The sequence below is a fragment of the Coenobita brevimanus genome, chromosome 44, assembly GCF_032717465.1.
Source record: "Coenobita brevimanus isolate Jiangsu-jjx chromosome 44, ASM3271746v2, whole genome shotgun sequence".
NCBI lineage: Eukaryota > Metazoa > Arthropoda > Malacostraca > Decapoda > Coenobitidae > Coenobita > Coenobita brevimanus.
In genome coordinates this window covers 532141-604229 of record NC_136997.1, presented here as the reverse complement: position 1 = coordinate 604229, position 72089 = coordinate 532141, and the positions used below count along the sequence as shown (strand labels likewise).

Genomic DNA, 72089 nt, shown 5'->3' with positions numbered 1-72089 from the left:
GGCTGGCCAGCCAACGTGTTCAGACGTTAGGTATCATGGCCGCTGGGCTTGAACCGTGAGCAGGAAATAGTCCATAACCCACAACGAGAGCTAAAATGTCCATCTGCCCCTGTACTGAATGGTCAAAGTTTTGCACTGGTCCGATCACTCCCAACGAACCTCCAGCACCCGAGTAATATGACTGTAACCCTCAAGTGGTGTCAAAACGTCCGTATGCATCCCCACTGAATTTCCAAAGTCGCGCAGCCACCTGGCTAAGTCTTTCCCAACTGCCACCATGTGTCAAACACAGACCACAAACCAAGAGTACATGTTTGGTGACAGCGGCTGTCCACCTCTCTAGCGAATGTCCAGAGTTGCTGGGTCACCAGGAGTTTTGTTTCTGAATGGCCACCACACATCCAACAGACCTCAAGCCTCAAGTAAATGTTCAGTAAAAGCGCCTGTCTATCTTGTGACAGAAGGGTGAAAATCATGCCCACAGCCTTGCATCTCCTCTCCCTCCGATCCCTCCTCCATACCTTCCGGCTCTCCTCACACTCCCTCAGTCCCTCCCCTCCTTCGTACTTATAGCACTGATTCATGAGTTTTTATTTTTTTTTCCTGATTTATTTAGATACTATTGGTCGTATTGAATTCCAAAGTGACCACGAGAAAGCTCATAAAATTCTGAATCTAGACATGTTCTGAACTCTTGGAAGGTGCTGGCAAAATTTTGCACTAGGATGGTGGGAAGTTGTATGAAGGTAAGTTTTACCCTTGAACACTGTTTATTATCACCGCAATGCTGTACTTTTACTCATCAGTTTTCTGTGTTTTTGTTAGCTTATAACATAAACACCAGTGAAGATGATGGTATATCATTTATGCCAGTGATTCTCAAACTGTGGGTCGCGACCCATGTTTGGGTCACGAGAGAAATTTTGATGGGTCGCAGGGACATAGAATAGGCCTGATGCTTTCAGTGTACTGTATTTTATTTACTTAACTGAAATTGAAATTATCCTTATTACACTATTAGCATATTCATAAGTACAATAGGCTATATACCGGTTACTCTCTCTCTCTCTCTCTCTCTCTCTCTATCTGTCCTGTGGGTCGCGAAGTCTTGAAATATTCTAAGTAAGATCACACAATAAAAAGTTTGAGAACCGCTGATTTATACCAATGTAACCAATTTTCAGTGGCATATATGGCTGTGGAATATTTTTGTGGCCCAGGATCAGCTATCACTGGTGTCAGATAACTGACTTTCCAACCGTCCTGAGTTTTTTTTGTGGATGTTTGTTGTTTGTGCATTGTTCCCTTGGTGTTTAGCATTAATGTGGATAATCCTATGTATGTTTTGATGTCTAAATATGGCAAATTGACTTGAAATCAGTGCCAAAATTAGGAGGCGTACTGTGCAGTACATACAGTAGTGTATAGGTTGGGTGTTTTTTAGTTTTCAACAAGTGCTCGTGGGCACTTGCTCCTGCGGAGGGCTCTCGCACTGCTATGATATACAGTAGAACCTCTCTAGTTTGGACTATACGGGGGGAAGGGTTGTCCGAATTAGCAGATTGTCCGGACCATCAGGGTAATCTCATTCATGAGTTTTCCTGCAGGAACACCAGCCTGTAGTTTATCCAGTATTTTCACTTTACCTGCAATACTAAGTGTTACATGCTTCCTTTTAACACCTTTATTCATTGCAGAAGCTACACTTGCATTAGGGGGCATGGTAAGGAGGATTAACTTTTGAAATACGGCGTAAAAATATAAATGGTCGGTGAACTAGATGATGGAATGAATGCTAGCGTGTGTTTAAACAGGCGCCCATGTTACGACCTAGCATGATCTGAGACTAAACAAGTGACGATCGCTTTCCGCACCGATACTGAGAATGACTTTAGAATTATTTTCAACATATTTTTGGAGTTTGTTATTTTTAGATTTTGTCCGAATTAACAGAAATCCGGATTAACGGGGTCCGGACCAAAGAGGTTCTACTGTATTTTAGTTATAGCTGTGGGCAAAAAATTCTCTGGAGATCCTATGCCGGGTGTCAGGGTGGCATTTTTTGTCGAAATGTGATCGCTCATTAAATATAGTAAAAGTTTTTCAGTCGTGATAGGACCAAGTTTTTTCCACATCAGCGAATTTTTTGCTATTTTTGTGCCAATTTTGATACGATTTGAATGTGTAGTTTCGGCTGCCCAAAATACACACACGCATATAGATCGCCAACAGAGACAGAGCTCTTCCTGGATCGAGCAGAAATAATTGCAAAATCAGTGGCGAAAAAGGAGACCAGCCTATTGTGATTGTGAAAATGAGTGCGTGAGTGGTGTTCCCGTCGGTCAATAGTAAAAAAAAAAAAAAAAAAAGCAATTTCGATCAGAGTTCAAGATACAGTGGAAATTGAAAGATTCTGTATGGTAGCACGTGGCGGAGGGCGACGGAGCTTTGTTTACATACGACGAAAAGGAATTCGAGGGCATCTCCAAAGACGATGTGGGAAATGCAAGTACTATGTTGAACCAAACAAGAGTAGCTGGAGTAGAGAAAACAGCGGAGAGGAATGTCCAGGAAATAAAAAGGTATGGGTAGTAATTAGAGAGTTACAGGAACGAACCCAAGAGCAGGAGAGAGAGATCATAGCTTTATGAAGTAAACTGGAAAAAGTTTGCACATGCAGTGTAGAGCAAGAAAAAGAAGTCATAGAATTGAAAGTAAGTAATGAATCAGCATCAAATGAAATAAAACAGCTCAAGAGGGAGAGTAAGAGGTTGGAAGAAGAAAGAGACAGGATGAAAAGCAAACTAGATGAGTATGAATCCAAATCTAGAAGACAAGACGAACACATTAAAGAAATCAAGGAGCAACATAAGGGGTGGAAGAAAATTCAGGAAGAGGGAAATGTAAATTTGAAAGAGATTATAGAACAACAAAGCAAGGAAAAGGTGGAGAGGGAAGTGGTTACGGTGCTGAGAAATAGAGAATCTTTAGTTAGGGATGTAGCAGATAAGAAAAAATGTGTAATAATTTCAGGAGTTAAAGAAAAACATATGACAATAAGATCAGAAAGAGCAAGAGAAGAACTGAGCAAGGTTAAAGAAATAATATCAGTAGTCATGGAGGAAAACAGCGAAGTTCAAGAAGAGATTAAAGAGATGTTTAGGTTAGGAAAGTACGAGGAAGGAGGGGCAAGGCCATTGAAGGTTAAGTTTAAGTCTCAGGCAACAGTAAATGAAATTATCAGTAGAACATGGAAATTATCAGACAAGGAAGGGTTCAAAAATGTTTAGATAAGGAGAGATGCAAATGAGGAAAAAAGAGCTAAAATAAAGGAATTAGTAAAGGAAGTAAAAGGTAAAAAACGAACAGAGAACGGAGGAAGAGAAGACAGTGTTTTATTGGAGAGTCATGGATCAGAAATTAAGGAAGTGGTACTGGCGGAGAGAAGGAGAAAAGAGGGTATAAAAAACATCAAAAATAATTGGAAGGTGGCATATACTAATGTTGATGGTTTAATATCGGCAAGGCTAGAAATCAACGATTTTTTGAGGGTACATGAACCTGATGTTATGTGCTTTGTAGAGCCCAAATTAAGAGAAGATATTGATGTTCATATGGGAGATGGTTAATACAAACTGTGGAGAAGAGACAGAAAAGAAAAAACGGGAGGAGGGGTGATGATAGCAGTGAAGAACAACATAAATGTAGATACTGTGGAAATGGGAGAAGGCAGGGCTGAAGTGATATATATGAAATTAGAAATTGGAGAGAATAGCAAGAGAGATATGGTAGTAGTGTATGTTCCCCCTAAGACAAGAGCTTGGAGTGATTGAGAAAAGTAACAATATAATTTTAATGGGTGACTTCAATTGTAAAGAGGTGAACTGGGAGGAATGGGACTCAAGAGGCAGCAAAGATTCATGGGGCACTACATTATTAAATATAACAGTGAACAATGTGATGATGCAGTGGGTCAAAGAAGAGACACGGTTCTGAGGTGAGGACACGCCAACAAGACTAGACTTACTGTTTACCAAAGAACCTGATGTAACAGAATCCTTGGAGTATCCGTATCCTACTGGAAAAAGTGATCAAGTGGTCATTCAGTTCCAGATGATAACAGGGAATGTGGAGCCAAGAGACGAGCTTTATAGGCAGGGAAGATACAACTTTGGGAAAGCAAACTTTACAGGATTGAGAAAATTTTTTGAAAATGCTGATTGGAGGAAATTCAGAGAAACAAGAGAGATACAGAGGAAGTGGGATATTTTTCTAGCCTTCTATAATTCGGGAGTGGAAAAAATTTGTGCCAAGAGTAAGGGAGAAAGTAAACAGAAAAAAAAGAGTGGTTTAATAGAAGGTGTATGATAGCAAAAAAAAGAGAGAGACACTGCATGGAACAATTGGAGAAAGAGAGGTAACAACAGAACAAAAGAAGAATATAAAAGAACTAGAAATGATTAACCCTTAAACCTCGGTCTTGTTTTGCTTTGACTTGCGGCTCCTGTGGGCATATTAGTGTTCCGACAAACTCTCTAAAAATATTTGCCAAAAATCAGTTATTAGTCCTAGAATATTAAAATCACATATACTTATGGCACATACCTTCAGCTTTCTCCTTGGGTGTTTGTTGAGCCTTCATTGAGTACCGTAGGACTTGTGGAGGCCTCTGAAGTTGGGTAACGAAGTCTCCACTTTACACTTCCCGACAACTCCTAATGTGATTACCACAACCTGATGTTATCACTAGAAACACTATTCTATGATTCTCAAATAGTTTGGAATCCATACTCCAAAAAAAAAAAAAACACTGTGAAAGCAATGAAAATTACGAGGGCGTATGACCATCCCGCTTCCAATCATTCACCGCTAGTGTTGTCTATTATTCATAAAAACACTCACAGTTTATATTTCTGTTACTATATAACACATGTATATATCTACAGTCTTTATCCATAAGTTTCCTTCAGTAATAGTAGTTTATTGTCACTGTAGGGATTCAATTTCTTTCAGTAAAATACGTAGCATTAGCTTTAGTCCTGTATACTAGCATTGAGAGTGAATGTCACATTCACCTTCACTCTCATAACTCATAGTACTCATACATGCTAGAGTGAAACTTTCACTTTCATTACTCCTAGTATATATACTCATATTCTTATAATACTACTCATTTACATTTCTATTTATGTTCTCTATTTTATTTACATTATTTACATTTGTATTTTATTTTATTTTTTTTTTTATGCAACCGACTCTGGGCAAAGGCGTTAGGACCTATATCTCGGGGGCAGTAGCCTATCCCAAGGTCCTGTAGTCCTCCTACACCTCCACATGTCACCACTTCAGCGCTAACACCCACCATCCATATTGAATACATGCTAGGGCTGTCTCATACAGTACTGGTGTACTGGTATTAACGGAGGTATTTTTACGACATGTCGGCGGGTCATCTGGTAGATCAGGAAAGTCTGCTTTTAGGAAATTCAAATCCTTAAACTGTTCCCTGCCCCAGCCAGGATTCGAACCTGGGTCCATCAGGACAGCAGGCCGCCTCTCTACCGATTCAGCCACCGCCTCCCCACAGTGTTATGCACTGTCACTTGAAGTAACTTATAAAACTATTTTCCACTGTTCACTTATATTTACATTCATTGCTTTCTTGCTGTTTACACATTATTTACAATTCCACTTGCACTGTTTTACTCAATAAAAAGATCGTAGTCACTCTCTATCAATTGTCAGCCCATTACCTCTTTTCCACACGAGGTTTAGTAGGGGTTAAAGGTCACAGGGCCCTTTGCATGGGGCTCAAAAGCGGCAGAAGTTAGCAGGAGCTAATCAGACGTACCTTCACCTTCAAAGACGACAGTGAACTGATAGTAATGGCCTCCTGCCACCTGGCTAGAGTGAGTGCAATACTACCAACTTCAGCCTTGTGAGACCTGCTAATATATAGCAATGAAATGATTGGCAGGAAACCAAGACAATACATAATAAATTAGGTAGTTCCAGGTGAATGTAAATATCACTTGGGCTTCTCCCTTCCCTCCTTATATGTATATATATTACGAAAATAGATTATACGGCATATTTCAAGGGGAAATAAACATCGAAAATTAGCGAACGAGTGCATGTGAGGTGTCAGGTGATAATTAGCCAATTCCATGTGTATGGCACTATCACTTACCTTATTTCTTTTTTGTATATATTATTTGGTATAAGAATAGGGCATAGGGCTTATTTCAATGGATGAAATCAGTGGAAAATTCCAGGGAAGATTTACCTAGCGTAGAATACAGTGTGGTGGCCTGCAATAATTAGGTAGTTCCAGGTGAATGTAAATATCACTTAGACTTCTCCCTTCCTTTCTTATGTATATTTTTATTACGAAAATAGATTATACGGCATATTTCAAGGGGAAATAAACAGTGAAAATTAGCGAACGAGTGCACGTGAGGTGTTGTCAGGTGATAATTAGCCAATTCTAGGTGTATGGCACTCTCACTTACCTTATTTCTTTTTTGTATATATTATTTGGTATAAGAATAGGGCATAGGGCTTATTTCAATGGATGAAATCAATGAAAATTCCAGGGAAGATTTACTTAGCGTAGCACGGCCGGGCAGGTGATAGGATAGGGTAATGGAGGGGAGGTAGGGAGGGGAGTCAAGAACGGGGAGAAATGGCTAAATTGTCAACAATGGATGGGAGTACAGATGAGATTAGGAGTGCTGACTAGTGTTGGACATTGGCAGTACTGATAGATGATACAAGCCACCACTTGAAAGCCCGGGCGAATTCAAAATAACACGGAATCACAAAAGTGTCGCCCCGCGGTATGATCCCTTGCTCCCAAGCGTCACGACAGTGACGCCCCGCATTTAAGGGATTAAACAAGAATACGGAGAGAGGAAGAAAGGAATTTTGAAAAAGGTATAATAGACAAATGTAGGGATGAACCCAAACTGTTTTATAGATTTGTCAATGGCAAACTGAAACAAAAAGAAGGAATCACCAAACTGAAAGTAGAAGGAGAGGTCTATAAAGATGCGGCAATGCAAGCAGAAATAATGAACAAACGTTTCCAGTCAGTTGTCACTAATGAAAGTGAGTTTGTGGAAGGGGAGGGAGTGACTAGAAATGTAGTGATAAAAGATATATAAGTGGAAGTACAGGAAGTGGTTAAATTACTGGACACTCAAGATGTGAGGAAAGCCCCAGGACCAGATGGAATATCTAACTGGGTACTGAAGGAATGCAGAAAACAACTGGCGGATAAGATTCATGGTTTAATTGTGTGTTCTCTTGAAGAGGGGAAAGTGCCTCAAGAATTGAAGAGGGCAAATGTGGTACCTATATGTAAGGGAGGAAACAGGGAAGAACCCCTGAATTATAAACCAGTGTTCCTAACCAGCATGGTCACAAAATTGTGTGAGAGAATTCTGAAAGATAGATGGATAAAATATCTGGAAGAGATGAATATTTTGACTGAAAGTCAGTTTGGATTTAGAAGTGGAAGGTGATGTGTTTCCAACTTGTTGAGTTTTTACTCGAGTGATTGACGTGCCACAGGAGAGAGATGGTTGGGTGGTTTGTGTGTATTTAGATTTGGAGCAGGCCTTCGACATGATACCTCATAAGAGACTAATGTGGAAACTAGAGCATATAGGAGGACTGAAGGGGAACCTCCTGGAATGGATGAGAGACTTTTTGAGCGACAGACAAATGAGGACAGTAATAAAGGATAGGATGTCTGGATGGAGGGAAGTAACAAGTGGAGTCCCACAGGGCTCGGTGTTGACGCCAGTAATGTTCCTGATTTATGTACCAATTGATATGGTAGATGGAGTGAACAGTTATGCAAGTCTGTTTGCTGATGATGCAAAGATCTTGAGAAAGGTAGAGGTTGAGGGGGATTATAAAATGCTGCAGGAGGATCTGGATAGGATACACGATTGGAGCCGGATGTGGGAAATGAAATTTAATGGAAAGAAATGTAAAATATTGGAAATGGGAGTAGATGGGAAGTTGTTGAATGCTGTGAAGAGTATGTATGATGGTGCTAAGGCTTCAGTGCATGTGGATGGTGAACAGAGTGAATTTTTCTCTTTGAAGGTTGGGTTGAAACAGGGATGTGCCATGTTTCCATGGTTGTTCAATCTGTACATGGATGAGGTAATAAAAGAGGTACGAGGTAGGGTATTGGATGTTGGCGTGGCCCTGATGAGAGAGGGTAGTGTTTGGAAACTCCATGTACTGTTGTTTACAGATGATACTGTGTTGTTGAGTGAAGACGAAGGGGAGCTGCAAGGCTTGGTGGATGAGTTTGGGAGAGTGTGTAAGAAATAGAAACTAAAGGTGAATGTAGGGAAAAGTAAAGTGATGGTCTTTGAGAGAGGTGACGTCAGTGAATGTACAGCGAGGTTGGATGGTGAGGAATTGGAAAATGTGAGTACGTTTAAGTACTTGGGTAGTGTGATGAGTAAGGATGGAGGTTTGGAGGGTGCAGTGCTTGAAAGGGTACAGCAGGGAAGAAAGGTTGCTGATTCCTTGAAAGCAGTGATAAGAAACAGGGAAGTGAGCATGCAAGTGAAAAAGTTAGTGCATGACAGTATTGTGATACCAACTCTAACGTACGGAAGTGAAGCTTGGACGTTGTTGGAAGGGCACAAGTCAAAAGTGAGAGCAGTGGAAATGAGTTATTTAAGAGGAGCCTGTGGAGTCACATAGAGAGACAGGCTGACGAATGAGGATATAAAGGAGCGTTGTGGTGTTGATGTGGTTGTGATAGGAAGCGTTATGAGGAACACACTGAGGTGGTTTGGCCATGTGGAGAGGATGGAGAGTGAAAGACTGACGAAGAGAGTGTATGTGAGTGGGGTGGAGGGGGGAAGAGGGAGGGGGAGACCGAGGATGAGATGGAGGGATGGGGTGGAGAGGTATATGAGAGAGGGGGGTGTGAGTTGGGAGCAGGGCAGTGAAATGGCAGGGGACAGGGCGACATGGAGGCGATTTGTTTGTGGCCACCCCGAACGGGACTGAGGCATCTGGCAATAGATAGATAGATAGAGAGTAAAAGTATGAAGAGGCCATCATTGAATTATTTCATGGGTAATGAACCAATTACAAAAGTGAGAGAAGAGAAAGATTTGGGAGTGCTGGTCCAGGACAGTTTGTCACCTGAAAAACACATTAGCAAGGCAGTTAGACCTATAAACTCCTGACTAATATAAGAGTAGCTTTTCAATATATGGATGAGGAGATGATGAAAAAATTGATAGTGGCCATGATTCCCCCCAGGTTAGAATATGCAGGAGTAGTGTGGTCCCCACACAAAAAGAAAGATATAAACAGGATTGGGTTTATTGCTCATGTAATGCCACTCAGGGATGAGTGAGGCTGGTCACTCTCATCTTAAATGTCAGGACAAACTGCCTAGCCCCGGGCTCCAACGCTCCTCATGGGGCAAAGTAGGATTGGATAATGGATGAAAATAATGAATGAAAGAATTCAAAGAACAGCAACCAAGATGGCCCCCAGTCTGGCAGATGTCGTATAGAGAGAGGTTGGAAATGCTGGATTTGCCCTCCCTAGAAGAAAGGAGAAAGAGAGGAGACATGATTGCAGTGTTCAGGACCATGATGGGAGTAGATAAAATTGACAAAGAAGATCTGTTTTTATGGGATAAGAGAGTAACAAGAGGACACAGAATGAAACTGAAGAAACCAAGCTGCTTGAAGGATATCAAAAAATATAGTCTTCCTTATAGATGTATAGACCTGTGGAATAGCCTGGACAAAGAGATCGTCCAGTCTAAAAACTTAAACAAGTTTAAAGCTAAATTTGACATATTGAGAAACAGAGACGGGACCCCATGAGCGTAGCTCATTTCCTGTATATCACACTTAGGTAAATACACACACACACACACACACACATGGCTAGTGCTATGTAGTATATTAGATGTTTTTTTTTTCTTATTGGTTTTCTTGGTGGTAAGCATTACTCTGGATATTCCTGTTTGTGTTTTGATGTCTTAATATGGCAGAGTGACTGGAAAACAGTGCCAAAATGAGGAGGGGTACTGTACATACAGTAGTGTATACTGTAGGTAGGCTGTTTTTTGGTTTTCAATGTTTTTTTTGCATGGTTTTCTTGGTGTTAAAAATTATTTTCGATATCCCTGTGTGTGTTTTGATGCCTAAATATGGCAGAATGACCAGAAAACACTGCCAATGCAAGCAGAGCTACTGTACAAGTAGGTTAGGTATAGGATGGAGGTGTCATAAAGACTTTGTAGTTAATTGTAGAGAAGTATATGTTAGACTTGTGGTCGAGCGGCTTTTATATCTTGTAGTAGTTTCCCCACCAGATGTCATGTAGTGACGGGAGAGGTAAAGAATAGTATGGGACTATCTTTATTTGTCTTGGAAATATTAAACAGGTATAATAGTATAAGTCCTGGGTAGCTACCTCCCTGTCTCGCTATCTCTCTCTCTCTCTCTCTGTTCTCAAGCTAATCTCCGTCTCGACCTCTCTATAGGGTCGCTTGTCTCCTTCTAAACTCTCTTTCCTCACATCTCGTGTAGTAGGGTGTGTGTGTCACGTATCTTCCTCGTGGCAACAGAACTTTCTCACGAGAGGACTGCTGACAGCTAACTGAATCATCTTACTGGCCGCTGTCGTCAGCTTTCCCCCGTGTAAGCGTTTAGCGCTGCTCGCTTCTCGCAAACACAACACCTTCTCATCGTTTGACTTCCTGCTTCTATCTGTCTCTCTATCTATCTATTTATCTATCTATTTATTATGTAGTCCTATATTTGCTCGGCCGCGCGAAAATGACGTACCATCGACATTTAATAGTTATAATATATTAATACATACTACATACACATTATAATGAACTTATAAGCTAATTAAGTGAAATACATAATATTGTAAAGTAACATAATTGTATGAATATTGTATACATATATTATGCATAGTAAATAGTGATTATTCAGTAATATTACATTTTAAATAAGTTGAATACATATTGGAATAAATGCATTAAAGTAAATTATTTAACTGTAATACAGTATGTACTTGGGTTATTATAGTGAATTGCATACATGCAAGAATAAAAATAGTTTAAAATTAAGAATATTGTAAGAGTTACTAATATTTCATTTAAAGATAATGGTACTGGTCTGCCATATATGGGTCATTCTTCTTTGTGTTATTATTATTATTATTATTATTTTTTTTTTTTATATATATAATTAATACTATATACAAAATATATACACTTCATTCAGGGTGGTTAACTGTGATGTTAACTCTCCCCCCACTAAACAATGACTCCAAATTAGCAATTCTTGCATGCATTCTGTGCATGGCCAACAGCAATACTGCAACAACAATGCAGATAATTATGAAGACAGAAGGTGCTTGGCTATACACATAATATGGGTTGAACATACTCAAACTCAAATCTTCCCAGGGCTTCATTGTTTCATTGATCAGTTGCATAGTTTCAAACTTAGGTGAAGTCAGCTTAATACTTGTGCTCATGTTTAAGTCCATATCAGGCAGTGGGTGGAAATGTTTGTGTGTATGGTTGAGGATGGCGTAGTGATTGATGGTGGAAAAAGTAGACATGGATGGTGTAAATACCGCACAGTAGTCTGGTGCTATGTATAATCCTGAGGCTGATGTATGAGATGGTGGTATATCTGGACAGACTATGTAAACTGATGTGTTATGAGGGAAATAAAAAAACTGCGAGTATCCAATGCGTTGATGGTGTACAAGTTTATCTGGAGCAAAAGTGAAGTTGCAATGATGATGAATATTGTTATTGCTGATGATAGCCATTTCACAAGGGACCGTATCAGTAGGCTGAAACGTGAAAATGTACGCAGGACAAAGATGAACAGCATGTAAGGATGTGCGGCACTTTCGCTCAATCGTTGACTCACTTGCGAAAGTGACAGTGTCTCGTCTCTTGGAGACCATGATGAGTTCGGCGTCTGTGTTGATGTTGATGATGACTAAAGTGTTGTTGTTTCTATAGGGGAAGGGGTGTATTTGGTATACTGTGAACAGGTCTTCCCCCGATTTGAACATAGACACAATTTTTTCTACTGTTTTGCAATCACTAGTCCAGTGCCCTTGGTATCTATGATGCCTACAGTAAGGACCAAACCCTTGTGTCTTTTGATTATCCTCTTTTGCCTTGATAAAGCATTCATACCTTGTGTGTCCTGGTTTTGCACAGTAATGACACAGAATGGACCTATCCCTTGACTGTGACCTACGAGGTGATTTCCCATAAAAAGTGTTGTTTATAGCGCGAGACCTACTCGGGCTGCGCGAAAACTTATGAAACTGCCTGTAGGAAGGCGTGTGGGAACGAGGTCTAGGCGTCTTTGCTTGTTTGGGCTGCCTCATTTCAGGTCGCGATCGATTTTGTTCTCTGTTTGGGGTCGGTGTTGATGTTTTCACAGCTGATACTGTCTCAGGTACCCTGATTCTACCAGAATGTGCATGTGTGTTGACCACACCTGCTTTACTGCACTGCATCTCTACCTCGTTCATTAAGTCTAGTAAGCACATTCCAGGGATGTACGCGATTGTTTTGGCGATCTTAAGGGTTCTATCAGGTAATTTACACAAGGCAGCTACATAACCAATGATGTCCACGACGAGGTCTGGGGACATCTTTCCATCATCTGTTATCCACTTAGAATTCTCCAGAGTAGCTAATAGGGTTCTCTTGATTGTGGAGACATCAGCAGTTATTTCACTGAGCACATGGTTTGTAGTGTGCTCCCTTACAAGATCTACAATTTTATGTAATTCTGGAATTATACCTGGCAAGAAGTTCATACCTCCAGAAAATTTCTTCAGAAATTCAGTTTTAATTTCATCATATGTCCTAGCACGATGTAGCTTATCGGAGCGCAATAAATTGCTTGCTGGACATCTTTCCTGGCTTATGCAAGATGAAAAAATAGCAATTTTCTCTTGTTCATCTAGTATGTGGCGCTTGATGAACATTTGTTCGCACTGACTGATTAATGAAATGACATCAATGCGATCCTTGTCTGTGCCAGAGAATTTTGGGGCAGTCTTATCCTCGTGATACACAAAAACGTGAGGTGTGGTTTTTAGATCAGCAGTATTTGTTTCTTGATTCATCTTTAATGATTGCCCTGTTAATTCAACTTGTACGAGTTTATCGTTATGTGAGGGAATGGTAGAATATGTATGACCGGACCGGTGAACCCTGTTAAGTATATTGGCATACGTATTTAAGGCAGCTGCGAAGTCGATACTCTCAACATCTGAAGGGGTTTCCCACTCATCATCCGAAACTCCCGTATTTGTTTCCTTATCTATAACGTGTGGTGTGGGTTGTACAATGGGTGGGCTGTCTCTTAATTGTGAGTCTGATGTTGTGGCAATTTGTGTGTCATCTGGTATTAACGTGGGTGGTTGCGAAAATATTCCTGTCATTAAGATATGATGTTATGAAATATGCCTCTTGTTTATTTATGTCCTAGCAAACTAGATGATTAAATAAGTTGAATATAGCTAATTTTAGCACTGAGAAGAAATGAGCAAGTATAATTTTACCCACTTGATACAGATCGTAGAGGTGTGTCGATACCAAAGTCGATCTCGGAAGAAAATACAGGTTTGATTGAAGATCTCTTGATAATTCTAGTGGTGTGTTGATGGACGATATTACTCAGGAAACTCCATGGCCTGGTATTTGTAGTGGTTAACGGCTGTCCCAGGCAAACCTCAACATAGAACGTCGAATTTCCAACTTAACTGTGAAAATAAGTGAATATGAGTAGGAGCTATGTGAATAATGAGTAATGAGTAGTGGGTGAGAAGTGCCTGGTGTCCGTCACACGTTGCTTGGCATGGCAGACTCGCGTTGTGATGTCATCTCAGCACATGGTGACGTCGGCTTCCCACACTGGTAGCTGTGGTGAGTGAATGAGTAGCGATGAGTAACTTGAGTGAAGACGAGTGAGTAAGATGAGTTGTAAATCGTGTCTCACTCTTCGTTTGTTTGTTCCCTTTATTCTATGTGGAAGTTTTCTCTGTCCTTTTCTCTAGTGATTTATTCGTAGAGTTGTTAATTGTAGTTGATTGTAGATGGCTGTAGTTGATTGTAGATGGCTGTAGACTTTGTAGAACTGAAGCTAACCTTGTAGTCTCGGTTGCTTTTGTAGAAATTTGCTTTTAATTCGGAGACGATGTCCGCAGATTTGCTTGTTTGTCGTTAAGCTACTTGCAAGGCGTCGAGTGATCTCTTGACCTCTGCATCAGCGTAATGATCTGGGAGACGGAGGGGGCAGGAGCTGATATTGTTGGTTGTTGTCAATCTTGATATTTTGTAGGAATTTAATGTTGATTCGTAGACGAGGTTCGTATACGTTCGCTGCTACCAAATGTCGTAAAGACTTTGTAGTTAATTGTAGAGAAGTATATGTTAGACTTGTGGTCGAGCGGCTTTTATATCTTGTAGTAGTTTCCCCACCAGATGTCATGTAGTGACGGGAGAGGTAAAGAATAGTATGGGACTATCTTTATTTGTCTTGGAAATATTAAACAGGTATAATAGTATAAGTCCTGGGTAGCTACCTCCCTGTCTCGCTATCTCTCTCTCTCTCTCTCTGTTCTCAAGCTAATCTCCGTCTCGACCTCTCTATAGGGTCGCTTGTCTCCTTCTAAACTCTCTTTCCTCACATCTCGTGTAGTAGGGTGTGTGTGTCACGTATCTTCCTCGTGGCAACAGAACTTTCTCACGAGAGGACTGCTGACAGCTAACTGAATCATCTTACTGGCCGCTGTCGTCAGCTTTCCCCCGTGTAAGCGTTTAGCGCTGCTCGCTTCTCGCAAACACAACACCTTCTCATCGTTTGACTTCCTGCTTCTATCTGTCTCTCTATCTATCTATTTATCTATCTATTTATTATGTAGTCCTATAGAGGTTGGGTATAGGTAAGGTGTGGGTATAGTTTTTTTTTTTTTTTATGTGTATCCGACTCTGGGCATAGGCTTCACAGCCTGCTTCCAAGGCCCAACAGTCCTCCTACATCTCATACAATTATACATGTCACCACTTCGACACTAACACCCACCATCCATATTGAATACGTGCAAGGAGTGTCTCATACAGGACTGGTATATTGGTATTAGTGGGCTTATATTTACGACATGTTGGTGGGTCTTCTGGTAGATCAGTAAAGTCTGATTTTAATAAATTCAAATCCTTAAACTGCTCCCTGCCCCAGCGAGGATTTGAATCTGGGTCCATTAGGACTGCAGGCCACCTCTCTACTGACTGAGCCACCACCACCCCCATTGTTCATTATCTTGATATTGCCACTACCCAGACATGCCTTTGGCTCTGTTGTGTCAGATAATTGAGGGATGAAGGTACAGTACCCTTGCGTCCAACACGGTAATATTGTCATGCATGGGTCCCGTGTTGGACCAAAAACGTGTTGGACAAACAACAGAGCTTATGGGGAAAAATGAATTATGTCAGCAACCCTAGCAAAAGACCCTAAATACCGACCATATACCTATACATATATTGGTACTACTGTAATTATAATAAATGGTACTGTACTATGAATGACAACTAACCATTTAGGATAGTGTTGGTGGGCTTGCTGGGAATGGAAGGTGATATCCAAGACTGTAGGTAGTCCTACTGGGTCCCTGGAGGATGGCTGCTGGCGTCACTAGCGGGTAATGGCTGCAGCTCCTCCTCAACCTCCCTCATAAATCCTTCAAACTTCCTCTCCCCTTTCTTCTGCCTTTCAATGAATTCTAGCTTGATGGCCTGAGGGAGGTGCTGCCACTTCTTGGGGTTCTCAGAAGGCTTCCTAGGCATCGTGAGCAGGGTAAAATGCAGTAGCAAGGGCAGAAAATGCAGCGAGCAAAAAGAACCGTCCAATGCGAATTATGTGACTAAGTGGCGCTGTGGCGGGAGAAATTTAAACAAAACATCACTTGAGAGCAGAAACGTTTTTCATTGGGCGACATCATGATCACATCACAATAGCGGGCGGGGGAGGCTACTTGATCGGAAGTTTTGATTGGCTGTCAGCATTACAGGAAAGTCCAGTATGACCGTGTTGGACCGGGGGTAATCATGCTAGAGGCGAACTCAGCGGATTTCACCCACTTCTCTGAGCTCTGTCCGTGTTATGCTGATGCACCCTTTTTACAATACAGTACTTAAATCGTATTAATTTTTTACTCTCTGTGCTTAACGCGAATCGTGCTGGACAAGCACTTGTTGGACGTGAAGGTACTGTATTTATATACAGGTAACTCGCACGGAACACGAGGGTTTCGTTCCTACCATGCCGTGTTAGGTGCGAAATCGCGTATATTTAAACTACTCCGTATTTTGCTCCCTAGACCCCCCAAATGTGTTGTTTTGCCGTTATCTGTCACTAGAAAGCACTTTAAGTGGTTAGAAGGTTTATTTAATGTTATAACTCACAAATACAGTACTCCTGAGCAAAACTTCAACACACAAATACTGTACGTAAACACAAGGAAACATTCCGACGCCGATCATAGGTAATAAATTAGGTTAACTGGTACCAGTGCTTTAACTTACAAGTACATACCAGAACAGTACATATTTAACTTAGAAATGCAGTACTGTGATATCGAATGATTTCAGTACATAATGTTAGGAATGGCTGGAAAAAAAAAAATGTTATGAATACATTTTCACCTTTTTGATATATGTTTATGGTAGTTTCGAGTTATTTTTTACGTTATCGTTGTGCCCATGCTTGGAAAAGGGAGCGAAAGAGTTGAATTTTCAGTCCTAAATGAGAAAACTGCACGTCCTCCAAGGCTAGACTCTGCCACGGGAGAATAAAGTGGAGGGTCAGTCTGATTAGCAATAAGGAAGTTGTGTCACAACTTCCAGCTCCCACACCACGAGAATGGCTAAAAATAGAATCGTAATGCAGTTTCAGAACTAACAATAAGCTAATTATTACGAATACAGATACAAAGCAGAAATAAATACGTTTACAGACAGGGAAAACGTATTTCTTCCGTCATAACATGTTCATCTTTCTCAATCATTTTACGTTCATCTTTATCATTTTACCTTGTTATTTTCGCAATATATATTGCTGTCTCGTAAACAGGGTGGTTGTTTGTGTTTTGCAAGGGAGGAAAAAGGTTGTATTTTCTGTCTGGGTCGAGATAATGGGTGTAACTATGTGTGGTTAGGCATGGCCACGAGCGAAAAAATCGTACATCCACTCGTCACGATAGCCGGTGGTGAACTGACAGATAATACATGAGACGGTGAAGTCAAGGTCATGTCCCAGATTTTCGTTCATTTCCAGAAAGTTTTCACAGTTTTCTACAAGTTGCAAACCATTACAGCAAACCTGAGCAAATAGGTAAAGATACCAAGACAAAAATGTATTTTTCTCTTATTATAAGTCTTTAACGAACAAAAAAAAAAAAAAAAGGCAATATTCCGACGCCGATCATGGGTAATCATATAAATCAGGTTAACTGGTTACAAGGCTTTATTTAATGCTTTAATTGCTTACAAGTACATACCAGAACAGTAAATATTTAACTTACAAATACAGTACTGTAGAAAAGCAGTACAGTAAGAGTTTAACGAACAAAAAAGGCAGTATTCCGACGCCGATCATGGGTAATCATATAATTCGGGTTATCTGGTTACAAGGCTCTATTTAATGATTTAACTTTATTTAAGTGCTTACAAGTACAGTACATACGAGAACAGTAAATATTTAACTTACAAATACTGAACAGCACTGTGGAAAAAACGAACAAATAAAAAAGGCAATATTCTGACGCCTATCAGGTAAACTGGTTATAAGACTTTATTTCTTGCTTTAACGTTATTTAATAGTACTTTAAGTTGCACATAAACTTACCAGAACAGTACAGTACTGTAAATATTTAACTTACAAATACTGTGCTACTGTACTCGGGAATGTCTCACTCACTGAATAATTTCCCGCATAGATCGTCACGTAATCAAAACAAACCGCGCGCTGCGGTGATGTTCGAGGATTTGATCTTTCAAAGGCCTCTCCTGCGTTAATTTGTAGTTTTCATAATGGTTTTTTAATCTTACGTTGTCTTATATGTATCCCAGCCCTTACCGTGTATAATTGCGAGCGCGTTCCGTGAGATCGTGTTCCGTGCGAGTTACCTGTATATATATATATATATATATATATATATATATATATATATAGTATAATATATATATATATACAGATATATATATATTTATATATATATAAATATATATATACTAATAATAATAATATTAATAACCTGGCCTTTTGTTTCTCAAAAGCGCCAGTTCTTCCTTTTGGGAATTCACTAGCGCTCAACACACATACATTTTTTTACATTTACAAGAATTGTGACATTTCTTGTATATAATACAAGCTACATCATATATACATGAAAGTGGCAATAATTAAACCCTGTAATCATCCGTCATAGTACCTCTCTCCAGGTCATAGCATTTTGAAAAAAGAAAGGCTTTCAGCTGTCTCTTAAAGGATTCAGCAGTAGAGAGTTGTCTTATGGACAATGGCAATCTGTTATATAATCTGGGGGCTCTATATGCAAAAGAACGATCAGAGAAAGATGACCGGTGAATGGCTCCTGGCTCATCAAGACGCAAGGAATCATCTTCAATGCGTAACATCACACCCAGGCGTGCCAACGGGAGTTTTAACAATTCAGCAAGATACTTCGGTTCACCAAACTTAAGAACCTTGAATGTAATAAGACACAGTTTAAATTCAATTCTAGCCTTTACTGGTAACCAATGCAACTCAATCATAAACGGGGTAGTTGAAGTTCTCGGGGGGAGACCAAAGATAAGCCGTGCCGCCCTGTTCAACACACTGAACTTTTGTTAGTATATTATTTGGAAGACCAACCCACAGTGAATTACAATAATCAACACGAGACAAGACCACTGCATGGACCAATGTTAAGAGGCACCGTCTATTCAGGAATTTTCTCACAGAGTTCAGATTTCTGATATGCAAGTTACACCCTCTTACAACCTGATTAATATGTTCTTTGTAATTTAACGTAGAATTAAAATAAACACCCAGATTTCAAACAGAACTGACTGGATGCAGCTGTGACATGCCAATGTTCAAAGCCAGGGCATTGTCAGAGTCATCACCCATTCTGTTTCCTCTGATGATGATGATCTCAGTTTTACCATCATTCAACTTAAGTTTCCTCTTAGCCATCCAAATCTTAATATCAGACATTAGAGATTCAAACTTTGTCTTAGTATCGTTGATATCTGACATCTTAACGTAGAGCTGGGTGTCATCAGCATAAAAATGATAGGACACATCATGAGCATCAAGTAGAGATGATAAACTACTTGTGTAGATAGTGAACAGAATTGGACCCAAAACTGATCCTTGAGGGACTCCAAATAGAAGAGGAGCAGAATCAGAGCTAGCGTAATCAACAACCACTCTCTGAGATCTGTCCGACAGATACGACTTAAGGAGCAAAAGGGCACTATCACAAACGCCATAAAAATACAGATCATCCATCCATAGTTTATGATCTACTGTATCAAAAGCTGCAGACAGATCCAACAGAACTAGGAGAGAGGACATCCCACTACAAGTGTTTGCCACCAAGTCACTCTGAATCCTTGTTAGTGCAGTTTCAGTTGAATGGTATTTTCTGTATGCTGATTGAACAACAGGAACAACTCTGTTGTGTTCCAGTAGTGGTAAGAGTTGGTCAAGTATGGCCCGCTCAATAATCTTGGATAAAAAAGACAGGTTAGAGACGGGACGATAATTTGTCATGCTCTCGACATCAAGGCCATGTTTCTTAATTAGGGGCCTAAGCAAAGCACGTTTCTCAGACTGCACAAAATTACTTTCTAAGAAGCATCTATTTATTATGTTGCAGATAAAGTCTGCAGCATGCTCATACACATCAGGCAGTTGTGACATGTTACACGGATCAAGTGAGCAAAATGTTTTATTAAGTTCTCTGATGTAACATTCGACTTTGTTTACATCCAGCGGATGAAATGTTGAAAGCAAACGATCCCCGGTGCACCGTGGCTGGAAGTCAACTGAGTACGCTTCACTAGGAGAACTGCTGTCTAAATCACTTCTTATGCGAGATATCTTACTTGTAAAAAATGAAGCAAAATCAGAAGCCAATTGGGCATCAGATACAGAAGTTGGTTTAACAATTATGTTCCTCCGACCTACCAAATTGTTCACAACTGCAGACAGTTTTTTTTTTATCACCACCACATGAATCAACTTTATTTTGATAATACCTAGCCTTTTGGGCTTTTACAGTGTGAACGACTGCTCTTCTCGCAAAAACATAATGCAAACGAGTTACTTCGGTCCGCTGCAAGCGCCACTCACATTCTGCCCTTCTACGTTGTCTACGCAAAGAATTAATGGATGGACCATATCACGGAGAATTATCGCATACAGTGATTGTTTTTACTACCTCAGGACAATAATGGCCAAAAATTGACCTGAGCTTGTTGTAAATATCAACCAATTCACCAGAAGAAAGACTTGAAGAATCAATGGAGTTTAAACGTTGATCAATTTCAAAACACATCAGCTGGCGATCAACATTGTTGTAATTTCTGAACCTGATGACCTTTTTATATGAAGGGGATTTCGGGACATCAAAACTAAGAGTGATCAGAGCATGATCAGAGATGAGGGGGTCAAATGAGTCAACCTCCACATCTGATACGCGCCTGCAACCAACAGGGGACAAGATCAAGTCAAGGACATGTCCTGAGACATGAGTTGGATTACTCACCTGATTGAAAAAATTGTTCTGGGTGATCAACTCAAGGAATTCTGAAGAAAATGGTTTTGACTCTGGACTGTCAACCCAATAATTGAAATCACCACAAACAAGAAGTCCTCCAGGTTTAAGAGAAAACCCTTCAAGAAACTGCCCAAACTCCTCCATAAAACCTCGATCTCTGCCCGGATGACCTGGTCGATAGACAATTGCAATTCTAATGGTATTCTGATGGAAATTTATTAATACTTCCGTAAATTCAAATGATGATGGGGTCAGTCAATGAGAGAAACATTTGCAAGTGCTGCCGAGTAGATGAGTGCTACGCCTCCTCCTGGATAGTCAGCAGCAGGCCTGGGAATACTAATAATAGAATGTGTCTTAGGCAAAGCGTTATGAATAATATCGATTTCAGACTCATACAACCAGGTTTCAGTCAAGCACAATATGTCAAGCTCGTGCTGATTTAGGGTTTCATTAATATAGTCTATCTTATTACAGATGGAACGAATATTTAAAAGACCCATCCTTAACTGGTTCAAGAGGGACGTAGTCAGTTTTTTGAATGGTCAAAATTGGTGTTTTCAATCAATCTATTCCTATGAGAAATCATAATTGGACATTCTCTACTTGATGCAAAATGGGCAGTCACCTGTGACTTTGAATTAGCACCTTGATGTCTTAAAGAGGAGCTGTTGATGCATTTGGGAGAATTTCTGTTACTACAGTCATTAGATTTATGGGCTCCAGCACAAAAGACGCATTTAGGTTCATCACTTTTCCTAGAACATCTCTCAAATGTATGACCAAAGCCTTGACAGTGATGACACTGTGTAACCCAGAATCTATCGAAAGCGCGGCATCTTGTAAGATCCACATAGATGTAATTGCCCTGTTCTACAATGGAGGATCTCACTTCTGGCGACATCTTCAAGACAGCAGTTTTGGTGTCATTCCTTGTCCTTGTGAAGAGAAGGTTGAGGGTACAACCTCGATCAATGAGCATCTTGATTTTATTGTTTTTTCTCAGAATATTTCGGATGATGTCAGAGTCATCCAAGGAAGAGGAAAGGCCTGTCACGGTCATTTTAGGCAACATTTTCTTTGGCTCTGATATGCAAAAAGTGCCCTCAGAGCCAAAATATATATATATATACACAGTAAAACCTTGATTTAACGGCATTCATTATAACGGAAGCCCCAGTATAACGGCACAAATCATCCAAAGAATATGCAAAAAAAAAAAAAAATAAAAAAAATACCCCCAAATGGGTAAAAATTAGAAAGAAATTCAAATGTGGCGGGCGCCGCGTGCATCTTGATCGTCAGTTTGCAGTTTCCCACCAACTGGGTATGTTTATGCTCACCCAGTCTTCCTCCCACCTAGCTGGACCCCAAAATGAAAAAATTAGCATGTAAGGTTAGATTTAAGAACTAGTAGTATAGACTTCATAACTTAGTGAACTTATTTATGTAGTGCCATCTATTCTACTCCAACCTGCCAACTAATTTACCTGGATTACTGTACAGTAGAGTCGCGATTTAAGACCAAATGAAACAATGATCTTACAATAACACGAGCATTTAATTTCTCCCATAATTATATAATAGCACAGTAATACCACTCAATTGCACGAGAGAAACTGTGGGAAATTGGTGTTTTGGTACCGTACTGAATTTCCAGATACAACTCGTGTATTATGCTTTTGTTGGTCACTGATTGGCTTCCTCGACCCGACCCAACCTACATGACCCCCATACCATAAGCCACAGCCCACTGCCTACCTCAGTTTTGTGTGAACGGTCGCTGTGATGAGTTTATTTGCTTATTTCCTTCCTCCTCATTTCCTCTTAGAACTGAGTACGTGGTTCCAAACTAACTTTAGTTATGCCTAAGCATCCTGAAAGTGCTATGAACTCAAGAAGAGCATTTATTCTAAATGAAAATGTAAAATTGTTGGACAAAGTGGCGTGTAGCACTGCAGCTTAAATGCAAATGATCAGACAGATAATATGAGTCGGGATGTTTACAATGTGGATAGTTTTCTTTGTTGGAGAAAATTGTTAATGATCTATCTATCTATCTATAGCCCGACGCCCTAATCCCGCAAAGGGTGGCCGCAGACAAAACACCTCCAAGTCGGTCTGTCACCCACCATTTGACTACCCTCCCCCATCTCACCCCCCCTCCGTCATATACCTCTCAACTCCATCTCTCCACCTCATCCTCGGTCTACCCCTCCCTCTCCCCCCCCTCCACCTCACCTACATACACCCTCTTAGTCAGTCTTTCATTCTCCATTCTCTCCACATGTCCAAACCACCTCAGTGTATTTCTCCTAAGCTTCTCAACCACATCCACATCCACCCCACAACGTTCCTTCACTTCTTCATTCGTCAACCTGTCCCTCCATGTCACTCCACATGCTCCTCTCAGGTAACTCATATCCACTGCTCTCACTCTTGACATGTTCCCCTCTTGCAAGGTCCACGCCTCGCTTCCATACGTCAGGGTAGGGATCACAATACTATCATGCAGTGACTTCTTAACTTCCATACTCATCTTCCTATTTCTCATCACTGCTTTCAGTGAACCAACAACTTTCCTTCCCTGCTGTACCCTTTCACGCACTTCATCCCCCAAAGTTCCATCCTTACTCATCACACTACCCAGGTACTTGAATGCACTAACATTCTCCATATCCTCACCATCCAACCTCACTCTACATTCTGTGACTTCATTCCTCTCAATCACCATAACTTTACTTTGTTAGGACTCCATATTATAATTACAAATCATAATAGATAAATAGATAGATAGATAGACAGCTCCATGTGAGCCTGGGAAAGGAAAATGATCTTGCAAGTTAACTGAGGAAATGTTGACGACAGATGAGGAAGTAGCAATGTCATGAGTACTGAAATAAGTCTAGATTACTTGTATGAATTACCTACTTATCTAGACAGTCTTGCGAAGTCTATGCGAACTCTGAACTTCATGATAGGAAATTATGTTTCACAAGCACATAACACAAAGGAAGTGAATGAAATGGTAAAGTTAGCGAAATGGAAACTAGAACAGGCAAAGTCAACTATGCTCATCATGATCCAAGATCTCCCATCTTATGGAACGAAGGTACTGAGCGACAGGAACAACATCACACGTACTTGCCAAAAGCACGGTTTGTTCGACCTGGGTGGCGCAGTTCTTGGGAACATCTTTGGATTGGCTACAGAAGATGACCTTAAAGAAATAAACAACAAATTTAATAAACTAGCTCAGGTACTAACATACTAAGATAAATATATCACAGGACAGAACTCAGCAATGAAGACAATTGTGAAAAATCTGAAAAAGGCAGGAAACATAGCTCTCGAGAGTGTAGATAAAATAAATGAAATGGAAGGAAACATTACACTCTTCCAACACTTCTCCATCATCACAGAACATATTGACACGATTCTACTACAATTAGACAACACTAGAGATCGTTTCAGGGCACTTATGCAAGGAATTTCGAATGCTGGTGATGGCAAGATCACAATTGACTTAGTCCCAGTTCATGAGCTACGTCAGATAATTAGTCAAGGCATACATAAACATAAATTGAAGCCGTTGTTCCGCAGTAGGGAATTCATGCAGTATTATCCATATTTAGAAGCAACACTAACACCAACGTCAGTAGTAGTTCATGTACCATTCATAACTGAAGAACTGTTCACAGTATACCAAATACATCCCTTCCCCTATAAAAATAACAACACTTTGGTCATCATCAACATCAACACAGACACGGAACTCATCATGGTCTCCAAGAGACGGGACACTGTCACTTTCGCAAGTGAATCAACGATTGAACGAAAGTGCCGCACATCCTTACATGCTGTTCATCTTTGTCCTGCGTACATTTTCACGTTTCAGCCTACTGATACAGTCCCTTGTGAAATGGCTATCATCAGAAATGACAATATTCATAATCATTGCAACTTCACTTTTGCTCCAGATAAACTTGTACACTATCAACGCAACGGACACTCAGTTTTTTTTATTTCACTCATAACACATCAGTTTACGTAGTCTGTCCAGATATACCACCATCTCATACATCAGCATCAGGATTATACATAGCACCAGACTACTGTGCGGTATTTACACCAGCCATGTCTACTTTATCCACCATCAGTCACTATGCCATTCTCAATCATACACACAAACATTTCCACCCACTGCCTGATATGGACTTAAACATGAGCACAAGTATTAAGTTGACTTCACCTAAGTTTGAAACTATGCAGCTGATCAATGAAACAATGAAGCCCTGGGAAGATTTGAGTTTGAGTATGTTCAACCCATATTATGTGTATAGCCCAGCACCTACTGTCTTTATAATCTTCTGCATTGTATTTGCAGTAGTGCTGTTCACAATGCACAGAATGCATGCAAGCATTGCTAATTTGGAGGCAGTATTTAGTGGGGGGAGAGTCAACATCCAAGTTAACCCCCCTGAATGAAGTGTACATATTTTGTAATTATGATATGGAGTCCTAACAACTTTCGTTTACATTAACTTTCAGCTTCCTCCTCCTACACACTGTCCCAAATTCATTCACCAAACCTTGCAACTCCCATTCATCTTCACTCAACAATACTGTATCATCAGCAAACAGCAACACCGGAATTTTCCAAATCTCACCCTCATTCATTAGAGCCACCCCCACATCCACTCCCCTGCCTTGCACCTCCTTTACAACCCCATCCATGTATATATTAAACAGCCATGGAGACATCACACAACCCTGTTTCAGTCCCACATTGAGATCAAAGAACTCACTCAGCTCACCATCCACTCGCACCGTAGCCCTAGCTCCTTCGTACATACTCTTCACAGCACTCAGCAATTTCCCCTCCACTCCATATATTCTTAATACCTTCCACATACCTTGCCTGTCTATTCTGTCATAAGCTTTCTCCAAGTCCATGAAGGCAGCATACACTTTCTTTCCCTCTCTAGATACTTCTCCATTAAACATCTTAGAACAAATATCTGATCTACACACCGTTTTCCCCTCTTAAATCCCCCTTGTTCTTCTCCAACTAGCTCCTCTGTCATATGCCTAACCCTGTCAGTGAGTATTCTACCATATATTTTACCAGTTACACTAAGAAGGCAAATACCCCTATGGTTACCACATACTTTTCTCTCCCTTTTTCATTTGTATAAAGGAACAATTATACCTGATTTCCAGTCCTCTGGAACCCTTCCCTCTTCCCAAGCCAATCCACACAACTTCCATATCCACTCCACAACAATCTCACCCCCATACCTCATCATTTCACCACACACTCCATCAATTCCTGGGGCCTTTCCCAACATGATCTTCATAGCTTCCACTATTTCTGCCCTACTGATCTCTTCCTCCCTCCACTCATCTCTTCTCCCAGCCATTCCCTAACCACCTGTACTCGCACTGCTCTCGCTTTCTACATTCAACAAATCCTCAAAGTGCTCCTTCCATTTCCTCAATTTCTCTCTCTTCTGTTAATGATGGAGCAGTAAAATTCATTTATTCGCCTTTAGTGCAACGAGTGTGAAAAAAAAGAAGAAAAAAAGGCTTTGTGCTTGATCTTTTTGTTATAAACTGATGATCTTTGGTCAAGTAAATTCGAATCTTACGATACGTGAAGACACTACGTGTTGACATAAACAGTTAGGCAAGATAATTATGTGAGTTCAGTTCTTGTGAATTATACTGTCATACAAATTATACTGTTTGGCTGACTTGTTTATTTTTCACGATTTCTGCATTCGTGTGTATCTGAGAAGTGAGATACACAATAACTCCATGCTGATGACTTCTTTATAGTCATTTTTTTTTCCTTTATTGTTGATGGCTAACGGCTTTCAAAAAGTTTCACACTGCATTTTTTTTTTATTAGTACCGAAAGTGATTCGTTACGAAATATGCGTGATGCTGGCCAACCATTATTCACGTGTTGTTTAGGTCAAGTTTATGCTTGATTTCTAATGAGGACTTTCAAGAGGCTTAGTGGCAATCCTTGGTGATTAAAATTTTTATGAGGAGTATTAGGGGCCAAAACTAATCGGTCAGGTTAGGTTAGAATGCAGTAGTCATGCATTGATGTGTCCAGTCGGTGAGGTCGTATGTAAACACACTGTCTTCAGTGTCTTAACCCACGCCATCCCGGCGATGTGAATTAACGTCCGCACATGATGCGCACTCATGTCCCAGCGACGTGAATTAACGCGGCAACATTGCAAGTTGCATAATTTTCACATTTTTCAAAAATCGCGCCTGATTTCTGTTTCGCCCGCCTACGCAAGCCTCACTTACTCCCCGCCAGGCGGATAATCCCCTAGACCCAGATTAACCTCACCAGACCCCTTGATCCTCCACTTACCTCTCAGCAGTCACCCAGGTCAGATATTGTGCGTCATGGGCTGTCAGAGGAGGCGATACAAGTCGCCCTGGATACCTTTACAGGGGATAGTGATTCCCCAATGGACGATGACACCCTCGATGTCGATTATGTGCAGCCTGAGGAGGTAACCAGCAGCAGTGATGAGGAAGTCCCTTCCCCAAGGAAAGTCAAATATATTACATATAGGAGGGCAGGGGACGGCCAGCCTGCACCACGTGCTGCATCTAGGCAGCAACACCTACCATCAGATGAGGACGAGGACGAGGAAGCAGTACATGGTGGCGTATTTTCCTGGCTGGGGAAGGAAAAGATATCGCCACGTGGGACTGGGACAGACGGCACATCGCGACTGTTCCACAGGTATGTTCCTTTTATGTGTTCTGTGGCAGGAAGTAGTGGTGTGGGGATGGTTAGGGCAGTAGAAAGTGAAAGTGTTGGGGTGGGAGAGCTCAGACAGATTCGTGAAAGCGAGAGTGGTGTGGGGGAGGCAACACGTCCACGTGGTGTTCATGTTAGGCGTAGTGTGAGTTAGCAGAAGGTGAAAGCACTTGTCTAACATGTAAATGGGTAATATGTTATATTGGAAGTATTATAAAAGGTGAATAATTAGATTTTGAGTTGAAAAAATAATGACGGTACCTGAAGTCACGTTGTAGCGCTATTGCTATGCTCATTCTTTTCGTAAAGCATGTACATCTATAAAAGCAATTGTATAGTTACTGTAAAGTTAGTATGTAAGTTGAAAAATAGTCTAAGTTGAAAGTCATACGACATACATTCAGTAAGTAAATAAGCGCTAGGAAGAATTCTGTTCACGGTGTAAGATGAGTGGAAAATTCCCCAGTGGCTCCTAATTTAGCCACCAATTATGGGATAAGCTGTCTCCCAGTGTACCACCATCCCACCTCACTCTCTCTCTCTCTCTCTCTCTCTCTCTCTCTCTCTCTCTCTCTCTCTCTCTATAACATGTAGAGGGGTAATATGTTATATTGGAAGTATTATAAAAGGTGAATAATTAGATTTCGAGTGACCTGAACTCACGTGGTTACGCTATTGCTATGCTCATTCTTTTCGTAAAGCATGTACATCTATATAAGCAATTGTATAGTTACTGTAAAGTTGGTATGTAAGTTGAAAAATAGTCTAAGTTGAAAGTCACAGAACATAGTCAGTAGGTAAATAAGCGCTAGGAAGAATTTTGTTCACGGTGTAAGAGGAGTGGGAGATTCCCCAAGGGCTCTAAATTTAGCCACCAATTATGGGATAAGCTGTCTCCCACTGTACCACCATGCCACCTCACTCTCTCTCTCTCTCTCTCTCTCTCTCTCTCTCTCTCTATTAGGATAAGGCTTACTGTAAATCGTGTACTACTGTGAAAGCAAATGTCTGACATGGAAAAGGCCAGAATGTAATGTGAGAAGTACTGTAAAGGGGGAGAAAATAAATTCAGAGGTGAAAAAATAATGACATGATTTACCTACGTAAATTAGCGCTACTTCTGTGCTAATTCTTTTCATAAAGCATGTATTTCTGTAAAAGCAATTGTCTAACATGTAAATGGGTAATATGTTATGTTATAAGTAATCAAAAAGGTGAAAAAATAGAATCTGAGTTGAAAAAAGCATGAAAGACCAAATTGTCTATCTATCTATCTATTGCCAGACGCCTCAATCCCGTTTGGGGTGGCCACAAACAAATCGCCTCCAAGTCGCCCTGTCCCCCGCCATTTCACTGCCCTGCTCCCAACTCACCCCCCTCTCTCATATACCTCTCCACCCCATCCCTCCATCTCATCCTCAGCCTCCCCCTCCCTCTTCCCCCCTCCACCTCACTCACATACACTCTCTTCGTCAGTCTTTCACCCTCCATCCTCTCCACATGGCCAAACCACCTCAGTGTGTTCCTCATAACGCTTCCTATCACATCCACATCCACACCACAACGCTCCTTTATATCTTCATTCGTCAGCCTGTCTCTCCACGTGACTCCACAGGCTCCTCTTAAATAACTCAGTTCCACTGCTCTCACTCTTGACTTGTGTCCTTCCAACAGTGTCCAAGCTTCACTTCCGTACGTTAGAGTTGGTATCACAATACTGTCATGTAGAAACTTTTTCACTTCCATGCTCACTTCCCTGTTTCTTATCACTGCCTTCAAAGAACCAGCAACCTTTCTTCCCTGCTGTACCCTTTCAAGCACTTCACCCTCCAAACCTCCATCCTTACTCATCACACTACCCAAGTACTTAAACCTACTCACATTTTCCAATTCCTCACCATCCAACCTCGCTGTACATACTAACTTCACCTCTCTCAAAGACCATCACTTTACTCTTCCCTACATTCACCTTTAGATTCCGTTTCTTACACACTCTCTCAAACTCATCCACCAAGCCTTGCAGCTCCCCTTTGTCTTCACTCGACAACACGGTATCATCTGCAAACAACAGTACAGGGAGTTTCCAAACACTATCCTCTCTCACCAGGGCCACTCCAACATCCACTACCCTACCTTGTACCTCTTTTATTACCTCATCCATGTACAGATTGAACAGCCATGGAGACATGACACATCCCTGTTTCAAACCAACTTTCAAAGAGAAAAATTCACTTAGTTCACCATCCACACGCACTGCAGCCTTCGCACCATCGTACATACTTTTCACAGCATTCAGCAACTTCCCATCTACTCCATATATTCTTAGCACTTTCCACAATCCTTGTCTATCCACCCTGTCACTTGGTAAATAAGCGCTATTCTTATGCTAATTCTTTTCGTACAGCAAGTACATCTATAAAACTAATTGTATAACATGTAAGTGGGTTATATATTATAAGTAATCTAAAAGGTGAAAAAATAGAATCTGAGTTGAAAAAACATGACTTAAAATGATCTCACTTGGTAAATAAGCGCTACTTTTATGCTAATTCTTGTCATAATGCCTCAAAATATGTACAAACAATTATGTAAAGTTGAAAAAGGTATGATGTAATTGTGGAAGTAATATGGAACATGAAAAAATACAATAGCTGATGAAATAACGATATTTGCTACCATCGGTGACATAATCGACCGATTTCGCTAGCGTCGCACAATGGAACATAGTGTACCTTATTTCTCATTTTTTTCTGTATAAAACCCAATATACTTGTGGTATACATATTTCCAACATATGAATACATGATAATAAACATATACTGCATCAGTTCAGAGTACCTGTGCCACCATAGAAAACGTATGGCGAAAAGACTACTCATAGAGCATGGCAGTACCTGTCAAACTTACGTGCTCCAGGTAAGCCATTTCTGGACCCAAGGGACACCTTTCTTTGTGATTTTCCTTAGTTTCTGACCAAAAGCGAATGTTTGAGCAAAAAAAAAAAAATGGTCCAAAAAAGCCGGGACTGGGGCGGACCAAAGCTCAGAAAACGTCGGGATTGGGCGGGTTAAGGCAGACTTATTTCTAATAATCTATCTTTAAATATATTTTTAACGAAAAATATGAGGCTTCTAGAACCAAACCCCCTATTTTACATGTAAATACAGTATATGTCACGTTTTAGCATGAAATCAATTTTGCACGAGGTTCTGCATAACCTATCTTGTGTTGTATGAAGGCTCAACTGTACTGTACTGTACTTACCTGGATTACTGTACAGAACTTTACTACAGCACCACACCTACCTGCTTTCTTTTATACTAAATATAAATTTTTTTTTTATTGATTTTGTATGTCTGCACATGTTTATATGCTTAAAAATGTGTTAAAATGTGTTAGCGTGAGTTCTGGGGATACCGATAGGTGTAAGCCCCAATCTAACGGAATTTCGTTTTTTTTGGCATGCTCAGGACCCCCTAGGGTGCCGTTAAATTGAGGTTTTACTGTATATACAGTTGAGTAGGTAGTGGGGACGATCATCCACTCACTTGATGTAATGCTGCCTACTTCCTCCTTCACCTTTATCATTCTCTCTCTGTGTCTGTCCTCCTGTCTTCCTATTTCTCCCGTCTTTCCTGTCACTTTTTATTACTCTTCATTCCTTTTCAGGTCACTTTCAATTGAGTGATAAGCCTAATGATATCCTGTGAGCCAGGAACCATTTACAACGCCGACTGGTAACCGTACAACCAGCCCAAACGTGAGCCCTACGTGTGAACAAGTGGGATGGTGGAGGGTTAGTGCCCCTCCCTGTGAAGCAACTAACTCGAGACAAATGGCCACTCCTTACCCGATTATGGCATCTGGCTATAGTAGATAGATGGACAGATAGATAGATAGACAGATATATTATATATATATTACACAGTACAATCATTATTTAAGACAAAACGAAACAACACTGTTACAATAACACGGGCATATAATTTCTTCCATAATTACTTAATAGCACGGTCATACCACTCAATTGCATGAGAGAAACTGAGGGAAATGGGTGTGTTTAGGTTTTGGATTTCCAGATACAACTTGTGTGTTATGCTTTTGTAGGTCACTGCTTGGCTTCCTTGACCCGAGCCGACCCACATGACCCATGTCCCATACCACCTCCCACTGCCTGCCTCGATGTTGTGTAGACGGTCGCTGTGATGAGAAGTTTATTTGCTTATTTTGTTGCTCCTTATTTCCTCACAGAACTCTGAGCATGTGCTTGCAAAGTAACTTTAGTTATGCCTAAACACCCTGAAAGTGCTATAAACACAAGAAAAGCATTTATTCTAAATGAAAATGTAAAATTGTTGGACGAAGTGCTGTGTGGTGTGGGAGGTTAAATGCAAACGATCAGACAAATATGAGTCGGGTGTGTTTACAATGTGGATAGGTGTCTTTGTTGGAAGAAAATGTTAATGATGAAGGAGCAGTAAAATTCATGTTTTCACCTTTAGTGCAACAAGTGTGGGGAAAAAAAGCTGTTTGCGTGATGTTTGTTATGAACTGACAGTCTTTGGTAGAGAAAATTCGGATCTTACAATCTGTAAAGACACTACATATTGATATACAGTGGATTCTCGAATTTCGATGGGCATGGATGTCTAAAAATCACTGTGAAATTCAAATCATCAAAATTTAAACTGAACTTCTTATGGGAAAAATTAGTTTGGGTCCAGGGCCTCCGAATCTAACTACGTAAAATCATGATTTTTTGCCCACACCCTTTGTAGACTTTATGAACTATAATTGTGGTTAAGTAACTGTAGTTCTGCATTGTATTGCCATACTATCAGCAAGTGTATACTTGGTGTATTTCTGCCCTTTCCTGTATTGCCATTTCTCCTTTGGCTGCAAAGATTTAGAGGTGCCAGGCTGCTCTTGTCCATTACCACTGCTACCCGAAGAACTGCTCTTGCATGGCATCTTGAAACAGGTAAGTTGCGATGAAAATACAAAGAAAATACATACAACTAAATTACAGTGAAATGCATGTCCACACATGGAAGGTACAGGCTGAAAGTGCGGCACTTGGCTGAAGAGGGCTGGCTGCTGGCGAGACAGTCGCAAGATGGCAGCCAACAACAAAACATCACCTTGCATATAGCTTGTTGTTGGAGGTGCCTACTCCCATCCAGGAGCTCTTGTCCCTAAACAACATGACTTTTTTTTTTTTTTTCTCAGTCTCTATTATTCATTTCTGTGTTGCTCCTTATGTTCATAATTACTGTACAGTACTTCTCTTCGTTTCAGTATTCTGCCTACTGTGTTTGCTACCACCTGTAATTCATTTTGTTTGAGTATTTCTATTATTGATTCTTTTCCTTTAATTTCTCTTGTTATATCTTCAAGTTATTAAAGTATTGTTTAATTAATAATACTGTAAGTATATTTATAGAATGACAGGGAATAGTCCAGGGTGCAAATTGTCCTGACGAGAAATCGTCCATGTTTGATGGGGAATTATCTGACGGCGAATTGACTTGGCGGTGAATTGTCTTGCAACCTTTTCATCTTGTGCTCCACATATGAATAAATGATGTTGATTTTCATTCTCTTCTTGACACATGTCACATACGACATTAGGTTAGGCTCATACTTTTTCTTATAATTTTCCTTCACTTCTAGCATTTTGGTTCACATCAAAAATATTATCTTTGCTTGTTTTGGTTGGAGTCTGGCCCTGAGAGCATCGAAATACGTGACTTTGCATGGAAAAAGTAAGGTAGGCAGACCACTCCAAAATGTATCAAAATTTGATTCATCGAATTCTAAACTGTCGAAATTTGAGAATCCACTGTACATAGTTAGGTAAGATAATTATGTGAGTTCAGTTCTCATGAATTATACTGTCATACAAATTGTACTGCTTGGCTGACTTGCTTATTATTCACAATTACTGCATTCATGTGTATCTGAGAAGTGAGAAATGTGCAGTCACTCCATGCTGACGACTTCTTTATAGCATTTTTTTTCCTTTATTGTTGATGACCAATGGCTTTCAAAAATTTTCCCACTGCATTGTTTTTTTTTTTTTTTTTTTTTTTTTTTTTTTTTTTGTAAGGGCGCCAAAAGTGTGATTCCTGGCGAAATATGCGTGATGCTGGGCAGCCATTATTCATGTGTTGTTTAGGTCAAAAGTTTTTTGCTTAATTGGTAATGAGGACATTCAAGAGGCTTAGTGACAATCCTTGGTGATTAAATTTTTATGGGGAGTATTAGGGGTCAAAACTGAAAGGTTAGGTTAGAATGTATTATGCACTTATGTGTCCATTTGGTGAGATCATATCTAAACACACTGTCTTGGATGTCATAAGGCAGACATATTTGTAATAATCTATCAATAATATATTTTTAACGAAAAATATTAGGCTCCCAGAACCTAACCCCTTGTTTTACATGTAAATATATGTCACGTTTTTGTGTGAATTTGATTTTGCACGAGGTTCTGCATAACCTGTCTTGTGTTGTATGATGACTCTGCTTTACATATATATGGAAGGATGGAAGTTTAAAAGGTGAAGTGCTTGAAAGGGTACAACAAGGAAGAAAGGTTGCTGGTTCTTTGAAAGCAGTGATAAGAAACAGGGAAGTGAGCATGGAAGTGAAGAAGTTACTGCATGACAGTATTGCAATACCAACTCTAACATATGGAAGTGAAGCTTGGACCGTGTTGGAGGGACACAGGTCAAAGAGTGAGAGCAACGGAAATGAGTTATTTGAGAGGAGCATGTGGAGTCATATGGAGAAATGGACTGACAAATGAGGAAGTGAAGGAGGATTGTGGTGTGGGTGTGGATGTGATAGGAAGCATTAGGAGAAAGACATTGAGGTGGTTTGGCCATGTGGAGAGGATAGAGAGCAAGAGACTGTTGAGGAGAGTGTATGTGAGTGAGGTGGAGGGGGGGGTGAGGCCAAGGATGAGATGGAGGAATGGAGTGGAGAGGCATATGAGAGAAAGGGTGTGAGCTTGGAGCAAGGCAGTGAAATGGCGGGGGACAGGATAATGTGGAGGCGATTTGTTTGTGGCCACCCCATATGGGATTAAGGTGTCTGGCAATAGATAGATATATAGATAGATTTTATATAGAAAGATTATATATACTATGTATGCATGTAAATATATATATGAATGTATATATACACCTGCAGGGGATACTGAAATATGACTTCAAAATTTTTCAGGCAGTGGAAAGAATGCTGGGCTACGTGTGTCAAGTCAGAAGGGACCTACCCTGAGGGGGATTAGTGTTCTAGCTCAACAGGTTAGATATTTATTTTTTTAGAGCCTCAGGCCGCATACTTTCTGAACAGACCTTGTACAGCTGGGCAAGTAGAAAGTGCGAAAAAAAATATGGGTGTATGTGGCGACATCTGTCGGTTCCCTGTAGTAAGCCCATGTATCTTTATGAATGAAACATCCTGCCTAGAGCCTGTCAGGTGGTGAAGCAGATATTCTCATCATATTATACATAAATGATGGTTAATAACTAATGAGTGGCAGGATAGAATTTATAGAGAATATTACAGTATTTAATGAACAAACATGGAGTATAATAGTGTAATGGGTGTTAGCAGTCTGTAAAATGAACTGGTAACACAGTACAGTAGAGCGGCATGTCAGCTGGTAGTTTCGTTTATTTGTGATCTTTGAAGCTGCTGACTAATAATGTTGACCTCTAACGAAGAGAACCGGCAATGTGTTCTTTAACGAATCTAATATTGATAGTATTTTTCATCAGTTTCTGGGGTTAATACGCTCCATGGCACATGATGTCTGTTAAAATGCTAGGCAGTAAATTAATACTAAATTTATTCTTTCCATATTACCTTTTATATTTCTTCTCAGGGAATGTGAAGGTGGATGGAATAGTTGGTGAGTGGGGTGTGCCTGCTGAGATAGATGAGAATGGCAGTGCATTAGTGGACATTTGTGCTGGGAGGGGGTTGGTGATAGCCAATACCCTCTTCAGGCACAAAATGATGAGAAGGGTGGATGGTGGACTGAATGAAAGGAAGGCAATGATTGATTATGTGTGTGAGGATGAAAGGATGTGAAGATGTGTAATGGATGCAAAAGCTTATAGAGGTTGGGGGAGTGGATTGACCAGTGCTTGGTGGTGGCCAGAATCAAGATCCATGTAAGATGGAAAAATAAAAGAAGGGAAGGATGGGAGGAAGGAGTAGTTGCAAGGAGAGTGGAAAGGTTACAAGAGGATGAGAAAAAGGCAGAATATAAGAGAGAAGTGGAGGAACGATTAGGTAAATATGAATTGGAGCAGATGGGGGATGTGGAAGGTGTGTGCAAGATATTCACAAAAGAAATATGTGCAGCATGTGATGTGGTGTGTGGGGCGAAGAGAAGACGGAAGGGGATAAGGAACAACGTGGTGAAATAAAGAGGTAAGACAGGCTGTGGCACAATAGAAGAAAGCATACAATGAATGGATGAGAAATAGGGGCGTGGAAGAAGTTGAGAGGCGGAAGAGAGAGTTATATGTAGAAAGGAAGAGAGGTGAAAAGATTAGTAAGAGACAGTAAGAAGAGAGTGGATGAGGAATTTGGAAGGAATTTGATTGTAAAGTGGAGGGACTGTAAGAAAATGTTCTGGAAAGAGGTGAAGAGAGTAAGACAGGGTGGAAGTGAAGTTAGTAGGGGAGTGAAAGATAAAAATGGTAGATTACTAGTGGAGAAGGGAGAAAAAGTGAGCAGATAGAGAGAACACTTTAAGGAATTGTTGAACATAGAGAATGGAAGTAATGCGGGTATAAGTGGCTGGGGAATGGCTGGGAGAAGGAGGGAGGTGAGAAGACAGGAAGAAATCTGTAGGATAGTAGTTGTGAAAGCAATGAAGATAGTCAAATTGGGGAAAGCCCCAGGAATTGATGGAGTGTGTGGTGAAATGCTGAAGCATGGGGGAGAGATAGTAATAGAATGGATGTGGAAGATGTGCTGATTGGCCTGGGAGGAAGGTGAGTCCCAGAGGATTGGAAGTCAGATATAATTATTTCCTTGTACAAAGGGAAAGGGGAAAAACAATTGTGTTGGTTATAATAGGGGCATTTGTCTTCTTAGTATAATAGGAAAAGTGTATGGTAGGATACTTATTCATAGAGTTAGGGAAATAACAGAGGAATTTCTTGGAGAAGAACAGGGAGGTTTTAGGAAAAGAAGAGGTTGTGTAGATAAGATATTCATTCTTAGATCTTTAGTGGAAAAGTTTCTAGAGAAGGGAAAGAAGTTGTATGCGGCTTTCATGGATTTGGAGAAAGCATATGACAAGGTGGATAGACAAGGATTATGGAAGCATTAAGTATATATGGAGTAGATGGGAAGTTGTTGAATGCTGTGAAGAGTATGTATGATGGTGTTAAGGTTGCAGTGCGTGTGGATGGTGAACTGAGTGAATATTTCTCTTTGAAGGTTGGGTTGAAACAGGGATGTGTCATGTCTCCATGGTTGTTCAATCTGTACATGGATGGGGTAATAAAAGAGGTACAAGGTAGGGCAGTGGATGTTGGATTGGCCCTGGTGAGAGAGAGTAGTGTTTAGAAACTCCCTGTACTGTTGTTTACGGATGATTCTGTGTTGTTAAGTGAAGACGAAAGGGAGCTGCAAGGTTTGGTGGATGAGTTTGGGAGAGTGTGTAAGAAACGGAATCTAAAGGTGAATGTAGGGAAGAGTATAGTGATGGTCTTTGAGAGAGGTGAAGTCAGTGAATGTACAGCGAGGTTGGATGGTGAGGAATTGGAAAATGTGAGTACGTTTAAGTACTTGGGTAGTGTGATGAGTAAGGATGGAAGTTTGGAGGGTGAAGTGCTTGAAAGGGTACAGCAAGGAAGAAAGGTTGTTGGTTCCTTGAAAGCAGTGATAAGGAACAGGGAAGTGAGCATGAAAGTGAAAAAGTTACTACATGACAGTATTGTGATACCAACTGGAACGTATGGAAGTGAAGCTTGGACGTTGTTGGAAGGGCACAAGTCAAGAGTGAGAGCAGTGGAAATGAGTTAGTTAAGAGGAGCCTGTGGAGTCACATGGAGAGACAGGCTGACAAATGAGGATGTGAGGGAGCGTTATGGTGTGGATGTGGATGTGATAGGAAGCGTTAGAAGGAACACACTGAGGTGGTTTGGCCATGTGGAGAGGATGGAGAGAGAGGCTGACGAGGAGAGTGTATGTGAGTGAGGTGGAGGGGGGGGAGAGGGAGGGGGAGGCTGAGGATGAGAGGGAGGGATGGAGTGGAGAGATTTATAAGAGAGGGGGGTGTTAGTTGGGAGCAGGGCAGTGAAATGGCGGGGGACAGGGCTACGTGGAGGCTATTTGTTTGTGGCCACCTCTTACGGGATTACGGCGTCTGGCAATAGATAGATAGATAGATTTCTTCTCAGTATATCGAATAGGAAAACAAGACTGTGGTAGGCCAGAAAGACCCTGTAGCACAAGGGAGAAGGAGATAGAGAGGGGAGACAGCAAGCATGTGGAAAAAACAGGGAAAGGAGGGACAGCTGAAGAGGTAAAATCGATTGACTCTAGACCGAAGGGGTACCAAAACCCTTTAACTATCGCCTACGTTTCTGTGTTGCTCCTTATGTTCATAATTACTGTACAGTACTTCTCTTCGTTTCAGTATTCTGCCTACTGTGTTTGCTACCACCTGTAATTCATTTTGTTTGAGTATTTCTATTATTGATTCTTTTCCTTTAATTTCTCTTGTTATATCTTCAAGTTATTAAAGTATTGTTTAATTAATAATACTGTAAGTATATTTATAGAATGACAGGGAATAGTCCAGGGTGCAAATTGTCCTGACGAGAAATCGTCCATGTTTGATGGGGAATTATCTGACGGCGAATTGACTTGGCGGTGAATTGTCTTGGAACCTTTTCATCTTGTGCTCCACATATGAATAAATGATGTTGATTTTCATTCTCTTCTTGACACATGTCACATACGACATTAGGTTAGGCTCATACTTTTTCTTATAATTTTCCTTCACTTCTAGCATTTTGGTTCACATCAAAAATATTATCTTTGCTTGTTTTGGTTGGAGTCTGGCCCTGAGAGCATCGAAATACGTGACTTTGCATGGAAAAAGTAAGGTAGGCAGACCACTCCAAAATGTATCAAAATTTGATTCATCGAATTCTAAACTGTCGAAATTTGAGAATCCACTGTACATAGTTAGGTAAGATAATTATGTGAGTTCAGTTCTCATGAATTATACTGTCATACAAATTGTACTGCTTGGCTGACTTGCTTATTATTCACAATTACTGCATTCATGTGTATCTGAGAAGTGAGAAATGTGCAGTCACTCCATGCTGACGACTTCTTTATAGCATTTTTTTTCCTTTATTGTTGATGACCAATGGCTTTCAAAAATTTTCCCACTGCATTGGTTTTTTTTTTTTTTTTTTTTTTTTGTAAGGGCGCCAAAAGTGTGATTCCTGGCGAAATATGCGTGATGCTGGGCAGCCATTATTCATGTGTTGTTTAGGTCAAAAGTTTTTTGCTTAATTGGTAATGAGGACATTCAAGAGGCTTAGTGACAATCCTTGGTGATTAAATTTTTATGGGGAGTATTAGGGGTCAAAACTGAACGGTTAGGTTAGAATGTATTATGCACTGATGTGTCCATTTGGTGAGATCATATCTAAACACACTGTCTTGGATGTCATAAGACAGACATATTTGTAATAATCTATCAATAATATATTTTTAACGAAAAATATTAGGCTCCCAGAACCTAACCCCTTGTTTTACATGTAAATATATGTCACGTTTTTGTGTGAATTTGATTTTGCACGAGGTTCTGCATAACCTGTCTTGTGTTGTATGATGACTCTGCTTTACATATATATGGAAGGATGGAAGTTTAAAAGGTGAAGTGCTTGAAAGGGTACAACAAGGAAGAAAGGTTGCTGGTTCTTTGAAAGCAGTGATAAGAAACAGGGAAGTGAGCATGGAAGTGAAGAAGTTACTGCATGACAGTATTGCAATACCAACTCTAACATATGGAAGTGAAGCTTGGACCGTGTTGGAGGGACACAGGTCAAAGAGTGAGAGCAACGGAAATGAGTTATTTGAGAGGAGCATGTGGAGTCATATGGAGAAATGGACTGACAAATGAGGAAGTGAAGGAGGATTGTGGTGTGGGTGTGGATGTGATAGGAAGCATTAGGAGAAAGACATTGAGGTGGTTTGGCCATGTGGAGAGGATAGAGAGCAAGAGACTGTTGAGGAGAGTGTATGTGAGTGAGGTGGAGGGGGGGGTGAGGCCAAGGATGAGATGGAGGAATGGAGTGGAGAGGCATATGAGAGAAAGGGTGTGAGCTTGGAGCAAGGCAGTGAAATGGCGGGGGACAGGATAATGTGGAGGCGATTTGTTTGTGGCCACCCCATATGGGATTAAGGTGTCTGGCAATAGATAGATATATAGATAGATTTTATATAGAAAGATTATATATACTATGTATGCATGTAAATATATATATGAATGTATATATACACCTGCAGGGGATACTGAAATATGACTTCAAAATTTTTCAGGCAGTGGAAAGAATGCTGGGCTACGTGTGTCAAGTCAGAAGGGACCTACCCTGAGGGGGATTAGTGTTCTAGCTCAACAGGTTAGATATTTATTTTTTTAGAGCCTCAGGCCGCATACTTTCTGAACAGACCTTGTACAGCTGGGCAAGTAGAAAGTGCGAAAAAAAATATGGGTGTATGTGGCGACATCTGTCGGTTCCCTGTAGTAAGCCCATGTATCTTTATGAATGAAACATCCTGCCTAGAGCCTGTCAGGTGGTGAAGCAGATATTCTCATCATATTATACGTAAATGATGGTTAATAACTAATGAGTGGCAGGATAGAATTTATAGAGAATACTACAGTATTTAATGAACATACTTGGAGTATAATAGAGTAATGGGTGTTAGCAGTCTGTAAAATGTAACTGGTAACATAGTACAGTAGAGCGGCATGTCAGCTGGTAGTTTCATTTATTCGTGATCTTTGAAGCTGCTGAAACAAAGCCTAATAAAGCAGACTAATAATGTTGACCTCTAACGAAGAGAACAGGCAATGTGTTCTTTAACGAATCTAATATTGATATTATATTTCATCAGTTTCTGGGGTTAATACACTCCATGGCACATGATGTCTGTTAAAATGCGTAGGCAGTAAATTTATACTAAATTTATTCTTTCCATATTACCTTTTATATTTCTTCTCAGGGAATGTGAAGGTGGATGGAATAGTTGGTGAGTGGGGTGTGCCTGCTGAGATAGATGAAAATGGCAGTGCATTAGCGGACATTTGTGTTGGGAGGGGGTTGGTGATAGCCAATACCCTCTTCAGGCACAAAATGATGAGAAGGGTGGATGGTGGACTGAATGAAAGGAAGGTAATGATTGATTATGTGTGTGAGGATGAAAGGATGTGAAGATGTGTAATGGATGCAAAAGCTTATAGAGGTTGGGGGAGTGGATTGACCAGTGCTTGGTGGTGGCCAGAATCAAGATCCATGTAAGATGGAAAAATAAAAGAAGGGAAGGATGGGAGGAAGGAGTAGTTGCAAGGAGAGTGGAAAGGTTACAAGAGGATGAGAAAAAGGCAGAATATAAGAGAGAAGTGGAGGAACGATTGGGTAAATATGAATTGGAGCGGATGGGTGATGTGGAAGGTGTGTGCAAGATATTCACAGAAGAAATATGTGCAGCATGTGATGTGGTGTGTGGGGCGAAGAGAAGACGGAAGGGGATGCAAGGAACAACATGGTGAAATAAAGAGGTAAGACAGGCTGTGGCACAATAGAAGAAAGCATACAATGAATGGATGAGAAATAGGGGCGTGGAAGAAGTTGAGAGGCGGAAGAGAGAGTTATATGTAGAAAGGAAGAGAGGTGAAAAGATTAGTAAGAGACAGTAAGAAGAGAGTGGATGAGGAATTTGGAAGGAATTTGAGTGTAAAGTGGAGGGACTGTAAGAAAATGTTCTGGAAAGAGGTGAAGAGAGTAAGACAGGGTGGAAGTGAAGTTAGTAGGGGAGTGAAAGATAAAAATGGTAGATTACTAGTGGAGAAGGGAGAAAAAGTGAGCAGATAGAGAGAACACTTTAAGGAATTGTTGAACATAGAGAATGGAAGTAATGCGGGTATAAGTGGCTGGGGAATGGCTGGGAGAAGGAGGGAGGTGAGAAGACAGGAAGAAATCTGTAGGATAGTAATTGTGAAAGCAATGAAGATAGTCAAATTGGGGAAAGCCCCAGGAATTGATGGAGTGTGTGGTGAAATGCTGAAGCATGGGGGAGAGATAGTAATAGAATGGATGTGGAAGATGTGCTGATTGGCCTGGGAGGAAGATGAGTCCCAGAGGATTGGAAGTCAGATATAATTATTTCCTTGTACAAAGGGAAAGGGGAAAAACAATTGTGTTGGTTATAATAGGGGCATTTGTCTTCTTAGTATAATAGGAAAAGTGTATGGTAGGATACTAATTCATAGAGTTAGGGAAATAACAGAGGAATTTCTTGGAGAAGAACAGGGAGGTTTTAGGAAAAGAAGAGGTTGTGTAGATAAGATATTCATTCTTAGATCTTTAGTGGAAAAGTTTCTAGAGAAGGGAAAGAAGTTGTGTGCGGCTTTCATGGATTTGGAGAAAGCATATGACAAGGTGGATAGACAAGGATTATGGAAGCATTAAGTATATATGGAGTAGATGGGAAGTTGTTGAATGCTGTGAAGAGTATGTATGATGGTGTTAAGGTTGCAGTGCGTGTGGATGGTGAACTGAGTGAATATTTCTCTTTGAAGGTTGGGTTGAAACAGGGATGTGTCATGTCTCCATGGTTGTTCAATCTGTACATGGATGGGGTAATAAAAGAGGTACAAGGTAGGGCAGTGGATGTTGGATTGGCCCTGGTGAGAGAGGATAGTGTTTAGAAACTCCCTGTACTGTTGTTTACGGATGATTCTGTGTTGTTAAGTGAAGACGAAAGGGAGCTGCAAGGTTTGGTGGATGAGTTTGGGAGAGTGTGTAAGAAACGGAATCTAAAGGTGAATGTAGGGAAGAGTATAGTGATGGTCTTTGAGAGAGGTGAAGTCAGTGACTGTACAATGAGGTTGCATGGTGAGGAATTGGAAAATGTGAGTACGTTTAAGTACTTGGGTAGTGTGATGAGTAAGGATGGAAGTTTGGAGGGTGAAGTGCTTGAAAGGGTACAGCAAGGAAGAAAGGTTGTTGGTTCCTTGAAAGCAGTGATAAGGAACAGGGAAGTGAGCATGAAAGTGAAAAAGTTACTACATGACAGTATTGTGATACCAACTGGAACGTATGGAAGTGAAGCTTGGACGTTGTTGGAAGGGCACAAGTCAAGAGTGAGAGCAGTGGAAATGAGTTAGTTAAGAGGAGCCTGTGGAGTCACATGGAGAGACAGGCTGACAAATGAGGATGTGAGGGAGCGTTATGGTGTGGATGTGGATGTGATAGGAAGCGTTAGAAGGAACACACTGAGGTGGTTTGGCCATGTGGAGAGGATGGAGAGAGAGGCTGACGAGGAGAGTGTATGTGAGTGAGGTGGAGGGGGGGGAGAGGGAGGGGGAGGCTGAGGATGAGAGGGAGGGATGGAGTGGAGAGATTTATAAGAGAGGGGGGTGTTAGTTGGGAGCAGGGCAGTGAAATGGCGGGGGACAGGGCTACGTGGAGGCTATTTGTTTGTGGCCACCTCTTACGGGATTACGGCGTCTGGCAATAGATAGATAGATAGATTTCTTCTCAGTATATCGAATAGGAAAACAAGACTGTGGTAGGCCAGAAAGACCCTGTAGTACAAGGGAGAAGGAGATAGAGAGGGGAGACAGCAAGCATGTGGAAAAAACAGGGAAAGGAGGGACAGCTGAAGAGGTAAAATCGATTGACTCTAGACCGAAGGGGTACCAAAACCCTTTAACTATCGCCCACGTTTCTGACGGCAATATCCCCCTACGACTATAAATGCACTGCATTGGAAATGCAAAAATATAGTCAGATAATCAGTAACATTCATATATTATGAGATGATTGCCTTAAAATTCTTCCAGCTTAGTGGTAGGTGGTGGCGACCATCATCCACTCACTTTTTGTAGTGCTGCCTACTTCTTCCTTAGCCTTTATCATTCTTTTTCTGTGCCTGCCCTCCTTTCTTCCTATTTCTTCCATCTTTCCTGTCACTTCTTATTTTCTTTACAGGTGGCTTTACATTGAGTGATAATCTAAATGGTTTCCTGTAAGCCAAGAAACCATTTACAACGCTGGGTGGTTACCATATAACCAAACCATACGTGCTCCCTACGTGTCAACAAGTGGGTTGGTGGAGGGTTAGTGCCCCTCCCCATAAAAGAAATAACTCAAAGTCAAATGGCCACCCCTTATGGGATCATGGCATCTGGCAATAGATAGATAGATAGATAGCTCCACTTAATTACTTTCACATCCATGAGGTGCAAGCAACATCGTTTTGTAACATCAAACAGGGACTAGGTGACCAAATATCCAGTTGTAAGTTGCAACACCAAACCAATACTGATCCCTCCTCTGCAGTGTTTGGAGGAGAGGATAGGAAAGAGACAGTGAAATGAAGTGGTTACCAAATGGGTAACTAGCGTCAATTAACACTGGCAGCCATCGGGTTGTTTCCTCATTTGAAAATGTAATTATTTTACTTGATGCTAGTCATTCCCCGAATTGAGGTTGTTAGGTCCCGGCCACACTATAGGGCAGTGACTGGCGGACAGTGCTCTCATCAGGCACAGTTTGTCGAGCATGATTGTGATGTTGTCCACACTGCTGAGTAGGCTAGCAGGTCAAGCAGTAAAGTCAGCCAGTTATCAGTAGGTGGTCGGCAGCGCTTGAGTGTGATATCACCATGCGCAACACAGTTGAATAGAAAAAGCCATAGCTATGTATGGCATGTTAATTGTTGCATTTGTAAAATATTAAATAAAAGAGAGCGTGCAAAAAAAGTTCTGATTTAAGAGCCAACTTTTTGAAGATGGCAGGGTCGTCGACCCATGCTCGGCGCCAGACCACCGGGAAGTTTCTGGTGATTTTGCTCAGCTAAGGTCACCGGCAGTTTGCTGGTTTGCCTGTCAAAGCTGCCATAAAGTTGTCAATGACAGGCTTATCACTCGTGCCCACTGGGCACTGCCCGATAGTGTGGACGGGACTTTAAGATCATATGTTTGCTTTTATTTGTTGCATAGTTTACCTGTGTATCACTTACAGGCATTCACTATCGATTGCCAGGATGTTTACCATGTGCGATGTAGCTGTGAGATGAGCACAGCGCTGATTCCAATACATCTCTCACAACTGTTTTACCTCCTTTTATCTTTGCAAAGAAAATTCATCACAATCATTCAATAGGACATTTTTCAATGTGCTGAAAATGAATACAGGGATGGCATGATAATCAGTTTTGAGGGTTTGTTTTAGGCTAACATATTTGCCACTGTTGATAATTTTTCAACTCATTTCTCATCATTGGTAGGTACAGTACAAAATCAAAATAATTTACAGTAAGTTCATTTCCTCTGACAAAATATTCATTTCTCATATTATAAAGTAATGTTCTCAAAAATAACATGTGTGATCTATATACAACAAACAGTTAAATAACACTCCTGTTTTATTTAGCTCTTCAACTGTCCCTCCTTTCCTTCTCTTTCCCTCATGCTTGCCCTCCCCCCTCTCTATGTCCTTCTCCCTTGTGCTACAAGGTCTTTGTGGTCTAGCGCAGTCTTCTTTTTCCTATTTCAGTACATTATATATCAGACATCATGTGTCATAGAGTGTAATATCCCTAGAATCTGATGAAATATAATATCAGTATTAGATTCATTAAAGAAGGCATTTCCTGTTCTCTTCGTTAGAGGTCAACATTATTAGTTTGATTCAATAGGCTTCGTTTCAGCAGCTTCAAAGATCATGAATAAAGGAAATTACCAGCTGACGTGCTACTCTTCTGTACTATGTTGCCAGTTACGTTTTACAGATTGCTAACGCTCCACGTTCGTTCATTAAATATTGTAGCATTCTCTATAAATTATATCCTGCCACTTATTAACCTTCATTTACTTATAATATGATGAGAATATTTGTTTCACCAGCACTCAAAAGTTTAGCCAATCACGTTCCACCTGACACAGACTCTAGGCTGTGAGTGTTTCATTCATAAAGATATGTGGGCTGCCAGATGTCGCCATATACCCCAATATTTTTTTTTGCACTTTCTACTTGCCCAACTGTACTGTATAACCAACCAACCTGTTCCCTACCTGTCAACAGGTGGGTTAGCGGAGGGTTAGTGCCCCTCCCCGTAAAACCACCAACCCAAAGACAAATGGCCACCCCTTATGGGATTATGGCATCTGGCTATAGACAGGTAGATAGATGCACTCGTATTATTGTTACTTACCTAACTTTGCACCATCCCTTAACTACCCGGAAGTCATCACTACCATCTAGCATGGTTTGACCATCCTCATTTCTGAATTACGTACCATGCCTTATGCTTCTGCTGCCACTTACTCTCCACCATCCCAGTCTCACGTTCGCACTCATTTAACACTTTGGCATGCTGATGACAATATTCTCGTCATCCAAAAAACCCCCGTAGGCCCACCAATGATGATATTCTCTTCATTGAAGTAAAATATTCGCCAAACATCCATTTATTGTTCAGCTTTCATGGGATATGGTTTAAAATGAGCACCAATGTCTTTCCATTTTCTCTGTGAGTCATGTGACTGTCACAGGCTGCCATGCAGCCACCCACACCAAAGAAAACGTCAGTAACTTCCCATCGCTGTTTGTGGTCAGACCCTGCTTACCGCTGCGTCTGTTTATGTGCAGTTTTCCATGGATTTTTCATCATTTTTTGTGTCTTACTGCCTTTTATTCCCTGTAAATCTTATCCATGATGGATAGTCTCAAAAGAAAGGGCTAATCCATCTTGAAAAGGGAGAAAGAAATGCATATAAAGGAGAAGGTTTTGAGTATGCCGTAAGTATGAAGGAGTGAAACTCACTATCTATCTATCTATAGCCCGATGCCTTAATCCTGCAATGGGTGGCCGCAGACAAAATGCCTCCAAGTCGCTCTGTCACCCACCATTTGACTACACTCCCCCCAACTCATCCCCCCCCCCCTCCCTCATATACCTCTCAACTCCATCCCTCCACCTCATCCTCGGTCTACCCCTCCCTTTCCCTCCCTCCACCTCACCTACATACACCATCTTAGTCAGTCTTTCACTCTCCATTCTCTCCACATGTCCAAACCACCTCAGTGTATATCTCATAATCTTCTCAACCACATCCACATCCACCCCACATCGTTCCTTCACTTCTTCATTCGTCAACCTGTCCCTCCATGTCACTCCACATGCTCCTTTCAAGTAGCTCATTTCCACTGCTCTCACTCTTGACTTGTTCCCCTCTTGCAAGGTCCATGCCTTTCTTCCATATGTCAGGGTAGGGATCACAATACTATCATGCAGTGACTTCTTAACTTCCATACTCACCTCCCTATTTCTCATCACTGCTTTCAGTGAACCAACAACCTTCCTTCCCTGCTGTACCCTTTCACGCACTTCATCCCCTAAAGTTCCATCCTTACTCATCACACTACCGAAGTTCTTGAATGCACTCACATTCTCCATATCCTCACCATCCAACCTCACTGTACACTCTGTGACTTCATTCCTCTCAAACACCATAACCTTACTTTTGTTTACATTAACTTTCAGCTTCCTCCTCCTACACACTGTCCCACATTCATTCACCAAACCTTGCAACTCCCATTCATCTTCACTGAACAATACTGTATCATCACCAAACAGCAGCACTGGAATTTTCCAAATCTCACCCTCATTCATTAGAGCCACCCCCACATCCACTGCCCTACCTTGCATCTCCTTTACAACCCCATCCATGTATATATTAAACAGCCATGGAGACATCACACAACCCTGTTTCAGTCCCACATTGAGATCAAAGAACTCACTCAGCTCACCATCCACTCGCACCGTAGCTCTAGCTTCCTCGTACATACTCTTCACAGCACTCAACAATTTCCCCTCCACTCCATATATTCTTAATACCTTCCACATACCTTGCCTGTCTATTCTGTCATAAGCTTTCTCCAAGTCCATGAAGGCAGCATACACTTTCTTTCCCTTCTTTAGATACTTCTCCACTAAACATCTTAGAACAAATATCTGATCTACACACCATTTTCCCCTCTTAAATCCCCCTTGTTCTTCTCCAACTAGCTCCTCTCTCATATGCCTAACCCTGTCAATGAGTATTCTACCATATATTTTACCAGTCACACTAAGAAGGCAAATACCCCTATGGTTACCACATACTTCTCTCTCCCCTTTTCCTTAGTATAAAGGAACAATTATACCTGATTTCCAGTCCTCTGGAACCCTTCCTTCTTCCCAAGCCAATCTACACAACTTCCATATCCACTCCACAACAATCTCACCCCCATACCAAAGCATTTCACCAAACACTCCATCAATTCCTGGGGCCTTTCCCAACTTAATCTTCTTCATCGCATCCACTACTTCCGCCTTACTGATCTCTTCCTCCCACCTCTCATCTCTTCTTCTCCCAGTCATTCCCCAACCACTCATACTCGCACTGCTTTCATTCTCTACATTCAACAAATCCTCAAAGTGCTCCTTCCATCTCCTCAATTTCTCTCTCTTCTCCACCAACAATCTATTATTACTATCTTTCACTCCCCTACTATTTCCCCTTTCACACTGCCTTACTCTCTTTACCTCCTTCCAAAACAATTTCTTACTCTCCCTCCATTTCACACTCAGATTCCTCCCAAACTCTTCTTCCACTTTCTTCTTACTCTCCTTCACCAGTCTCTTAACCTCCCTTCTCCTGCTCACATATACCTCTCTCTTCTCTCTCTCATCTTCTCCCCTTCCTCTACTCGCTAACCATTCACTATATGCCTTCTTCTTTTGTTCCACAGCTCGTTTCACCTCATCATTCCACCATGCTGTCCCTTGCACACCCTTGCATCTCCTCCTCACTCCACAAACCGCCTCACACGCTGCGCCTGTCTCTTCCGTGAATATCATACATACGTCTTCCACCCCTTCCATCTGCTCTAGCTCATACCTTCCCAATCTTTCTTCCACTGTGCTCTTATACTCTGTCTTTTCTCACTATCTTGCAATTTCTCCACTCTTCTCACAGGAGATGTTTCCTCCTGTCTTCCCCTTTGTCTCCTCAACCATTTTCTTTGCAGCTTTACCTTGGCCATCACTAAGTGATGGTCCGAGGCTCCATTCCCCCACCCTCTCCACACTCTTGCATCCAACACTTGTCTTCTCATTCGCTCATCCACACACATGTAGTCTATCATTGCCTTTCGTTCAACAAGTTCACCATCCATCCTTCTCATTACTCTCCATGTATACCGGTGGATCATCTTATGACGAAAGTAGGTGTTGGCTATTGCCAACCTCTTACAAGCACAGATGTCCACCAAAGCACTACCCTCCCCTCCACCTCACACCAACAAAGTTTGGGGCTGTAGTGGAGGAGTCTTCAGAAAGTGATTTCGAAGATCTTGACAGTACAGAAAGTGACAGTGATGTTGCTGATGAACTGGTAGAGAGTGATACAGTAAGTGAAACAAGTGGTGTTGGCGGTGGTGGTGGTGTCAAGCGGGAGGCTAGTGGCGAGTTTGAGGCTAGTGGTGAACGTGAGACTGGTGATGTGAGAGAGCGGTGTTGAGGGCAGTAGTTATGGCTGGTCACCAGCACCTGATGCTGACCCAAGTGGTCCCTCAACTTCCAGCCAGGCTCATGCTAGTGCCCCACATGCCTGTTTCCAGCATGCCGGAGCTCCTAGTACCATTCGAGCAGATGATTCAGCCTGGTCAACAGATAACACTGCATTGTTTGTAGAGAATTTTACTGGGACACCAGGCTTGACTGTCCTAGCACCAGCCAATGCTGTTGGATTTATTCAGCTATTCATTATGAGAGATTTGCTGAAATAGTTGGTAAATGAAACTAACCTGTATTCAGCACAATCTTGCACGATGCTTCCAGCTCAAGGAAGATTGAGTGGGATGAAGTGTGTGTGAAAGGGATGGCAGACTTATTGGGTATAAATATGTTGATGGGAGTTGTGAAAGCCCCGAAGATGACAATGTATGCTTGCTGTCACTGCGTGCATGACTTCAAAGCTATATGCTGTAATTGCTAAGTATTTTCACATGTATAACAATAGAGCAGTTACTGAAGACACTACTGACACTCATAAAAATTGGAACAGTACCGGAATACCTGACCAACAAAGTCAAGACCTTCTTTATTCCCAAGATGCACCTGTCTCTAGATGAAGGCACAGTGGCATGGAGGAGCCATTTAGCTTTGAAGGTTTATTATCCAAATAAGCCTGAGAAATATGGAGTAAAGTTGTACATGCTGGCTGAGTCAAAGATGGGTTATGTCTTTGATTTTGATATGTATGCAGGGATTGGGAAAGCAACAATTGAAACAGTAATGGGTGTGATTGCACCATTGAGTAATAAAAGTTATTATTTATATATAGATAACTACTACAACTCAGTGGAACTTAGTCAGCAGCTCCAAGAACAAGGTGTGTACACCTGTGGTACTCTCAGATGGCAGCATGGTGCACCCAAAGATCTTCTAGAAGCAAAGAAGAACTTGCCAGCTGATACCACCATATTCCAATGGAAGAGCAATGTTTTCATAATCTGTGGAAAGACAAGCGAGTTGTTTCAGTAATAACAGCTTGTCATAATGCTGATACGCAAGAACTGCAAAGAAGATGGAGAGTAAGGAACAGAGATGGAACAGCTTCACTGCAATGGGTCACTGTGAAAAAACCCATAGCAATCTGTGAGTACAATGATCCTATGAAAGGAGTTGGTCACTTTTGCCAAATGGTGAAATATTATCACTTCTCATGGAAATGCCAAAAGTGGACAAAGAAAATCACATTCTACTTTTTGCAAATGGCTATCCATACTTCTTATGTTCTGTATTAGTACTTTTCAACTGATGCAAAGAAACAGACATTCCTTGAGTTCCACGGACCCCTCATTGATTCATTGATGGACTTTGAGTACACAGATTGGCCTGGCAGAAATGAAGTGATCCCACATGCTGTTGACACAAGTGAGCATGACAGCAGCACTAGTGGTGAAGTTGCAGCATCACCAGGGTCAGCACCTGGTCCATCAGGTGTGAGGCTGTCACTCTCTCATTTGCACCATGAGCTGAAGATTTATCATCTGACTCAGAAGAGGAGGTTGAGACAACACCTACTGGTCCTCCTGGGAAAAGAGCATGTATTGTTGATAAACCAGAATGTCTAAACAAGAATTTAAACCATACCCTACTTAGCATGAAGGAATATCTAAGGTTCCGTGTCTGCTACAAGTCAGGGAAAAGGAAAGACACCAGGTTTAAGTGCAGGTTGTGTGATGTGGCTTTGTGCGCTGCACTTTGCCACAGCTTGTACCACTGCAAGAAGAAATACTGGATGGTGAAGCACTAATGCTTCCCCACCATCCCCTCCACCTGCCATCTGCTGAGCATCTCCAGGAAATGTATTTTACTTAAGCTTTTTTTTTTTTCTTTTCTTTTTTTTTCTTTTTTTTAATGGTAGGAAGAAGGAACCAAAGGCCACAAGCCCACAAACTGCTCCTTCCAAGAAAAAGAAATACAAGAGAGAGCCAAATTCAAGATCCGATCATTTCAAGATGCCTGGGCACACTGCGTGTGAAAGACTGGAGATCATAGCTAGCAGGAAATATAGACAGAGGGAGACAGTTGCTGAGTTGACCTGTTGCATAAATGAAGGACTGGGAGTAACAGTTAACTCTTGCATTAGAGAGTTGGACAGAAAAGGGATGAGAGTTTGCTGCTAAACGGGTGTTACATACCCGTTGTAGAGGTGGAGGGATGCAAGCAGACAGTTCAGAGGAGCAGTGACCATTGAAGTAGCAATAGAAAAGAGATAAAGATGCAACAGTGCAGCGGGTGGAGGGGTTATACTGATGCTCAGCTTGTGGTCTACAAACATCATTGGTGGGTAAGTATAAATATAATTATTGTATATAGATTGTTTTTATTATGGGTGCATATACAGTTTCGTGTACACCAGGAAACCATTTACTATGCTGGGTGGTAACCATGTAACCAAATTTTGGTGCCTGGTGGTTTAGTGGGTAGTTATGGTGCTCCAGTCAGATTGAGCTGGTGAAGGTTTATATCCAAGGGGTGGTTGAGGTTTATTGCTTACGTTGTGCCAGTCAGGGATGAGTGAGGCTGGTCACTCTCATCTTAAATGTCAGGACCAACTTGCCTAGCCCTGGGCTCTTACTCTCCTCATGGGCAACATAGGATTGGATGATGAATGAATGAATGAATATACAGTATATTTATCTTTTTGGTGTATGTACTGTACTGTGTTAGTAACAGTGATGTTCATATTCCGACATTCTTGGATGCACATAATACTGTCGAAAAAAACTCATATGAGCAGTTAGAGACTAAAATGGATGAAGTAGCACATAAAATATCGTCAGAAGTAAAATAATGTACGAGTTGACAGTGAGATGATGGAGTGCGTCTGGCACACTTTTTTTTTTTAGGTATTAGTAATAGTGATGTTATTTGATAATTATTTTATACATATATTATTGTAGAACAAACATATGTGTACAGGTGAAGAGTAGAATGAATAAAATTACAAAAAATAATGTCAAAAATAAAGAATATAAACATTTATGTTACCTGCCTATGTTTTTGTAGGTGTCATTGTATTTTCTCTTATAGTATTGGTCATGCTTATATTCTCTCTAACCTTATATGCATATATCATTATAGAAAAATCTATTGCAAACAATTTAAGACCAAATTGAATAATATAGACTGAAAAATAAGGTCAGAAAAAAGAAAAGACTATAAACCTGGGCACATAGTAGTAGTAGTAGTAATAGTTCCCTAGGCAGTCTGGCCAAATAGCCCCGAGTCCCTTAGAAAGGCCATGGCCGAGACCAGGCTTTCCCACAGAGCTCTCAAAGAGTGTATGTTGTGTTGTTGGCTTAGGTGATTGTGTGCAATGCAGTCTTCCATAATGTGCTTAATAGTTTGGGGTGCTGTGTTGCATCCTGGACAGGCATCAGCGACCGAGTCATCCAGCCTCATCTGGTAGCTTAAGAGGGCTGGATGGTGCCCACATCTCAGCCTGGCCAGGTGGACCCTGTCCTCACAATCGAGATAGGATTCAGAAGGGTGGACGTCAGGAGGCCGTGCATGCAACTGTGTGTTGTCTTTAAGTGACTGAATGGAGCGGCGAGTGATCTGAGTGTGGTTATGCTTCTGGAAGCTGGTCTGAGGTGGGCGAGGGGGGGAATGATGACAGTATTTGAGTATGGTATCATGTGCTGGGTGTTGTTTTGATGTCCCTTGGAGTGGGTGGATATGCTGCCATGTAATATAGTGGATGTTGTGGGTTTGTGGAGACTGCAGCAAGAAACTGGGTGCCTCTCATGTCTAGGTGATCCTTGACTTTGAGGACTTTGGTTTCTTAATGTAGGAGGTCTGTGGGTGTAGTAGCTGTGCACCCTGTGATTATTTTAGGGCCTTGTTCTGTATGGTCTGTAGAGTGTTGTAGTGTGTTTTGGTGAGGTTAGGAGCCCAGGCAGGGCTTGCATAATTCATCACTAAACTTATGTATTGTTTGTATACTGTGGTGATGGTTTCTTTGTTGTGTCTGAATGTTGTATGGGCAAGTGACCTCAAGGCATTGAGTCTTGGTGTTATTTTATTTTTAATGTTTGTGATGTGTTGTTTAAATGACATTGATGTATTGCATGTTACACCAAGGATTTTGTGTGTGTGTGTGTGTGTGTGTGTGTGTGTGTGTGTGTGTGTGTGTGTGTGTGTGTGTGTGGTAGGGGGGTGTTGTTTATGGTGGGATGTGCCTCTGTTCTGCTGTCCAGTTTGTGAGAAGGGTCACTGTAGATTTAGCTGGGGCTATTTTGAGCCTGTTTGTGATGGACCAATCGTGTTGTGTGTTGAGGTAAGGTTGGAGGATGTGTGCAGCTGTGTTTGTGTTTTAGTGCATACATGTAAGTGTTATATCATCTGCATAAGAAGCTATGTGTATCTGTGGTGTGTGGGGTGTGGGTATGTCATGCATGTATTTACCTATTTGTATTTACCTGTTTGTAGTATACAGGAATTGAGCAATGCTCGTGTTGTCCTGTCTCCATATCCACATTTATCTAGTCTACCTTTACACACGTGAATGTTTTTCTCGTGCACCACCTCTTTGTCTAAGTCGTTCCAAATATTTAAGTATTTACCTAATATACCTAATTGTGATATACACGGAATGTACTATGCTTGTGGGTTTCCGTCGCAGTTTCTCAATAAGTCAAATTTAGCTTTAAACTCGTTTAAGTTTTTAGACTGGACGATCTCTTTGTCCAGGTTATTCCATAAGTCTATACTTCTGTAAGGAAAGCTATATTTCTTGATATCCTTCAAGCAGCTTGACTTTTTCAATTTCATTCCGTGTCCTCTTGTTGCTCTCTTATCCCATACAAACAGATCTTCTTTGTCAATTTTATCTACTCCCACCATGGTCCTGAACACTGCAATCATGTCTCCCCTCTTTCTCCTTTCCTCTAAGGAAGGCAAATCCAGTTTTTCCAGCCTCTCTCTGTATGACAGGTCTGTCAGACTGGGGACCATCTTGATTGCTGTTCTTTGTATTCTCTCAATCTTGTTTATATCTTTCTTTTTGTGTGGGGACCACACTACCGCTGCATATTCTAACCTGGGGCGGATCATGGCCACTATCAGGTTTTTCATCATCTCCTCATCCATATAATGAAATGCTACTCTTATGTTAGTCAAGAGTTTATAAGTCTCTCTAACTATCTTGTTAATGTGCTTTTCTGGTGACAGACTATCTTGGACCAGCACTCCCAAATCTTTCTCTTCTCTCCCTTTTGTGATTAATTCATTACCCAACAAATAATTCAGTGATGGCCTCCTGGTACTTTTACCCATTTCCAATATTTTACATTTCTTTACATTAAATTTCATTTCCCACGTCCGGCTCCAATTGTGTATCCTATCCAAATCCTCCTGCAGTATTTTACAATCCTCCTCAACCTCTACCTTCCTCAAGATCTTTACATCATCAGCAGACAGACTTGCTTAACTGTTCACTCCATCTACCATATCATTTACGTAAATCAGGAACATTACTGGCTCCAACACCGAGCCTTGAGGGACTCCACTTGTTACTTCCCTCCATCCAGACATCCTATCCTTTATTACTGTCCTCATTTGTCTGTCTCTCAAAAAGTCTCTCATCCATTCCAGAAGTTTCCCCTTTAGTCCTCCTATATATTCTAGTTTCCACATTAGTCTCTTATGAGGTACCTTGTCAAAGGCCTTCTCTAAGTCTAAGTACACACAATCCACCCAACCATCTCTCTCCTGTACCACATCAATCGCTCTTGAGTAAAAGCTCAACAAGTTAGAAACACATGACCTTCCACTTCTGAATCCAAACTGACATTCAGCCAAAATATTCATCTCTTCCAGATATTTTATCCATCTGTCTTTCAGGATTCTCTCACACAATTTTGCGACCATGCTGGTTAGAGACACTGGTCTATAATTCAGGGGTTCTTCCCTGTTTCCTCCCTTGTAAATTGGTACCACATTTGCCCTCTTCCATTCTTGTGGCACTTTCCCCTCTTCCAGTGAGCATGCGATTAAACTGTGAATTTTATCCGCCAGTTGTTCTCTGCATTCCTTCAGTACCCAATTAGAAATTCCATCAGGGCCTGGGGCTTTCGTTACATCTTGAGTTTCCAGTCATTTATACACTTCCTGTACCTCCACTTTTATATCTTTCATCACCGGAACATTATTAATCACTCCCTCCCCTTCCACAAGCTCCTTTTCTTTAGTGAAAACTGACTGGAAACATCTGTTCATTATTTCTGCTTGCATTGCCGCATCCTTAAAGACCTCTCCTTCTACTTTCAGTTTGGTGATTCCTTCCTTTTGTTTTAGTTTGCCATTAACAAATCTATAAAACAGTTTGGGTTCATCCTTGCATTTGTCTATTATACCTTTTTCAAAATTCCTTTCTTCTTCTCTACGTATTCTTGTGTATTCATTTCTTGTTCTTTTATATTCTTCCTTTGTTCTGTTGTTACCTCTCTTTCTCCAGTTGTTCCACGCTTTATCTCTCTTTTTTTGCTATCATACACCTTCTGTTAAACCACTCCTTTTTCCTGTTTTCTTTCCCTCTTACTCTTGGTACAAATTTTTCCACTCCCAAATTATAGAGGTCTAGAAAGATATCCCACTTCCTGTGTATCTCTCTTGTTTCTCTGAATTTTCTCCAATCCACATTTTCAAAAAAGTTTCTCAATCCTGTAAAATTTGCTTTCCCAAAGTTGTATCTTCCCTGTCTATAAAGCTCGTCTCTTGGCTCGACGTTCCCTATTAACATCTGGAACTCAATGACCACATGATCACTTTTTCCTAAAGGACAGAGATATTTCAATGATTCTTTTACATCAGGTTCTTTGGTGAACAGTAAATCTAACCTTGCTGGTGTGTCCTCACCTCGAAACCTTGTCTCTTCTTTGACCCATTGAGTGTAGGGGACAAAACAGAGCCTTGGGGGATGCTGTTTGTGAAGTTTCTGATGTTAGAAGACTGACTGGCAAATGTTACATGTGCACATCTTCCTGCTAGGTAGTTTGACAGCCATCTTTTTGTGTTATTGTGCATGTTTTTGTTGAGTATTTTGCTTATGAGGTTGTGGCGGAGGATGGCATCAGAAGCATTGCTGATGTCTAGTGTGATTAGGAGTGTTCTGTGTGGTGGCCTACTGAATTCATGCCATCAAAAACTCTCTGTGTAAGGTTTGTAAGAAGGGTGTTTGTGGAGTGTAGTGGCCTAAAGCCATGTTGTGATTGGGCTAGGGGAATGTGAGGTGTGACTAGTTGTAGTACCAGTCATTCAATGACTTTAGAGGGGGTGCAGAGGAGTGTGATGGGGCAGTGTAAGGAGGGTAACGTGGGGTCTTTGTTGGGTTTAGGGATAGTGATGATAATGCCATGCTTCCAGATGTTGGGTATTATGTCGTGTGAGCAGCTGTAGTTTGGTATGTTGATGAGTGCTTGTATGCTGTGTGGCCCAAGGTGTTTAAGGTGAATGTTGCTTATGTTGTCTGGTCCACAGGCAGATGAGTGCTTAAGGTTGTTAATGATGTGCTTCATCTGGTTGTTAAGTGAAAGGTGTGTAGTCTAGGTCTGTGGGCAACTGTCTCTTACGTCGGATGATACGTTGGTCTTCGGGATGGAGGTTTAGATGGCTGACTTGTGAAAAGTGATTGATGAGAGTGTTTGCTTGTTTGTTTGAGGGTATGGTGTCTGTTGTTGTGATGGCAGCGTGTGATTGTGTGGTGTTGCTGTTGGAAAGTGTAATGCTGTTTAGTGTTTTGTATAGTTTGCTGATGTTTGTTTTGTGGTCATGTGTTTGGAGGTAATTTTTCTAGTTTAGTGTTTGCTGTTCTGATATTGTTTATTTGAGTGTTGAGTTCTTGTATATGTTGTATGGTGTCTTGTGTATGGGGTGTTGGGGAGTGTCGCAGTGTGTCCCGTTGTCTGATGAGGCCATGAATTTCTGGTGTGAAGTTGGTGTTGTGTGTCTTTTTGTTGCCTCTAGGGCTGTGTCTCTTGTCTGCATTTTGTATAATTGTATTGAAAGTGTGCACAGCGGTGTTGATGTTTGTGATGGGTGTACTGTTTAGTGTTTCGAAATGTTGTTCTGTTTCAGTTACAAAGGCCTCCCAGTTGGCTGTCTTGTAATTAGTGTATGTGTGTTTGTGGCCAGCTGGGGTGATTCTGGTTTTGGTAGTGATGATGATTGGGAGGTGATCAGAACCTAGGGTTTTGACCACTCCCCAGGATGTAGTGGGGACGAGGTTTGGGGAGCAGAAGCTGATGTCTGGGGATGATGGGAGGAAGAGGGTTTGGTGTGGGATATGGGTATGTTGGTCTAGATTGTTCAGTATGAAAAGAGTATCCGTCAGGGGTTATAGTACCAGCCCTGTGTTTGTGTCAGGGTTGTTGACATGCCAGGCCGACGACTTGGCGTTGAAATCACCACCCAGCATGATGTTGGGTATGTTAATGATATGGTGTATCTGTGGAGAGTAATTGTGTGGTACTGTGGGGGATGATTGGGGGGGAATGTATGTGTTAACGATTGTTATGTGTGATTTGTTACCAGTGCGTATTTTAATTGATTGTATTTCTGTCTTTGAGAGAGGTGAAGTTAGTGAATGTACAGCGAGGTTGGATGGTGAGGAATTGGAAAATGTGAGTACGTTTAAGTACTTGGGTAGTGTGATGAGCAAGGATGGAGGTTTGGAGGGTGAAGTGCTTGAAAGGGTACAGCAGGGAAGAATGGTTGCTGGTTCTTTGAAAGCAGTGATAAGAAACAGGGAAGTGAGCATGGATGTGAAAAAGTTACTACATGACAGTATTGTGATACCAACTCTAACGTACGGAAGTGAAGCTTGGACATTGTTGGAAGGACACAAGTCAAGAGTGAGAGCAGTGGAAATGAGTTATTTAAGAGGAGCCTGTGGAGTCATGTGGAGAGACAGGCTGATGAATGAGGATATAAAGGAGCATTGTGGTGTGGATGTGGATGTGATAGGAAGCGTAATGAGGAACACACTGAGGTGGTTTGGCCATGTGGAGAGGATGGAGGGTGAAAGACTGACGAAGAGAGTGTATGTGAGTGAGGTGGAGGGGGAGGCCGAGGATGAGATGGAGGGATGGGGTGGAGAGGTATATGAGAGAGGGGGGTGTGAGTTGGGAGAAGGGCAGTGAAATGGCGGGGGACAGGGCGACTTGGAGGCGATTTGTTTGTGGCCACTCCAAACGGGATTGAGGCGTCTGACAATAGATAGATAGATAGTATTTCTGTTGTGGTGTCATGTGGGGGGAGAAGTGACTTTGTGTGTGCACTGGTATCTGCAAAGTTGATGGATTTGTGTACCAGGGTGATGAGTCCACCGCCACCGCCGTCAGACCGGTCTTGTCGAATGGTGGTGAAGTTATGGAATGTTGGTGTTTTCTGTGCTCTGTGTAGTTTTGTTTCTTGTAAGATGGCAATGTGTATGTTCTGTTATTTGATGAATCGTGTGAGTTCGTTTTTTGGTGTTTATGCCATTATGTTTAACTGAAGGATGTTTATGTTTTATGTGTGATGTGTGTTGGCAGCTGCAGCATGGTTAGGAGGTGGTGTGGGTGGAGGGGAAGGGGTAGGAGGAGGTTGTGATGGAGGTAAGGGTTGAGGTGGATTAGGATGGGTTGGAGTGGGAGGAGTTGGGGGACTGGATGGTGTGGGAAGGATCAGTGGGTTTGGCTGTGGAGGTGTGAAGGAAGTAGGAGTAGGATCGGTGGGTTTGGCTGTGGAGGTGTGAAGGAAGTAGGAGTAGGATCGGTGGGTTTGGCTGTGGAGGTGTGAAGGAAGTAGGAGTAGGATCGGTGGGTTTGGCTGTGGAGGTGTGAAGGAAGTAGGAGTAGGATTGGTGGGGGGGTTAGTGGGTGGGGGGAAGGAGCATAATGAGCAGGTCCAGGTGTTTGTGTAATGTTTTCTGAATGCAAGTGTTGTACAGGTGTAATGGGTCCACCTCTTGCAGGAATTGCACTGAACTGAACCCTTTGTCTGTTGGCTCGACGTGATAGGTTATGAGCATGTTGGACATATGTATTTGTTGGTGGGTCCTGGATTGCTCTTTATGTTCCCGGCTAGAAGAAGTCGTCGAGAAATGACTGCCGGGGAGTCATTTCTCGGTGTAGAAAAAACAGTGTTGTTGTGTGTGTTGTGTTGGGAGATGTGGTACTTGCCGGGCGACCGAAGCCATACCCAGGTACTTGGGCCCCGTGAGTGGCCGGGGGGGTTTGCAGTGGTTTGGCCCCTATGCTATCCTCCTCTTTTGTTCGACAGCCTTTGGGAGGTAGACCCACGACGAAGACGCCACCGCTCCAGGTCCTGTGCGAGTAGCTATGCATGGCCTAGCAATGTCCAGCCAATTCTGGGATGGTGTGGGCTTAGCGCACCAGGCAGGCCAAAGTGTTAACCAGTCATTTACATTAATGTCCTCAATGTTTTTTCAAATTTCAATACTAAGCCTTTTTGCCAAAATGCAAATTTATTTTCTTTAAAGACAAGATACATGCAGAATGAGGGTTCATTGGGCAGTGTTTTCAGATTCATGGAGATTCTTGTCTAATGGCTGCTCTTGTTTCAGGCCCACAGCTGAAATCAGATCAGTGAAGCCAACACAAGCAATGTTGTCATCAGGGAGCTGCCTGACTAATACATGGTAAAGTGTTGACATATGTAGGCACATCTTGTGTTGTCTTAGTACAATACATCCAATATGAGGTATATACCTCTTCCAAATATATGTGGCGTATACTGTCTGTTCATAATGTAATTGATTGTAAGAAGTATGAATCATTTGATGAGTGGTAGTAGTTGATCCAGGATCAGTTAGCTGTTGTGATATCCTTTGCATTTACTGCTGTACAACTGCTGCATAGGCACTGGATAAGAACTGTTAAATTAAGGAACCCAGTTGTAATTTAGACTGCATTAACATTTTAAAACTCAGCAGTACGCTGTTTATTTAAAAATATGGTTACATAGTATTTGCAAGTGCTGAAGCAGTTATTGTTCAGTAATAATGACCGCTGTTTCAGCAATATTGTTCATTGTAGAGTAGTTTATGGCAGGAGTAGTTTGGAGGAGTCTTATGATAGAATGATAAAGGAAGAACCTGGTGTAAAGATAGGTGTGAGGTGGATGATATAATAATGGAGGTGGTAAAGGAAGAACCAGACGTAATGTTAAAGTATGAGGTGGGTGACAGAATAATGGAGGTGGTAATGGAAGAACCAGATGTAAAGTTAGAGTATGAGGTGGGTGACAAAATAATGGAGGTGGTAAAGGAAGAACCAGACTTAAAGTATGAGGTGGGTGACAAAATAACAGAGGTGGTAAAGGAAGAACCAGATTCAAATTTAGAGTACGATGTTTGTAACAAAATAACGGAGGTGGTAAAGGAAGAACTAGATGGACAGTCAGAGTGTGAGGTGGGTGACAAAATATTGGAGGTGGTAAAGGAAGAACTAGATGTACAGTCAGAGTGTGAGGTGGGTGACAAAGTGTTCCTCAGTGACAATGAGACTATCCTGGACAAAGGGTCCTCAGGTGAAGTTAAGCAGTTCAGATGTGTAGAGTGTGGTAAAACATTTTCTTGTAAGAAAAGTCTTATCCGACATGGAGTTGTTCATTCAGGAGTGAAGGAGTTCGAGTGTGATGAATGTGGTAAACTGTTTACACAGAAGAGTGGTCTAACCAGACACCTAGTGAATCATTCAGGAGTGAAGAATTTCAAGTGTGATGAATGTGGTAAATTATTTGCACAGAAGGGTAGTCTTGCCAGACACCTATTGAATCATTCAGGAGTGAAGAACTTCAAGTGTTATGAATGTGGTAAATTATTTGCACTGAAAGATGGTCTCATGCATCACCTATTAATTCATTCAGGAGTGAAGAATTTCAAGTGTGATGAATGTGGTAAAGTATTTGCACAGAAACGTGGTCTCAATCAACACCTGTTAACTCATTCAGGAGTGAAGAATTTCAAGTGTGATGAATGTGGAAAACTATTTGCACAGAAGGATGTTCTTACTCAACACCTATTAACTCATTCAGGAGTGAAGAATTTCAAGTGTGATGAATGTGGTAAACAATTTGCACAGAAAAATGGTCTCACTAGACACCTACTGAATCATTTAGGAGTGAAGAATTTTGAGTGTGATGAATGTGGCAAACGATTTGCACAGAAAGGTGATCTCACGAGACACTTGTTAATTCATTCAGGAGTGAAAAATTTTAAGTGTGATACTTGTGGTAAGCAGTTTGGTCGGAAAGGTAATCTCACTAAACACCTATTAAATCATTGTGGAGAGAAGAGTTACTAGTGTGCTGAATGTGGTTAACGGTTGACTCAGTTGATGTCATCCAAAACTTTTTAATTCATTAATGACTGAAGAAATTCAGGTGTGATGAATGAGGTAAACGGTCCTCTCCTGTATCAGTTCAGGGGTAAAACAGATTGAAATGTGATGGCTAGAAAACTGTTTAGAAAAAGCTCTTATTCATTTGTCACCTGACAATTCATTCAGGGGTGAAAACAAGAAGTTATCATGAATGTGGCAAAGCGTGTTGAAGAAGTCAGACTTTAACCCGTGGACTGTGACATATCCCATGTGGGAGTGCCTCGTAAAGCTACAACATACCTCTTATGAGCGAGATTTTCAACATTGCACCACAAAGGTTCTAGAAGGATCAGCGTGACACAAAGTTAGGGGATATTAGGGTAACTGGTAACTCTCATTCTCAACCCCTGTCTTGAGCCCAGTTGCTAAGTTGCACCAACAACAGTGACCCAGAAGTACAGTACGCATTGTAATACATTATCACCACAGGAAAGGCAGTCTTGGGTCAGAACTGTTTAGAAGAACGTAAAATCAAATGTAAGGTCAGTAGGAAGTAATGGAACAGAAGTATGGTGGTAATTATTGGGGCGTAAGAGTAGCGCCCCAAGCTCGTATTGCAGCATGTGGAGCGAGCTGGCAACCCACTTGGCAAGCAGGGAGACTGGCAAAAGCTTGTATACAGCCTGTCTTGTCTGCCTCAATATGCATTCTTTCTCTCTCTCTCTCTCTCTCAGTGCATAGTTTTCATGTTCCTGCCAGAAATGCAATTTCTGACACTTATTATTTCTCAAAAACTACACCATCCATCCATTAGTCCGTGGGACAAATCAAGAATTATGCACCTTTGTTGCACCCCCTTCTGAACTTTGGTTTGGTGGTTCCTGGGTGTTCCCAGGTCATATAAGATCACATTTTTACTTGTTGTCATTGGCACAACCCGGCAGGTTTTTGGCAACAGCTTCATCTAACCGAGGAGTCATCCAAAAAGTCATATTTATGCGTACATGTGAGGGAAGGTAGAAATGGGGCATTTCCTGGTTTCAGGAGGGACCATATACACAAACAGCCAAAATAACGTATCTCACTATATATTACAACTGATAAATATTTAAATTCTGCCACATTGTGGGGCAGAAAAGTACTTTTGTGACAAACTTTTGCCCATTTTTGCCCTATTTTGGGACTGAAAGTGTATAACAGTATTAGTTTCATGAAATCTTTGAGTGATATTTCCCACTTTTCTGGACAGTCATGTTAATTTGGTATTATTCAGCTCTTTCTCTGAGAAAAAGATACCTCTGCCCTTAGCTAAATTGGTACTGTGACTGATTCCTTACTGCAGGTGCAACAGATACAGTTTGGCTATCTGAGTGTGTGATATTGTGCTCTAATCTTTTGACTATGTTGATGCAGTCAGTATCATTCCAGGTTGTGTGTTCAGCAGCAGTGTGAGCAGCCTTACTAGTAAGTTATGCTAGTGATTTATCCATGTACATGTACAGGGTATAAGTCCAGCATAGTTAAGTACAGTATAGATAAGTAAATTTATGCCTAGTTACTGTTCTTTACTTCAGATGAGATTAACTACATTGCCGTGGTGTGTTCAATGCGCTATATCAGTTAAGATTTGGACTCCCCCCATCTCAGCAGTTAAGGTTATACCTCATCATGATGTAAACAACAGAATAAATGCAATACATGTCATAATGATAACCTTGTGTCAGTTGTATACATGCAGGTTGATTGAGTCCTGCTGATCATGGCCGAGACTGTGGGTGCACTTGATGCCACTGCCCAGAAACTTCCAGGGCTAGACCCAGACTGGAACCAATGTTTGTGTCATGTGACTTCTCCCTCAGGTAGCCTAACTCCATTCACAGAACAGAGTTGGGAAAAGCTTCGCCAAGACAATGTATACGACCAACTCAAGGGACACTGGGATTGAGGGTCCAGCTGGTGGATATCATTGTCCCTGTTACCAGACTTACACAAACAAGACTCTGATCAACAGACTGAAAGCAAAAGTGTGAACATGCAGGACTTTGTGATACAATGCCAGCTGCAAGCACAGACGCGGAACCGAGAACAACACGTTCATCAACACCTGCCAGATGGCCAGATACATGCATCTTCTGCCAAAAGATACAGTGACGAACTGGAGAGATACATGAAAACTTGACACAGTGTTTGACCACTGTGGCAAGTGAGAAAATCTTTGAAGCTGCAAAGAAGAAATATGATCGTCCTGTTCTTCTTCAAATTAGAGGAAAAGACATGATTGCCGATGAGATGAAGTATCATAAATCATGCTACAGAGAATATACCCATGATGTCAAGACTACCCAAGAGGACAACAAGAAAAGACGTGATGGCTATGAATCAGCCTTCACAGAGTTACTTGCTGTTGTCCGTAAGAAAATCATTGATGGGCGTGATCTCCTCACGATGACAGACTTTCGGGACATGTACATTGATATGCTGGCAGAGGTTGGCGTAGATGCATCAAATTACCACACTGAGAAGCTCAAAAGCAAACTTCAGAAGCACTTTGGTGACACACTTTCATTCTGGCAGCCACAGGCGAGAGCCAAGACTGAGATAGTCTTCTCAAAGATGATATCCACTGGTGAGGCAGTAGGAGCTGTTGTTGCTGCTTCTGCTGCAGCAGATTACCCCACACCACCAGCAGTAGAAGAAAGTGATCATAGCAAGGCACAACAATTCTTCAGATGTGCGCAGATCATTCGAGCAGAGCTCCTGGCAGTCAGCAACACAATGACATGACCACCAACACCTGATGATCTGGCAAAGAACATTTACATCCCTGATCTAGTATACAACCTTTTGGCTTGGGTACTGTGTGGAGATTCTGGTGAGGAGGCTGTTTCCGGCCAAAGGCTAATCCTGTTAGACACCGACAACAGGCATGTCATGTCAAGTGCCCAAGATCTGCTGCACTGTGTTTCGGGTGGCAGAGTGAAGACCCCAAAGCACGTATTATTACCACTGACGGTCAGATACCTGACAAGAAGTTCCCAGCTGGTAGAAATACTAAACTGCTTTGGTCACTCACTGTCAAACAGCCTCGTTCAGGAGGTGGCGACTGCAATGGCAGAGAGACACATCAGGCTACTTGAAGATGGAGCCATATACACTCCTCCCAACATCCATCCCATTGTTCCTGCTGTCATGTGCTGAGACAACAACGACATCAATGAGGAGACTTTAAGTGGCCATGGCACTACTCCTTCAGTTATGGCATTATCATCCAGAGAGCTGTTCAGCCACCTGCTGCTCCTGCTGCATCATTGCCACTAATCCAGCAAGCTAGAGCAGGTGGAAGAAAGCAATAGAGGTCCTTCATTCCTCACCCCAGCAAGATACTGCAGTACAATGCAGGAAAGCAATGCAGTCCTGGCAATATGGCCATCATGGATCAGCAGCTGAGATATCCAGAGTTTCCAGACTGCATGGATGAAGCTAGGCAGAAGGACACTGCCTGGCGTGTGCTTTTGACACTGGCATGCTGAAGATGATGCGCTTGACCCCACAGGTCCCCAGATGGTCCCTGTCTGGTCAGGGTTTAATGCAGCTGTGACTAGCGCCATCCCACTTCCCAGTGTTGTTGGCTGTTGCCCAGTGATAGAAGTGTCACCCACAGAAGTCTCAACAGTCTACATCCTCCTGAAGAGATCCGTCCAGATGGGCACAAAGCCGGGTTTGGAAGAGATCATCATCGTCATGGACCTGGCAGTGTATGCTAAAGCTCAAGAGATCATCTGAAAGCAACCAGATGAATTCCCAAACGTTGTCCTGAGAATGGGGGCATTCCACACAGCCATGACCTTCAGAGCCATCCTTGGTAAGAGGCTTGGTGATGCTAGTTTGTCTGACCTCCTCATCGAAGTGGTCATTGTTGCAGCTGGGTCAATCTCAGGGGTCCTAGATGGTCACCATTACAATCGAGCTATGCGGGCACACAAGATCGTGATGGAGGCAGTGGAATGGCTCTGACTGAAATCCTTCCAAGAATGGATGCAAGAAAATGACAGGGATGAATACCAAGCTGCCACAGACATGATGGACAAAGTGTGCACTGATCCCTGTGCAGAGACATTCACTGCCATGCTGACATCCCCTGAGTGCAGTCGACTACTGGAACTCTATGGTGAGTTTTGTCAAACCAACTGAACAAAGCTGGCTGCCTTCTGGGATTCTTACATAGACCTGGTCTGCCTGTTGCTTAGATTCACATGAGCAACATGAGTGGGGATCTGGAGTCTGCACCTCTGGTCCATCTGTGAGATGCTGCCATGGGTCCTTGCATGGGGATCTGGAATCTGCACCTCTGGTCCATCTGTGAGATGCTGCCATGGGTCCTTGCATACAACAGGACTAACCATTCCTGGTATTTGTCAGTCTACTGATGCGAGATGCTGATGCTATTACAGATTCATCCCTACGCCAATTCCTTGCTGGATGATGGGCAGTTTGCAGTGCAGCGCAGTCCCCATGGTGCATTTGCTCAAGTACCCATAGACCAGACCATTGAACAGACGATGAAGAGAGATTCAAAGATGAAGGGAAGCATTATTGGCATCAGCCTCAACCAGGGTGCAGTTCAGTGCTGGATCTTGAGTGCTCATGACAGAGCAACAACCTTGCAGACCTGTAGGGAAATGGCAGATCTGTACATTGTTCACAGCAAGCACCACAAGGACACCAGTGTGCCATGCATGAAGAAGGATGAAGATGATGTGCTCAGAGTCATGGACACCATTGGGAGCTGGATAAACCCATTCAACTCAAGGGATATGACTGAACCACTCGTAAACATTTCATCTGCAGTGAAGGCAACTGATACCATTACTGTTGACTTACTCACTGCAGAACAGAAGGGCAGTGATGCTTTCATTACATTTGTGGAAAAGAGACTGCAAACAAGTGATGTTGACTTCTTTGCTCCACTGCCAAAGTCCAGCCTGCAGACATTTCAACAACTGGTCAAGTCCAAGAGAACCAAGTCAGCTGCAACTGACATCGTCATCAAGGCTGTTTGCCAGGATGGTTATCATAGCTCAGCATCGGCAAATGGACATGCAAGAGGTCTTGAAGTATCCACTAGGACCTTTGGCATGGTCTATCACCACTCCAGATTGTGCTTGTGCAAAAACTGCAAATGCCACACTGCTTCATATCCTGGAAGAGAAGGCTGAACCTGTTAATGTTGTGCCAGCATCAGCAGTATGGATCTTTGATGGAATGGCCATGCTGCAATCTCTGAAATCTGTTCCCTGGACATTCAGTGAGCTTGCCAGCTATGTTTTCCAGATGAAATTGACATCAGCTCAGAGTAGGACAAGGACTGATCTTGTAATGGATCAGTATTCAGATGTTTCCATCAAGAATCCAGAGAGAACAAAGCATGGTGCAGGAGGCACCATTCACATCAAGAAGCAAGATCCAAGATGACAAGCAAAAGTGCCCCACCCAGTGGAACAAGTTCCTGAATGATGGCAGCAACAAGACAAACCTGGCAACCTTCCTTGTGCAAGAGTGGCAGCAGCAGCACTACCTCAAACAGTTTGCAGGCTTTGGTGCACTGTATGTCACCCATGGTTCAGAATTCCTCAAATTGTCTTCAGGAGTGAATGGCATTGACTGCACCAGGGTGGATGAACTGTGTACAGCAAAAGAGGAAGCTGACATCCACATCCTGCTCCATGCTAGTCATCGATGAATGCATCGTCATCAAGTCCCTGCTACAGATATTGTTGTTCTTGCCTGTACAGTCGGCCACAGTGCTGGCTGTTACAGTCAGCATTACAAACTCCAGTTCTCTGATATTCTCGAACCTGGTTTTTCGAATTATGGCCTCGAAGCGTCTCAGTCGTGAGAAAGTGAGACGGTGTAGGGGAAGGAAGGGAGAGAGAGGTAAGGGGGGAGGAGAGGGGGGACAGAAACAGTAGAGGGTAAAATAGCATACAGTGAACCAATGTAAGATATAGCTTTTATATATAAGGTGTGAAGTGCAATTAACGTAATTAGTGACAATGAGATATTACAGTACATGACATTCAAATTAACCAGTGTTTTGTAAAATTCCCTGTAACAGACGTAATAATAGTGATAAACAAAGAAATGTTTCTGAGAGAACATTTACTCTACAAAGGTTTCTTAACATTGCCACAAATGTTTGTCCGTAATAAAACCAAAATTTATGGTAACAGACGCACATAACAACATTCTGTTCTTTTCCTCTGTCCCATGATTGCATGAAATTTTTACAGCCTGGTTAAGGTGGCCAGTGTAATAACTTTAATGTTAGCAATGGAGGTGATGAGTGAAATGGGATGACAGTTCTCGTTCACTGTTTGCCAGCATGGCTCAGGCAATATATAAATCTCAGTCAAAGTTGTTTATACTATAACATCAATAAATCAAGTATAATCGAGCAATTAATCCATACCCCTAATCGCTCTGCAACACAAGTTACTTTAAAGTATTGTTTGAACACCATTTGATCGTAGCTTGAGGGAGTTCACCTCTCCCTGGTCATCTGGTAACAAGGTGAAAACGATCATTTTTATACTTAATAAAAGCCATTACCAACAACTGCTGTGTCCAAAAACGCTATGAAAGGCAGTATGAGTATGATGCAACTTTAACATCTAACCTAGAGTGTATAATACTAACTGTTATAACCGATATTTACGTATTAAGTGGCACGATAAACACGTTTCGTATTGAACAAATTGGCAACTCTGAACTGTCATCTTATCATGAGATATGTTATCGTTTTCACACTGATAAACATACCCACTCTTAATTTTATGAATGACTGTTGCTGTGCTACATAATTTTTCAAACATGGGTGAATTTATATCTATTTTGACATTACTGCGGTATTTCTAAATAAAATCCGTTCGTAACATTCCCTTTTTTATTACGTGTATGATTATACATGTAAATGATACTGATATGCAACAACCATTATATAAAGTTTATGGCAATAATGATAGAGGGAAGTTAAGAAAATAATAATTTATACTGTATTTCTTATTCATTACTTCATTACTAGTACTTTGTCCATCCGCCTTCCTTCTCAATCACCGCCCTGAGTCTGTCCGGCATGGAGGCGATGTGGTTGCGGACGATTTCAGCCTTCTGCCGGAACATTTCTCATTGCACCCAAGTGTAAGCCATCAGTCGCTCTGGTGTTCGCTCATTCTCCACTTCCCAGCAGTTGACAATGTTGGCCCAAATATTCTCAATGGGGTTCATACCGCACCCCTTGCTAGGCCAATCTAACAGCTGCAGGTCTTCTCTGGCATCAAACCACTGTTGGACTCTGTGGGCAGTGTGTATTGGGCAGCGATCCTGGACAAATACAATGGGACCGGCAGGGAATGGTAGGCGCCGCTTCTGGAGAGAGGGAAGGAAAAAATTATCCAAAATATCTATATATTTATCTGCATTAAACCTCCCCTCAATACTTGTCACGTCGCCCATTCCGTGGATGGATAACCAGCCCCACACGTTGACGGTCACGTGTCCACTGCGCGCCTCCTCATATATGTGCCTGCGTTGATATCTGTAATGAAAACAATACCAGCTATCATACTTTATCTTACTATGATATACAAGTAATCTAAAGATTGTTGTAACTTGTAATCATAGCGTACTACGAGGAATGATTACTTTTGATTCGTTAGAATAAATAGACCTGCTTTATTCATATTTTGTTGCAAGCATGGAGAAAAAGTGATCCCATATGAGATCTTTGAGATAAATAGATAGATGGATACATTAGTATCTGATTGCCACTGGGATGGAAGTGACACCCTAATGAACACTGAGTTAACACATCTGTAAAATATATAACTTTCCCTTCATGAGGTAATACAATCTTCGTTAAAGAGGTTAGACATCTTTAACAACATCACGAGTACCCTGATATGCAAAATTTGTGTTCAGTATCTCGTTTTGTAATGGTGCCACTTTATGGTGGACTAGTGGAGGGATGGGACAGGAGGGAGAGAGGGAAATGACTGGGAGAGAGAGAGAAGTGAATGAAGAGAGGGATGGGAAGGAGGGAGAGGTGGTGGGGAGGGTGAGGGAGAGAAGAGGAAGGAAGACTTTGATCTCCGAGATTATGATAAGACTGTTCCAATAAATCACTCATTCCATATCTACTGGTGACGCATTAATTCATAATATGCTTAATGACCAATTAAAATGTAGTGATATTATAATTAAACCAACAGTATTTTCTCGAACATTATACACTAGATATTTTGCAAACATGACTCATTGCACTTGTGCACGCTGTGTGGTTATATAAGTAAATGTCATTTTGTTAGTATATGGTCATATGGTCCTGTATCATATAATATCTATTTATGCATACCTTGTATTATTGGATCTCCATAAATGAATTTTGCCATGGTTGGTGCTGCAGAAAGTCTTCTCGTCGGTGAACACCACACGTGACCAGAATTCAAGATCTTTTTCCACATGCTGACGAGCAAAGGCGAGCCTGGCTGCGCGGTGCTGGTTAGTGAGGCATTCCTTCACAGCCGGAACCCTGTGGTGTTTCCCTGACCTGTGTAAGCGCCGTCGGACGGTCTCTGCTGACACGTTCAGCTGCAGCTGTTCACAGATGCTAACAGCGTTAGTAAATGGGTCGTCCTCCACCGCATGTTTTATAGCTGCGTCTTCATCTGGAGTCATCACCTGTGAACGTGGTCTTTCTGGAATGATTATAGACAAAAACTGAAAATATTAGCTTTTAGCATATTTAACAAGGTTATTATAAATACGAATGATTTCATATCACAAGCATTATGATATAACAATATTTTTACATTAAACTAAATTTTCTTACCTAGGTCTGTTAGATCACCGGTTTCCTCATTCCTCCTGATCCACTTTGTCACCGTGGTAGGAGATACACCGAGGCGCTGTGCAATGGTCCGAATGGAATAACCGGTCTGGTGCAGGGCAATAATCTGACCACGCTTAATCAGTTGATCCCGTCTTGTTGGAGTTGCCATGGTGCGAGCTGAGAAGTAGTGTTTTCTCGCAACGCCTGAATCATCAGAATAACTCTGTTTAGCTGTGATTGGCTGGATCAAAGGATATCTGGAGATGTGATTGGCTGGTTTCACAGCAGCCATTTCCGTATTTCGTATATTTAATCTTTATTAACCGTATTGCTACTACTATCTTTAGTTTATTATTATTATCTGTAGCAAACATTAAGAGTGGGTATGTTTATCAGTGTGAAGACGATAACATATCTCATGATAAGATGACAGTTCAGAGTTGCCAATTTGTTCAATACGAAACGAGTTTATCGTGCCACTTAATACGTAAATATCGGTTATAACAGTTAGTATTATACACTCTAGGTTAGATGTTAAAGTTGCATCATACTCATACTGCCTTTCATAGCATTTTTGGACACAGCAGTTGTTGGTAATGGCTTTTATTAAGTATAAAAATGATCGTTTTCACCTTGTTACCAGATGACCAGGGAGAGGTGAACTCCCTCAAGCTACGATCAAATGGTGTTCAAACAATACTTTAAAGTAACTTGTGTTGCAGAGCGATTAGGGGTATGGATTAATTGCTCGATTATACTTGATTTATTGATGTTATAGTATAAACAACTTTGACTGAGATTTATATATTGCCTGAGCCATGCTGGCAAACAGTGAACGAGAACTGTCATCCCATTTCACTCATCACCTCCATAGCTAACATTAAAGTTGTTACGCTGGCCACCATAACCAGGTAGTAAAAATTTCATGCAATCATGGGACAGAGGAAAAGAACAGAATATTGTTATGTGCGTCTGTAACCATAAATTTTGGTTTTATTATGGACAAACATTTGTGGCAATGTTAAGAAACCTTTGTAGAGTAAATGTTCTCTCAAAAACATTTCTTTGTTTATCACTATTATTACGTCTGTTACAGGGAATTTTACAAAACACTGGTTAATTTGAATGTTATGTAATATCTCATTGTCACTAATTACGTTAATTGCACTTCACACCTTATATATAAAAGCTATATCTTACATCAGTTCACTGTATGCTATTTTACCCTCTACTGTTTCTGTCCCCCCTCTCCTCCCCCCTTACCTCT

General features: G+C 41.5%; 1 protein-coding gene across 1 annotated transcript; it reads left to right on the top strand.

Annotated features, from left to right (window-relative positions):
• Positions 1–49567: 49567 nt before the first annotated feature.
• Positions 49568–61917, top strand: LOC145398205 (uncharacterized). Its single transcript, XM_080271159.1, has 4 exons — positions 49568–49721; positions 50103–50329; positions 50845–51040; positions 60923–61917. The coding sequence occupies exons 1-4, from the start codon at positions 49568–49570 to the stop codon at positions 61915–61917; spliced, it is 1572 nt and encodes a 523-aa protein (XP_080127285.1).
• Positions 61918–72089: the final 10172 nt, after the last annotated feature.

What these genes read in the sequence shown, in the direction of transcription:
- LOC145398205 (XM_080271159.1), top strand. Translation starts at nt 49,568, where the DNA reads ATGGCTGGTCACCAGCACCTGATGCTGACCCAAGTGGTCCCTCAACTT. An exon ending in TCAACAGATAACACTGCATT is followed by an intron (nt 49,722 to 50,102) that starts GTTTGTAGAGAA and finishes AAATTGGAACAG; the next exon opens with TACCGGAATACCTGACCAAC. An exon ending in GGAAAGCAACAATTGAAACA is followed by an intron (nt 50,330 to 50,844) that starts GTAATGGGTGTG and finishes GTTCTGTATTAG; the next exon opens with TACTTTTCAACTGATGCAAA.